This window comes from Oryza sativa, chromosome 11 (genome assembly GCF_034140825.1).
Source record: "Oryza sativa Japonica Group chromosome 11, ASM3414082v1".
Classification (NCBI taxonomy): domain Eukaryota; kingdom Viridiplantae; phylum Streptophyta; class Magnoliopsida; order Poales; family Poaceae; genus Oryza; species Oryza sativa.
The window spans coordinates 10,090,617-10,162,549 of NC_089045.1; the positions used below are offsets into that span (position 1 = coordinate 10,090,617).

Here is a 71,933-nt window from a genome sequence, read left to right on the forward strand (position 1 = left end):
TATCTCTCGAAGTGAACAGTATTGAACAGTAATTTGAACAGTAAACTGAATAGTAATCAGCCGAATAAACAGTAAACTGAATAGTAATCAGCTGAATAAACAGTAAACTGAATAGTAATCAGCCGAATAAATAGTGTTTTTGAATAGTGTATATTGCCTGAAGTATAAATAGTGTTTGTGAACAGTGTATACTATAAATGCTGCAGACATCCTATTTATACTTCAGGCAATATACACTATTTATACTTCAGGCAATATACACTATTCAAAAACACTATTTATTCGGCTGATTACTATTCAGTTTACTGTTTATTCAGCTGATTACTATTCAGTTTACTGTTTATTCGGCTGATTACTATTCAGTTTACTGTTCAAATTACTGTTCAATACTGTTCACTTCGAGAGATATTTTAACTTTAGGATCTTTGCAGGGTGGCGAATCCTACTTAGACAGCCTCAGAAGCTTGTTTCAGATGATGTAAAGTCCTACTCGGTACTCACCGTATGCCTCACCTATCTGTCTTTTTAGAAGCAACTTAAAAAGATATTCCAAGTCACACTTGAGTTTATTAAAATATCGCTCAACTATTCCCTTATTGTATCCTTGCTTAGCAGTTGTTGCATTATATAGATAATGTTGAGAAAATTCCTTTATACCTTTCCAGCTTGTTAAAGTTAATTTTTCTATTTCTTTTAATCTTTCATTTTGCAGGGTTGTATATCCTAATTCTGGGTCTTCAGCTATGATAATATTAGATACTATATTTGCAAAGTTGTGAGGATTACTTCCTGCTCTTTTTAGCTCTTCGTAGTTATTAGGATTCTTTTCAACCCATTGTTCCCATAGGACTTTAGCAGATTCACCCAAAAATGTTTCTAAATAAGTTATCATATCCTCCACCTTATTCCCTATATTATGCTGATTTTGTATGTATTTTTGAGGAATATAAAAAGGAAACTGAAGGAGCTGAAATTAATATTTCCCAAGCCATAACTTTCGTGTTCAAACAATTAAGAAAAATATGCACAGGAATACAAGCCCAAAGGTCAATGAAACATTCTGATTATAATTTTTGCAATAAAATAATACAAATACCTTTATCATATGGAGAAGATAGGCCTAGAAATAAAAGAAACCATAGATATCAAAGTAGAAATAGCAATAATATAAAGACAAAGAAAAGGTACTTCTTAAGAAGATCAGATAATAGAGCACCTTTCTTACATAAACGAAATGTAAGAAGATATAACCCAAAGAAAACTTATGATAAGACATGCAGATGTTTCATATGTAATTCACCAGATCATTTAAGTAGAACTTGCCCAAATAAAGATCAAAAAAGATATTCTAGTAAATATGAAGAACAAGAGAGAGTTTTAATTATAGATAGCGTAAATGAAAATATATTAGTATGTGATGATGAAATAAAAGATGACGAATCAATATATTCTATCATAGAAACAGATGAAATTGAAAACACCAATGAAGAGTATGAATCAACTGATGAAGAGTTAGATTTAATTGACGAACTAGCCGGTTTAAAAATAGAATTGATGGATCAGTTAAATTGTGAACATGATTGGATTAGAGGAAAAGGAGATTATAACATTAAATGTGCTTTTTGTATCTATTACCCAAGCCAAGATAATAGAGTAACCTGTAGTATATGCTTAAAACAAGCTTGTGCTGAATGTATAAAAGCAAATAAACAAAAATAGAGAAAAGAGATAGAATTAGAATCAGATGAAAGGATATTATCTAGTAGAGTACGAGTTTTAGAAAACAGAATAAATAAACTAGAAGTGGAACTAGAGAATCTAAAAATTAACTATGATATTAAGGCATTACCAGAAAATAAGGATATACAAAATACCGAATTTAAAGAGCAAGTGATAACATTAAAAGACAGTAATACTGCTAAAATAATTCAACTAAAAGATGCCATAACTAATTTCGGAAATAAATATATAGTAAAACTGCCTTTCAAAGAAATTTTGGGAATAAGAATACCGGTAAAAGTAAAACTATCACCCAAGGTATCATATAAAATTCTAGCACTAGTAGACACTGGGTGTACAAAAAATATTATTCATGATAAGTACTTCATAAAATGTCCAGAAATAGTTCATACAATTGATGATAATAAGGCAGAAGTCTCTACAGACATGTCCGGAATAAAGAAAATTCATAATCAGCTAGCTCATAATGTTGAAGTATACATTAATGGAACTAAATATATAATAGATGAGATTACAATAAGAAACTTATCCATGATAAGTGATGACATGATAATTGGCCTAAGGTTTTTACAACAATCGGTACAAACCACAGTAATACATGAGCAAGGAATTACTTTTATCCCATATCAAAACAATGTGCCATATATCTCAGAGGTACGAAAGCGTGGTGGAGCCAGAATCAAACCCGACAACCTTGAAGCACTCAACCTTGAGTCTGAAGAAAGAATTAATGAATATGAACTTAGTGAGAATATAGACATCTATTATATATCAAATTCCAATATAGAGTGCATAGGATTACAAGCATTTGCACCAAATTGGTATAGGGATATTAAGTCTAAAAAGGATATAGAAAAAATTGTTCAAAGATTAGAGGATATCCAAATTATAGGAGAAATTCCTATGAAATATTGGGAGAAAAATGCTATCGAGTGTAAAATTAATATAATAAACCCAGAATATATTATTAAGACCAGCCCAATAGAAGCAACTCCGAAAGATATAGAAGAATTTAAGATGCATATAGAAGAACTGCTGAAACTAGGAGCAATAAGAGAGAGTAGAAGTCCACATAGGTCTGCAGCATTTATAGTAAGAAATCATGCGGAAGAAGTTAGAGGTAAATCTAGGATGGTCATAAATTATAAAAGGCTAAATGATAATACTATAGAAGATGCCTATAATATCCCAAATAAGCAAGAATGGATTAATAGGATACAAGGTAGCAAATATTTCTCGAAATTTGACTTAAAAGCTGGGTTTTGGCAAGTAAAAATGGCAGAAGAGTCTATAGAATGGACTGCATTCACCTGTCCCCAGGGACACTAGGAATGGCTAGTAATGCCACTAGGATTAAAAAATGCACCTGCCCTATTTCAAAGAAAAATGCAAAACATTTTTAACGATAATCAAGAATTTGTGTTAGTATATATAGATGACTTGTTAATATTTTCAAAAACTTATAAGGATCATATTGCTCACCTAGAATTATTTTTTAGAAAGGTTGAGCAAAATGGTTTAATCCTATCAAAAAAGAAGATGGAGATATGCAAAGAAAAAGTTAACTTCCTTGGACATGAAATAGGAGAAGGCAAAATTCATTTGCAAGAACATATTGCTAAGAAAATTTTACAATTTCCTGATGCTATGAATGACAAAAAGAAATTACAGCAATTCCTAGGACTTGTAAATTATGCTAGAAATCACATCAACAATTTAGCAAAGCTAGCAGGACCTTTATACGCTAAATTAAGAAAAAATGGTCAGAAATATTTTAATTCTGAAGACATTAAATTAGTAAGATTAATAAAAGAAAAAGTGAAAGAACTAAAACCTCTAGAATTACCATTAGAAGAAAGTTACTTTATCATTGAAACCGATGCATCACAACAAGGTTGGGGTGCTATATTAAAGCAAAGACCTACTAAATTTTCCGCTAAATCAGAAGAAAAAATATGTAGGTATGCTTCTGGAAGTTATAAATTAAAAACTGTCAATAATACAGATAGAGAGATTATGGCAATTATCAATGCAATTAATGCCTTTAGGTTATACCTAGGGTTTAAAGAATTCACGGTTAGAACTGATTGTGAAGCCATCTGTAGATATTATAACCAGCTTAATAGCAAGAAAAGCTCAACTAGAAGATGGATTTTATTTGAAGATATTATTACAGGAAATGGTTATAGAGTTATATTTGAACATATTAAGGGGAAAGATAATAGTTTACCTGACATGCTTTCTCGTTTAACCATATTTCAGGTATGAAAAGATCAATGAATTACGCCGGAGTCGAGTGCTTCACATTTGGAGATGACAACAAACTCAGAATATTCCCACCAAATTCATATAAATTTAAGCCAAAGGACCATATAATCCTAGATGAAGTTCAAGAGTGCATCTTGGATAATTTCTGGTACCAATACAATAATAAAAGGGAAGAAAAAGGGTATTTGTTATCAATATTGAATAGCCTCTCTGAATATTTTCACCTAATAAATGGGTCATTAATGCCTGCCAATGAAGATCATGAAGTAATCCAACAAAAGCCTATATATGTAGTATTTGATGGAAAGCTCCCTGGGGTCTACATTTCTTTTGAAGAAATTGTGGCTCAAAAAATAGATACTAAATTAATGGGAGGAATATCTTGGAAGAAATATAAGGATATTGATGAAGCATTAAGCCAAGCTAGAAAAATATTAGGAATAAATTATTATCTAGAACCTGCTGCAAAAGAATATATTCAAAAATGCAAAAAAGCTAAAGGAAAGAAGACTTCAGAAATACCCATTAAGATGACTATAAAAGAAGAAGGGTTTTTTAAAAAACCCACATACAAGGAATGCTTAACAAAAGGAGTGGATCCATTAGATGAGGAATATATTGATTGGAAGATAATAGAAAAATTTGAAGAAGCCTCCCCACAGTTAAAGAAGGAATTGAAGGAAGAAATACTTAAAGAATTAAAACAAGAAATGGATCAGAAATTTGAGCAAATAAAAAAGGCAGTAGATGAGAAATTAGAAGTTTCTTTTTCTGATTTGGACACAATGGATCTTGGTGGCCATGGGCAACCAGATGAATAAATTAATATAAGCTAAATATGTTTTTCAATATATATTCATAATAGAATATCAATAATTTGGGCGTGGAAGAAGAATAAAAGAATGAAGAATAAAAGAATAAAAGAAATTCAGAAAAATTAACTTTAACAAGGAAGAATCCAGAAGGACACCCTATAAAGGATAAGGGGACAATATAGGGTGCGGTGAATGACATATCACTGTGAAGAGTAAAACTTTCGGTGGAAAGGCCTCGACTTTAGCCAGCTCCCGTGAAGATACAGTAGCGAAGAGATAAGCAGGAGGCACAGGCGACGCCATCCCTGGCGTCTATAAAAGGAGACGTTGGCCTTCACTCCGGAGACACACAACCACGAAGACACCATTCAGAGCAAAGCTTCCAAGCGCGCTCTCACCCTCCATTCCATCTTTCTTAGTAGTAGTTCCTCTAGCCTACCTTGCATAATATATATTGAAGCAAGGAGTTGTAATATAAAGGTTTGTAAGGTGAGAAAAACTTGTTTGTATCTACCTTCGGGGTTCCCGAAAGGGAAAACCGTATGTAAGCCTATTTGCTTAATATGAAGTAATTTTCTTTAAGTTTCCCTGTTTGTTTGCTCTAGATAAGCGTTTATGCTAGGGACCCTATAGGAGAAACCTCTCGGATGTTCTCGTTTTTAGCCTGCATCTTGCATAGGCGTCTGGAGAACCAGTATCCGTAGAGAAGTGTTCCCCTCGGGTGGAACTGCCTGGGGAGATGGTAAACGCTTAGCTAGTTCAAATATGACTAGGGATACCTGAAGTTGGTTGCTTAAATAGGCAGATAAGTGAGGCATACGGCTAGTACCGAGTAGGACTTTAAAATTTCTAAATCAAGCGCCGGCTGTTTTTGGATTCGCCACCCTGCAAAGATCCTAAAAATTTAAAGAAAGTTTTCGAGTGAACAGTAACCTGTGAACAGTAGTGAACAGTAATTCTGTACTCATAATAAGTGAATTCAGCACTAAGAATAGTAGTGAATAGTTGTGAATTAATTTGTGAATTAATTATAAAGTGGTACCACTTATACTTCAGATAATATACACTGTTCACAAACACTATTTATACTTCAGGCAATATACACTATTCAAAAACACTATTTATTCGGCTGATTACTATTCAGTTTACTGTTTATTCAGCTGATTACTATTCAGTTTACTGTTTATTCGGCTGATTACTATTCAGTTTACTGTTCAAATTACTGTTCAATACTGTTCACTTCGAGAGATATTTTAACTTTAGGATCTTTGCAGGGTGGCGAATCCTACTTAGACAGCCTCAGAAGCTTGTTTCAGATGATGTAAAGTCCTACTCGGTACTCACCGTATGCCTCACCTATCTGTCTTTTTAGAAGCAACTTAAAAAGATATTCCAAGTCACACTTGTTCTAGCTAAGAGTTTATCGTCTCCCCAGGCAGTTCCACCCGAAGGGAACACTTCTCTACGGATACCGATTCTCCAGACGCCTATGCAAGATGCAGGCTAAAAACGAGAACAAACCGAAGAGGTTTCTCCTATAGGGTCCTTAGCATAAACACTTGTCTAGAACAAACATGCAGGAATACTTAAGGAAAATTACTTCATATTAAACAGATAAGCTTACATACGGTTTTCCCTTTCGGGAAACCCGAAGGTAGGTACAAGCAAGCTGTTCTTACCTTACACAGCGTTATAACACAACTCCTTGCTTCAATATACTATGCAAGGTAGGCTAAAGTCACTACTACTAAGAACGGTGGAATGGAGGGTGAGAGCGCGCTTGGAAGCTTTGCTCTGAATGGTGTCTTCGTTGTTCTGTTGTTATTGTTGTTGTTATTCTTCACAGTGATATGTCATTCACCGCACCTTATATTGTTCCCTTATCCTTTATAGGGTGTCCTTTTGGATTCTTTCTTGAGTAATCTTCTGAATTTCTTCTATTTCTTTTATTCTTCTTCCACGCCCAAATTATTGATATTCTATTATCAATATATATTGAAAAACATATTTAGCTTAAAGAATTCTATTCATCTGGCTGCCCATGACCACCAAGATCCATACTTATCTGGAATAGTGTAGATTCCTTATCTTGAATAGTGATCTTTGTCGGGGATGACAAGATCTTTATTCATTATCTTCGTTGATTATCATTGGTGCTGATTGCACCGTGTCAATCTCTGATGGCTCTGTTTTCTGAAACCACTGAGCCAGGCTTCTGTAGTAACTTTTCTTGGAGCATTCATTTCCAAAATCCGGTTTAATTATGCGCCCTGCTCCCTTGAAGTATTCATAACTTTGGTTGTAGAATTTGCTGATAAAAATCCTTGTGATCTTGTTTTGGAAAACCAGCTGATATTCATAATCTGTGGTGATAGCTTCTTCAATTTCTGCAGCTTCAGAAAATAATCTCCAATTTTCATGATTAGCAACTGTTGTATATATTTCTTCCTCTTCATCCAATAGTTTGCTAGGACCGTCTTCTTGAAAATTAAATTGTCCCTTCATGATATATATATAATGAATTGCTGGACGAACAGGTGGTGTGAATTTTGGTGGTATTGAGGAGAAGATAATCCTGTATCTTCCATGTCCAAGTCTCCTGCATACATCTTTCACAGCGTTTCCTAAATCAGATTGAAGGATCTGATCGAGGGTTGCATATATGGAATTCACAAGACCATGATCTATAATGGTTTGGAGAGATATTTCTTCATGGTTGTATGTGGGTAGGTTCCGGAATCTTTGAAGATTTATCTCAGCTTTGAGAACCAGGAATCTATAGGATGGGTCAGAAATTGCCTGTTCATCTAGTCTTAAGAGAGGGAGCATATATATGATTACTCGTATGGCTGGGTTTCTTTCTCTCCCTTCTAAGAGATCAAAGAAATAATCTTGGAGTCCAAGGAATATTTTCATTTGTCTCTCCTTAAACTTTTGCCAAACAAGATCGAGGATGTCTTGCCCAAAGCAGGATAAAGTTTGTTCCGTTTTGAAGCTTAATCTGGGTTGGAGATTTTCGTATGTAGTACTCATGGGATTTTGGCTTTTAAGTTTCTTTTTGCAAGAATCTTTGTAGGCACAAGATCTACATGGTGCTTTTGGCTGGGTCCGGAGTATATATTGTGGAAGGAATAAATTAGGATGATTATGCAGTATGTATGGTGTTTGGGGAATGGTATCATGCCTTTTTGTGGATGATGATGGTTTATTATGTGGAAAAGATTGCAATAGGTTATTGATATTTATGTGGAAAGCAACCATGCTCGAAGCAGGATCTGCTGAGATCAAAATCTTATCTGAGAATACCTTGGTATTCTTATCTGTTGCCATAGATTGTTCAACTTCCATGGGAAGTATATCTTGGCCATCACGGGATTTCTCCTCGCGATAATCTAGTAACCTTTCCTCATGATGAGGGATATCTTGTATTTTAGCCCTTTTTTCTGTTATCTTTTGATCTGAGGGCACGAAATTTTTGAAATAATATGCCAGGCCATTTAAGGCATGAGCTTTTTCTTTTTTGTTTTTTGTTTGCCACAAGAGGTTTAATAACCCTTGTTGTAGCTCTGTTATTCTGAAATTGTGATTAAATCGTTCTCCATGGCCTCTGGGCAGTTGGGGCAGTCTCCATGAACTCATATTTGTGAGCCATTCAGACTTCTGTGAAGCCATTTCCCTGCATATATATTCAAAATCTTTAGTAGCTTTTAATAAATATCTATCTTCCCATGATGTCTTACCTGGCAATTCCATAGATTTTGGAAGATATGATGAGAAAGAATAGTTGTCTATATTCTCACTAAGCTCATATTCATTAATTCTTTCTTCAGACTCAAGATTAGGTACTTCTAAGTTGTCGAGTTTGGGGGAGACTCCACCACACTTTCGTACCTCTGAGATATATGGAACATTATTTTGATATGGGATAAAAGTAATTCCTTGCTCATGTATTACTGTGGTTTGTACTGATTGTTGAAGGAACCTTAGGCCAATTATCATGTCATCATTAATCATTGACAAATCTCTTATTGTAATCTCATCTATTATATATTTAGTTGCATTAATGTAAACCTCCATATTATAAGCTAACTGATTATGAATTTTCTTTATTCCGGACATGTCTGTGGAAACTTCTGCCTTATTGTCGTCAATTGTGTGAACTATTTCAGGACATCTTGTGAAATATTTGTCATGAATAATATTCTTTGTACACCCAGTGTCTACTAGTGCTAATATTTTATAAGATACTTTGGGTGTCAATTTTACTTTAACAGGGATTCTTATACCTAATATTTCTTTGAAAGGCAATCTTACTATATATTTATTTCCAAAATTAGTTATGGCATCTCTTAGTTGAATTATTTTAGCAGTATTACTGTCTTTTAGTGTTATCAATTGCTCTTTAAATTCGGTGTTTTGTATGTCCTTATTTTCTGGTAATGCTTTAATATCACAATTATTTTTTAGGTTCTCTAATTCTATTTCTAATTTATTTAGTCTATTTTCTAACACTCGTACTCTACTAGATAAAATCTTTTCATCTGATTCTAATTCTATTTCTTTTCTCCATTTTTGTTTATTTGCTTTTATACATTCAGCACAAGCTTGTTTTAGACATATACTACAAGTCACTCTATTTTCTTGACTAGGGTAATATATGCAAAAAGCACATTTGATATTATAGTCACCCTTTCCTCTAATCCAATCATGTTCACAATTTAATTGATCCATCATTTCAACCTTTAGACCTGCTAATTCGTCAATTAAATCTAACTCTTCATCGGATGATTCATATTCTTCGTTGATAGTTTCAACTTCGTCTGTTTCTATGATAGAATATATTGACTCGTCATCTTTTATTTCATCATCACATACTAATATGTTTTCATTTACGCTATCTATAATTAGAACCCTCTCTTGTTCTTCATATTTACTAGAATATCTCTTTTGATCTTTATTTGGGCATGTTCTACTTAAATGATCTGGCGAGTTGCATATAAAACATCTGCATGTTTTGTCATAGGTTTTCTTTGGATTATATCTTCTTACATTTCTTTTATGTAAGAATGGTGCTCTATTATCTGATCTTCTTAAGAAATACCTTTTCTTTGTTCTAATATTATTATGGTTTCTATTTTGATGTTTATAAATCCTTTTACTTCTAGGCTTGTCTTCTCCATATGACAAGGGTATTTGAACTATTTTATTGCAGAAATTGTAATCCGAGTGTTTCATAGATCTTTGGGCTTGGATACCCGTGCATATTTTTCTTAGTTGCTTAAACACAAAAGTTATGGCTTGAGAGATATTGATTTCAGCTCCTTCAGTTTCCTTTTTATATTCTTCAAATATCATACTTCCTAGTGGGTCAGGTAATTTATTGAAGTAACGTTCAACTATTCCCCTGTTATATCCTTGTTTAGCAGTTGTAGCATTATATAAATAATGTTGGGAGAATTCTTTTATGCCTTTCCAACTTGTTAACGTTAATTTTTCTATTTCTTTTAACCTTTCATTTTGCAAAGTTGTATAACCTAATTCCGGATCTTCAGCTATAATAATGTTAGATATAACATTTGCAAAATTATGCGGATTGCTACCAGCTCTTTTCAATTCTTCATAATTATTAGGATTCTTTTCAACCCATTGTTCCCATAGAACCTTAGCAGATTCACCTAAAAATGTTTCTAAGTAGGTTATCATATCTTCAACTTTACTTCCTATATTGTGCTGGTTTTGTATATATTTTTGAACTATTAAACCTTTCCAAATACTAATAATATATAGGCCAGTCTATGGGATCATGTGCTGCTAGATTTAGTATAGCCCCATCACTTTTTTGATTTTGAAATTTTATTGGTTTCTCAAAATCTCTTCTTTTAGTGCCCATGTGCCTATACTGTCCTGGGATATAATGATATGAATATTCTTCTTTTTCTGGAGGCCATCTTCCTGCTGCCCTGGCTGGTCTTTCTCTTTCTCCTTCATTTTTTACAGAACCCTCTCCGTATCTTTTCCTTTTTCCTGTTCCCAAATCTACTTCCATAGCTTCCATTGCATTATCTAGATTATGCAAACCTTCCTCATCCAATGAGTCTATAAAATCATTATATTGTTCTGCATTATCTTCTTCTTCTATATTCTCTATTTCCTCTATCAGGTTATTTTCTTCTTCATAACTCTCTAGTAATAATTTCTCATTTACTTCCCATTGCTCTTCCTCACTTAATACCTTATCTAACTTTTGGATTTCTTCTCTTGGTTCTTCTGACTTTATTTGTTCTATTTTAATTTCCTGGGTTCTGGGGGTTTCTATGGCCAAGCTTTTCTCTTTTTTTTGTTTCTTAATCCTGGATAGTTCTCTATAGAAATAAAGTTTCTTGTCTCTAATTTTAGGCCACTCACTTTTCATAGAGTTATTATATTCATCTGCTATATCTCTTAATTTATCTTCATAATATTTTATTTCACTTTCATGGTCTAATTTTTCCATCAATTCAGATATACTATGTCTTCTGTTATCTATAATATCTCTGTCAGATGATTCTGCATCCAAATCATCCGAAGCTCTGGTTTTATAATTTGTAAATCTAATACTAACATTCCCTTTGCTGTCTTGGTAACTTATGAAGTTTTCAGGCTGACTCAAGGTTTTATTTTTTATAAATTCACTAATTGGCCATTTTTCTCCTGCTCTTTCTTCAGAGTCTATTATTAAAGGGCTCATGAATTTTATTCCTTTAGAATGCATTTTTTCTATCACATCATTTACATTGATTTTGTATTTGGAGGCACTTCTATTAGTCAATCTTCCTATAAATTCTATACTTATTAATAAATTTGTTCCCTTAAACTCTTCGTATCCTTTTGTTTGGAAACCAAAACTCATTTTATCTATGAATTCATTTACAGGCATCATTAAATCAGGCGCTATATAGGTTATCAACATATTTCCATTCATATCTCCTTCTAGATAGCCTAAAGATGCTTTGTTTATTGTGTCCCATCTTTTATCTAATAAGGTTATTAGCACTTTAGCTCCTAATTTCTTTCTTGTCATTCCTTTGATTCCTATTATGTACATACCTTGGTGAATATACTTATATCCTGAATATTTTAAACTATTTTCAAATTCTTTAGCTACTATTTTTAATTCTACTGGCTTTGTTAGAACACTTAATTCTACTTCTCTAGATATTCTATAAAGCCCATTCTTATTCTCAAAAAATCCCATGCAGTATACTTGTTGAGGCCTTATTGCCCTTAAAGTATCTCGTTGATATCTTTCGAGCTGCTTATCTACTTGTGCAACATCTTTCAGCTCATCTATGTCATCATATTTGCCTTTTTGTTTATCAGAACAGTTATCATCTCTGCTTGCTATTCTTCTAAAGAGACTCCTAGATATGTCCATTTTTCAGAATTAATGGCTTGTGAAGATGAGACTATGCCAGATGAAGCCAAAACTATTTCCTTACCTTTACTAGAGTTGATTTTGTCTAGTAATTCTTTAATATAATCACTATTCTGTGAAATTTTATTTTGCCTTATCTTATAATCTTCTAATAATTCTAATGTAGTATTTAGCTTATTATTAAGAAAAGAATATTGTTCTACAAATTGCTTTTGTTCTTTATATATATCTTCTAACTTTTGCTCTAAATCTTCTTGTCTCTTACTCCAATTTATATAGAAATTATATATTAAATCTACAATTAAATTTAGTTGGCTATTATTAGAGTGCCAACTATGTTCTTCAGTATGGCTTAGTCTACACCTTATGTTGATATTATCTTTGGTATTTATTAACTTTCCAATATTAGCTTCTAAATTTAGCTTCTCTATGATTACCAGGCTCTGATACCACTTTATAATTAATTCACAAATTAATTCATAACTATTCACTACTATTTTTAGTGCTGAATTCACTTATTATGAGTACAGAATTACTTCAATAAACTTCAATAAATACTCGGAGATAATAAATACCTATTCTGTACCCCCTCCCGCGCCAAACCACCGCGCCACCCCACCATCCACCGAACCGGTGCCACCCCACCATCCACCGAACCGGCCCCACCACCCAGCGGTTTTTTCCCCACCACCCAAAAAATCAGGATTCCTCATCCTCCTCCGCCTCCTCCGTATCCACGCGCCGCCGCCTCCATCCTTTCCACGTGCCGCTGCCCTCGGCTCCGTCCTCAACCGACGGTGGCCGACGGCGGTCCGGTGCGCCTCCTCCCCCGCCTCTCCTGCCTCCTCCGCCCCTCTCAGTGCCTCCCCCGACCCCCTTCCCCCCGCGCCTCCTCTAGGGCTTGCGTCAACAGGGAGGGGCGTGAGAGGCCGGCAACAGGGATACTGGCGACGGCGGCCAACGGTGGATTGGCTGCGGCGCCTCCCGCCGGACCCCGTCCTCCCCTCTCAGCGCCTCCCGCCATCCCCCTTCCCCTCTTCTAGGGTTTTGGGGCAGCGGCAGGGGCAAGGGCAGCCGGCAGGGCTGCAGCTGAAGGCGCGGTAGCGGCTGGTGGTTCGGAGCACGGCGTGGGCGTCTTCCCTGCTAGCTGGACAGGTTTCTAACCCATCTTTTTTTTTCTGTTAACTGAAATGCTACTTGTGCTAAGTATAGTTCAGAAATCCTTCCTAGGAATGTATTTTGATAATGCTAAAGTGAAACATGAGACAGATTCTTGCTGCTATATTCTTAGTCAGACCAAACATGTCAATGTGTTATGCTTGATTGGTTATTGAATTAAAAAAAAGTTGAACGTTCATGTGTACAGATATATATGTGTTATAGTATTTAAGTTCTCTCAGAATTTTAATGTGTACAGCATCTAATTATGTTTGCTTCAAATTTTCAGTTATCAATTCTTGGAAAGTTGGATTGCCTTTTTGTCTGTTTAATAGTCCCAATGAGTGAACATAATATTGTCTCGAGGCATTCTTTGAAAAGTACAGCCGGGTTTTTTTTTATCTCCATCACAAATTCACAATGCTTCAAGCTTTGCAGGATAGATGCTCATTTTGCTTCTGTCATCCTCTAGCAGTGATAATTGATAATGCTAAAGTTAAAAACACAGATTGTATACTACAATTTTTTTCTTATACCTTTTGATTTGTGTCACAGTGGCGTTTATTAGGAGGAACCTGTGAGCAACTTTTGTATCAAGTCTACTTCTCGTGAGAAGAGGGTCGACAATGAAATGTCAGTCTTTTATGCAGTAATCGTGCTTTATATGACAGTAATATATTTTTATAGACATGCATGGTTTCCGATACACATTAAATGTTTTTTCTGTTAGTGCACGGTGCCTGATTTTATGTTTTCTTAGTAAGATGGTTACTCAGTTTACAGTTACATGTCTTTGTCCCTGCAGTAACACAAACCTTACTTTGCAGTAACATATTTTATTTTTTGCAGTAACTCATCTATGTGCTTTATCCTTTTTTCATGCAGTGGGTTCAGTTGTTAAAGACGGCAAGGCCTAGAAAGTTGCAAAGGTTGTATACAGAGATGGTGATCATAACTTGGAGGTATCTTTTGACCCAACTCAAACCCAACCTAGTGTACCGGCAACGGGAGGGGTAGAAGAGGGTGAGCCAGTAGCAGCAGCGATGGGAGGGGGAGGGGGAGGGGAGAGTGAGGTAGCGACAGTGGCGACTGGAGGGCAAGAGGAGAGGCAACCACCGCCAGTAGTGAAGGCTCAAAACAAATCACAGCTTCCTATGCGTCAGAAGAGGAAGAAAGTTTTTACAAGAGTAAGAGTCCAAGATCAAGAAGAAGACAATGACTTTATGGAACCAGCTTGTCAGGTGCCTATAAGTTTTCTTTTTTTTCAGCCTATGATTTGTTTTTCCCCAACAACTATGACATATTTTTGCTAAATGTTTGTTTTACTTACTTTTTCCTGTTACAGGTTAAGAGTAAGGTAGCTGAGAAAGCAACACAAGATCATACAAAGCATAAGCTTAGTGAGCAGGAACCAGAGGATGAAGTGGAAGAGGAAGATGAGGATGAATATGAAGATGATGTTGAGGATGAAGATGAAGAAGTAGAAGAGGATGACGACAATGATTTCATGGAACCAGCCCTCAAGGTACATGCAAGTTTCTTTTTCCTTTTTAGTAGCACATCATGTTTTTTCTTTCTTTGCATGACATGCACATCATGTTAACTTTGTTTTTCTCTTATCCTTTTGCCATAGGTCAAGCGGAAGGTTCCTCAGAATAGGAAGACAGAAGCAATGCAAGGTTCTAAAAAGAAGGTTGCTTCAAAGCAAAAGTTGACTAAGGATGTGCCGGTCAGGAAGCGTGATCATTTCTCTGTGAACACCAGATGCCAGCCTAATGCCATCCTTGAAATGGTTGGTTCGTTGAACAAACCTCAGAGGGATAGATTGCATGCTTTGGGATTTGATTGGGTTTTCAAGTTTCGGATGAATGGCCTTCGATCTAGGGAACTCATTGAATATCTAATAGATTGTCTTGACCCTGATTCTATGTGCCTTGATCTTGGTGGTCGTGGGAAGTTACCAGTGACACCTGATGTTGTGCACTGTGTGTTGGGGCTGCAGAATGGCCACTTGGATCCACCAGTAGTGTCTGACACTACTCCATTGGATCCTATCAGGGAAGAATTAGGTCTTGGAAAAAAGGAGAAAATATCTAGTTCATCCATTCTGGATAGGATTAAGATGGGGGGCACTGACGATTTCACAATGCAGTGCATTCTGATGATCTTGTTTAGCAAGTTGCTGGCCCCAGACTCTAGCACCGACATCACAGGGAATATAGTCAACATGGTGAGCAAAAACTTGGAGCAGTACAAAGACATGGCCCTCTACAAGTTTGTTGTTGATCATTTGAGATGGTCAGCTGAGAAGTGGAAAAGTGGCAAGAGGAGTACAGTCTACGGCTGCACAGCTTTACTTGTGGTAATTCTCATCATCTTTTGTTTGCATCTTCAATGTTTATTTATTTGCAGTATCACATCTGTTAGTTTGCAGTAACATCCACCTTTATTTGCAGTAACACATCTATTCAGCTTGCAGTAACAGTGTAGTAATGCTTTTAGATATGTTCTGCAGTAACAGTTAGTTTACTTTGTAGTAACATCCACCTTTATTTGCAGTATCACATCTATTAGCCAACAGTAACAGTGTAGTAATACTTTAGATATGCTTTTTTTTTCATTTTGTAGGTGTATTACCTTGACAACCTTCTTTGCAAGGCCATGATCTCAAACACCAATACACCACGCTCACAATTTTTCAACTCCAGTCTTATTGACAAAATTGAGAATCTCACAAAATCAACAAAGAAGGATGGCTCTACCTCTTTTGGGAAATTAAATGTAAGTTTGTTTTTTCCCCACTCTCTCTTTCTTTTTTTGGTTGGATAGTGGTTGGTTGTGGCACTAACCCTTTTTTTATCTATACTTCTCATGCAGCTGAGGTGTAGGGAAAGCACTTGCTACTTTGTTTCAAAGGAGAAGGTGAAGAGAAAGGTTGGAGCTGCTAGTGGGAGTACTAGAAAGAGGAAACACATTGATGAATTAGCAGCTCAAGAAGCAACTGTAGCAAGATCCAAAGAAGCGCCTCGTTTTGGTGGTGACTTCCCAAGTCTTCGTAGTAAGCTAGGACCACTTATTGAGTCACTTGGGAGTACCCGCAAGCAAATTGGGTTGGATGCTCTTGAGCAATATGACAAGGAGGTCGAGCAGATTATGGGTAACCTACACAAGGCTCAAGACCGCCTAGTGGATGTTCTAACTTCGCTTTGCTCGACAAGTGATCCTAAGATAGCTTACACACGGAAAAGCAAAAAGAGAAGAGATGGCCTCCCCCCTCTAGATTCTAATGCAGTAACCGACAAAACATCTGGCAGTAAGTTCTCATCCTAGTGCAGTAACATGTCTTTTTTTTTGTAATCAAATCTTTTTTTCATTCATGTGGTTTTACTTTTTCAGGTGGCAATGAGAACACAACCCAAGCTTCTATCGGCACACCTCCCACTCAGGCCAATGATGTTTTAGGAGATGAGCAAAGTAGAGGCAATGTGGAGAGCTCTCCCCCAATGCATGTCGAGGACCCAAAAGATGCAGAAGCTGGACAACCTTGCGAGCCAGCAAAAGATGCACATAATGACAGTAAGATTCTTCTTTCTTTGTATTAACTTTCTTTCTTTGTTGATATCTTTTGCCATTGCCCCTCTGTGAACAAGTAGCCTTTTTTTATAGATGATGCTGAGTTGTCTAACTTGGTGGACAAAATCTGTACAAATGTTGAAGGCTTAGTGGACAAAATATGTACACATGTTGAAAGTACTCCTATGCTGGCCATTGCCCCATCTCTTGCTGCGAACCTGTCGCCTGCGATCATGCCTATTGAGATGGAAAAGAGGAGGCCGTTGGCAAACCCCAAGTACATATCCCCTTTCAAGTGTGTTTCCATTGAACCACTATGGGATGACACTGGAGACATTGCCATGGAAGTGTACAAAATTGTATGGAACGGTCAACTCCCTGATGTTGAAAGGTGAACATCTTTGCCCTTCACTCCTCTTTTTTTTTTTTAATTTTCCTAAGTGAAATGCGCATGTGCATTGAATTTTTTTGTCAACACTACAGTAATAACGTACATACAGTAAAATATATCTAATTGTGCAGTAACATATAATGTATCATGCAGTAATATTACTTCTCTTTTGTCTTTGTTTTTGGTTGTACAATTTTTAGTGCGTATCTCATCGACCAAATGGAAGGCGCCATTGTATGGAAGGGCGATGAATTGAGGAATTGTTTTTCAGAGGGTGGAAAGTTGACAAATGATATAATGCTCTTCTGGTCAACATGTTTGATTTTTGATGATGCCAACTATCGGAAAGACAGCATTGGCTACAGAGTTATCATTCCCACCAGCGCCATTATATGCTAAAGATTATTTTCATGCATTTCTTTTTTTATCTGCATGGTCCTTTTGAAAATAGTTCTCTAGCTCAACCTTTTTTTTCTTCTTTTTTGTTAATGACAGGAAGTGCTGAATTCTGAAAACCACAATCTTACATTCTCATTTGATGCTGCCGTCAACATAATCTCTCGTGAATGCAAGAGTTTTAACCTACCTAATGCAAAACTGGTTAGTAAGATTGTCATGATGTGTGTTTAGTAAGATTGTCATGATGTGTGTTACTATATGTGTTGACATGCAGTACCAAATCATTTTTTTACTATGGGGTAGATATGTATTTGTGTTGCAGATTAATGTTTAATACTACCATTGAAGATGCATATCAACTCTGTAGTAACGTCATCATAGTTTTTGTAGACATAGTTAGTCTGTTACTGTACTTTTGCACTAGTGTTACTGCAATATAGTTACTCTGTTACTGTACTTTTGCACTAGTGTTACTGCATATGCTTCATATTTCTAATTTTTTTACTGCTTGACGATTGAAATGCTTCTTTTGCCAATTGGTCAGAGTTTTCTTCCAACGATTAACAATGACCATTGGACTATTTTCTGCTTCAACTTCAACCACAAACGAATCGATATACTTGATTCATTAGGACATGACAGAGACGAGAAAGCTCTAAAGGCTATGAAAGACAGAGTGGTACGCCCCATTTTTTTCCTTTTTGTTTTTTTTTGTCCTTTTTCTGGTTTTGTGTTCTCATCATTAGTTAGCATGGTATTTCCCTTGTTTTCAGTTGGGAGTAATATTCTGTAGTAACCATTCTCTTATTTTGTAGTAACATGCCTATTAGTTTGCAGTAATTGTTCTTAGCATGGGATTTTTCAGACTGTGTTTCTAAACTATAATCTTATTATCTTGTCTCTATTTCTACCCTGCTTTTTTCTGCTACAGGTTGGTAGGTTCCTTGATGTTCTTGATGTGATGTTCCCAAAGAAGTTCACAGATGTTAGGAAGTGGAAATGCTATCATGCTTGTAACCAAAAGCAAGTCTTGACAAATGATTGTGGCTTTTTAGCGATGAAATACATTCAGTTCTGGGATGGCAAAGTTTTTGTGAAGAAAGTTTGCCCTGTAAGTGCATGCACATTTGCATTTTTTTTATAACATTGCCTACTTGTGATTCATTCCATCATATTGTTTCTAATACAACAATTGCATGCCCCCCTCTATTGCAGAAGGATGGAACAAAATATCGTGCGGAGGTCCTCTATTACATACTCTTCCACCCACTGAACGAGGCGAAGCTCCCTGCGGCTATTGAGCGATATAGGCCTAAGATTAGGAAGATCTCCAAGTAGTTCAGCTCTGTTCTTTTTTCCAAGTTGTCTTTTGGAACTTTGTACCTAAATGATTGCAGTAACATACTTAGATGCTGGTAGTAACATAATTAGTTGGTGGCAGTAACAGGAGACTGTTAGGAACATTGCCACGTTTTTTAAGTAATGAAGGTGTACAGTGGCAGTAACGTACTTGGATGCTGGTAGTAAAAATACTTAGTTGGTGGCAGTAACAGGAGACTGTTAGGAACATTGCCACATTTTTGCAGTAACGAATTATATAGTGGCAGGAACATACCATATATTATAAGTCTTTTGTGTAATTCCCTGTTAACTCTGGGTTGTTTCACATGTCACAACATTTACATCATCTCTTGAATGTTTTGAACCATGTTTTCTATTCGGTTTGATAGCAGTAACGGTGCTAATTATTTGTAGTAACTCATATGTACAGTGACAGTAACACACCTGATTTTGTATTTATTGTTGGTACCACAAATGCAACAGTACGCCCGTGTTTATAATTACCAAAGTTGACAGGAAGACATAATGACATTGCAGCAATCTGCATTACGTCGTGTATCTATAGTTCACGACAGCAAAACAAGTTTATATTGTTCTTACTTTCCTGCTGTAACAGATTACTAAATTTACAGTAACATACATGTATCATGGTAGTAAACAAATAGGTAACATGTAATTTCAACTGGCATCATGACAAACCATTTAAAATATAGCAGTTCTAGAATCATGTCATATAGCAGTGATGCTCTGCCCTAACTGATGGGAGGATAACATTTTTTAGTAACCAATATGCTAAATGACAGTAACAGTTGGGCACTATGGCAGTAACATATTACAAATGTCCAAGTCAGCAGCCATGTACTATGACAGCCAAGTCAGTAGCCTCACTTACTCTTCTTCCTCTTCTTCCTCTTCTTCCTCACTTACTCTTCTACCTATTCTTCCTCGTCTTCCTCGTCTTCCTCGTCATAATCATCTCTTGCTTGGCGGGTGGTTGTTTTTTGTCTTTTGCTTCTACTAGGGCATGTCCTAGCATTGTGCCCTTCAATCTTGTGACATACACTACACCTCCTGCTGTGGTCTTTCCTCTGCTTGCTCTCTGTTTGTTTCGATACTAGTTTTTCTTTGTCTTTCTTCCTTCCTTTTGTTGTTGAAATTGGTGGCGCCGTCAAAGGTGCTTGCACTGGATCTGTTTCCATCTCTCCAATATTATTTTCTTCATTATTCAATAATTGTTCACATGGAATTCCATCAATCTCAATATCCAACTCCTTAAATACCTCCATGGCTCTGTCGTAGCATTGCGTTGATTTTGATGCCTTTTTGGCAACTTTCGTAGCCTCATTTATCAACACTGTGTGGCGGTAAATCTCACTTGTGCTGTCAAGGCCAAATCTCCGATAGTCATGGTCATCAAAGACACCCCCTTCCTTGGCACTTCTTGTGTACCTCTTCAATATATATCTGGGCAGTATTTTTTCTACCTGGAGATGGCTGAGCACCCTCACAATATGTGGGCAGAAAAGACCTGCAGCAATATGGTACATAGAAGTTGCAGTAACAGAGAGTGGAAGTTGCAGTAACAGAGAGTGGAAGTTGCAGTAACAGGGAATATAATAGAAGTAACAGAGTATAACAGCAGTAACAGAGAGTGCAATTTGCAGTAACTGAGAGTGGAAGTTGCAGTAACAGAGTATAATAGCAGTAACAGTGAGTATAACAATAGTAACAGAGAGTATAGCAGCAGTAACAGAGAGTATAGCAACAGTAACAGGACTAAACATTTGAAGTAACAAATCGAGACCTAGCAACACACCTGTGTGTATCCACGTTTTGCACTCGCATTCATACAGCCCAGACTCCACATCAGCAGTAACTTGGAAAGCGTGTTGCGACCACGGGTTCTTTCGAATTGTCTTACCATGGGTCACCACGTAGGCTCCCATGGCGTTGGAAACCTCATTCACAAGAAACGCCGTGCTATCGAACAGTGTTTCCTTGAATAAGGTGAAGACCGCCCTTGTGTACAATTTGCTCAGTTGTTCCTCGAACGCATATCTTGTGCTCAACACGGGCTCACACTGCAGTTGCAGTAACAAGCATTGTTTATTGCAGTGAAGAGACAATTCTGGCAGTAACAGTAACAAATAGACCACACAACAGTAACATGCAGTACAACAGGCGGTAAAATATTGATGGAAATGCAGTAACAGTGAGTATAACAATAGTAACAGAGAGTATAGCAGCAGTAACAGAGAGTATAGCAACAGTAACAGGACTAAACATTTGAAGTAACAAATCTAGACCTAGCAACACACCTGTGTGTATCCACGTTTTGCACTCGCATTCATACAGCCCAGACTCCACATCAGCAGTAACTTGGAAAGCGTGTTGCGACCACGGGTTCTTTCGAATTGTCTTACCATGGGTCACCACGTAGGCTCCCATGGCGTTGGAAACCTCATTGACAAGAAACGCCGTGCTATCGAACAGTGTTTCCTTGAATAAGGTGAAGACCGCCCTTGTGTACAATTTGCTCAGTTGTTCCTCGAACGCATATCTTGTGCTCAACACGGGCTCACACTGCAGTTGCAGTAACAAGCATAGTTTATTGCAGTGAAGAGACAATTCTGGCAGTAACAGTAACAGATAGACCACACAACAGTAACATGCAGTATAACAGGCGGTAAAATAATGATGGAAATGCAGTAACAGAATAGTTGAAATGCTAGTTTATTGCAGTGGAGACAATTCTGGTAATAACAGTAACAGTAACAGATAGACCAGATAGCAGTAACATGCAGTATACCAGGCAGTAAAATAATGAAGGTAATGCAGTAACAGAATAGTTGAAATGCAATAACAAAATGGTGATTCCTACGGCAAATGCACTCTCAAACAAGCTCACATGCAGTCAATCAGATAGTAAAATAATAAAGGAAATACAGTGAGTACCTCTTGAGCATTAGTTTCTCAGTCCTCCTTTTGTTTCCTCATCTGGATGCATCTATTCATCTCAGCTGCAACTCTGTGGAGTGCAGTGAGCTCTTTGAGATAGCCTGTTTTAACCATATGGTTCACACTCTCGCTCCGTTGAGTGGATGTCATTCTTGCGTAGTAGATCTGTTTGAAGTAAGCAGGAATCCATTCGGCACGCAAGTTATAAAGGTTTTCCATCACCTCACAACCTTGAAGTTCAAACTCTTCAACAAGATCTTTCCATGCAGCCACAAATTCACTTGGTGTCAGCGGATGGTTGATCACAAAGTGCAGCTTCTCTTTGAAATTTCTATGCTTGAACATTTCATAGAGCACACCTAACTGTTTTTTGTACTTCTTTAGTACATGCCATCGGCAGAGCCTATGAATGGTGTTCTTTAGCACCTCCCTTATAGCTGATGCCATAGCTGGGTCCTCGTCTGCATTTATATTGGTAGAACAGTAGCCAAGTGTTAATTAGGCAGTAACATATAAACAAAAAAGAGGTAACAAAATGTAAGCAAGGTAGGCATCTGAGATATTTTTATAGTTCAACGCACCTGTGAGAATACACATGGGAGCTTTGCCCCCCATGCACTTCAGAAAAGTTTTAAACAACCACTCAAATGATTCAGCTCTTTCATCCCTAAGGAGAGCAACACTCAGAATCACACTTTGCATGTGGTGATTGCATCCAACGAACACCGCCAATGGCATGTTAAACATGTTCGTTCGGTATGTTGTGTCAAATGTGATGCAATCACCAAAATGGTGGTAGGCTGCCCTACTACTTGCATTGCACCAAAATATGTTCTGGATAGCATCTTTCTCATCAGCTTGGATATCAAAATAGAAGTTGTTGTTCTTGACTTTCATTTCTTTGAAAAACATTAGCAGCTTGTTTACATCATCTGAGTTCTCCTCCACCTTGTTCTCAGCCTTCTTGCAGTAACACGCTAACTAAAATTCAGTAACATGATGTATACTAACCAGTAACTCACAACACGGCAGTAAAAGGAAGCAACCATGTTTTAGCAGTTACATGTAAACTAAAATCCAGTAACAAGATGTATACTAACCAGTAACTCACAACACAGCAGTAAAAGGAAGCAACTATGTATTAGCAGTAACATGTTAACTAAAATCCAGTAACAACATTGCTACCCCGTGGAAGTAATGCACATCAACAATGCTAAAAACAAACAAGTATAGCAGCAGTAACATGCATTTGGGTAGTAAAATACAGCAGCAATGAAAATAGTCGAATAGTGCAGATTTATCAAATAAGACAGAAGGCCCAAATACCTATTCGCAAGGTCCTTGTTAGTGAAAGGAATGTTCTGGGGGCCACCATGCATTTTTGATAGTAAGGACATTATTGCACCGTGAGATACGTGGCATTCCTGAAGTTGTCTAACAAATTGCATGATTGATGGATCATAATTTTTGTGGGACTGTTGGAAAACCGCCATTGATGGGGAGACATACAGATGATGGGTGTGATCCAGTTGTGCTCTTGTGATTTCCCAAATGTCACCATCTTGCTTCACCCTTATCAATGCTTTGCACCCAACTCGTTTTGTTGTCTAGTTTCTTACCCTATTTACCTCCTCGCCTTTGTAAGTGTGATTGCCTTGGCGCGTGCAATGCAGAAAGCGTGCACGACGGGCATTGTCAAACTTGCCTTTCTTAATCCCAAAACCTGCATACCGTGCATATCTATTGTAAAAGCTGTAAGCAGCATCTTCTGATTCAAACATCGTGCCAATCAAAGGGACAACATCTTCAGGAATATCTTGGCCCTATAATTGAAGGAAAAAAGTACATAAAATTCATTATTTGTTATGCGTAGGACAATACTCATGGCAGAGTAGTAACACAACACAAAATATGCAGTAACATACTCACATGTGTGAATGTAAGGTTACTGTCAGGGGTGATGCATGCCTCTGGATTGATAGGGGGAGGTGGGGTGATAACTGTTCTGTGCAGTAAGGGATCTATGAAAGTTTGATGCAGTGATGGTGGTGGGGGGCTCACTGCTATTGGTAAGACATCAAGCACATCATCAATTGCTGGCGGCGAAGGGGGCGGTATGTCACCTCTGAGGTGCACACCCGAATAAGTAGATGTTGATGCCATCTTCTTTTGCACCCGCCTATCATATCGACATGCAATATCTTAGATAGCGGCAGTAATTTTCATACGCAATACGTACAGCAATGAGCAGTAAAAAAATACTTGCCATAACAGTAACAGATAGACCAGTCAGCAGTAACATGCAGGAAAACAGACAGTAAAATAATTAAAGAAATGCAGTAACAGAACAGTTGAAATACAGTAACAAAATGGTGATTCCGACGGCTTCAAGCTCTTTCGAACAAGCTCACATGTAGTAAATCAGACAGTAAAATAATACAGGAAATACAGTAACAAAACAGTAGAAAAGCAGTAACAAAAGCTTTCTTTTAAGACAAAACTCACATGCAGTAAACCGGACAGTAACAGGGAGGTCTATAGACAGTAACAACACAGTAACCACAGATTTTTCTGCATAAAGCTCGCATGCAGTAAACCAAACAGTAACATCGCGATCTATAAATAGTAAAAACGCTGTAACCAAATAATTCTATATGACAAAACTTGCATGCAGTAAACCAGACAGTAACATAGTGATCTATAGACAGTAACAACAAGATTTTTTTAGGGCAAAGCTCACCTCAAGGAAAAGGAAGGGATTCGTGGGCGGCGCCGAAAGGACGAGCTGAGAGGGATGCTTCGCCGGGGTTCCCCACGACGGCCCGGCGCACTGGAAGGTATGAGAGTTATTGGGAGAGATGGAGGAAAGGAGGGAGGCTGGTAGGGAAGGAGAGGGAGGGAGGGAAGCTGGGAGAGAGGAGAGGGAGGGGGACGGAGGGAGGAGAGGGATGGGGAACGAGGCCGGAGGGAGCCTCCGCGCGGCGGCGCCCGAGGTTGGCGCGTGACTCCCTCCTCTCGGCGGCAGATGCAGGAGTTTTTTCTCTCTTTTTTTTTTCTTTTTTCGTATTTCTTTTTGTTTCTCTCTATCTTTTCGCTATTTTTTTTGGTGGGCCGGTGGGGCGGCTGCGCGAGGGCGGATCGCTGGATGTTTAGGCGGGATGGCGGGATGGCGCCTGGGAGTGGGAGAGGGGGGGAGGGGGCGTATAGAATAGTTATTCTATACCCCAGGTGTAGAGTAGTCTCACCCTATACATATATATATATATACACACACACACACATATATATATATATACATACATATATATATATATACATACATATATATATACATATACATACATATATATATACATATACATATATATATATATATACATATACATCTATATACATACATATACATATATATACATACATATACATATATATACATATATACACATACGGTAGCGCTAGACAGCGCTAGACACAGGCGCTCCGCGCCAGGAAAGTACGTGGCGTGAGACACAGGGATAATCCCCCCCTCCCAGGGCAAGCAACCAACTGCGGAGTTAAAACTTAACTCGCGACAAACAGGGAGTGTTCCGCAGTCCCGGTGCTAGAACCGACTGCGGAGTTAAAACTTAAGTCGCGAGTCGCGACACACAAGGATTGTTCCCTACTCCCGGTGCCAACTTTCCATTGCGGAGTTAAAATTTAACTCGCGACACACAGGTAGAGTTCCCCACTCCTGGTGCGCACATACCGATTTAGGAGTTAAAACTTAACTTGCATGCAGTTGGTGCCTAGGTTACGATGCCTTACAGATTCAGTTAACATTGGTGATATGTTGATGCTGGTTCCTATGTTTGATCTGTTTACTCGTACACATTTTTGGCGTGGGATTCGATTGAAGATGTACTTCAGTTAAAATTTAACGCATAGGTCTTGTAGCATGCAAAGATTCGATAGATGTGTTTGTTTTTTTACCGCAATATAAAAACGGTGGCTCTATTTTATTTCATTATATCCAACCACAAATCTCGGGTATGTATTCATTAGAAACCCTTTTTCATATACATCATATGCTTGGTATCCTTATTGAGTAAAAAATTAACTTGGTATGACAACAAAATTTTGACTCAACATATACATCCTCATAATATATAGCATAAGTTAAATTTTTGTTGGTTCTTGCTCCAGACATCGACGGCGGCGTGTCATTAACGTGGCCGCCGCTGCTCCTCCATATCCATCAAAGTCCGAGTTCGCCGCCGCAGAGGTCACGCCGTGGGCGTGGGGGCGGAGCGGTGGCCTGATCCGCCGCCGCCTTGCCTCCTGCCCATAGTGACCTGTCACAGCCGCGCCCGCCGTCACCTGTGCAAGATCCACGCAGGATCTGCGCGCTTGGGGCGCGGAGTGGCGACCGGATGCGCCGCCTCCTCACCTCCCACCCGTAGTCGACCATCACCGCCGCGCCCGCAGCCGTGCTGTGCTGGAACCGCCGACGTCGCGCCCGCCCCCGATCAGCGATGGAGGTGGATCCGTCGCGCCTCCAGCCCGCTGTCACCCGTCGTCGCCGGGCCCACAACCGTGCTGTGCCGGATCCGCCGACGTCGCGCCCGCCACCGCTCGGCAGTAAAGGTGGAGACGTCGCGCCTCCTGCCCGCCAACGCTGCGCCCGCAGTTGCCCGTCGCCACCACGCTCATAGCCATGCCATGCCGGATCCACCTCCCGCCCGCCATGGATGCGACGCCATCATGCCTAGCCTGCCACTGCTATGGAAGACGATGGGAGAAGGGATGATGTTGCGGTTGCTTCTGGTCGTGGCGGCCGCCGGTGGTGATAGATCCGACGGCGTCCCTATCGACGACAACCATGCCGCCGTTGCTCCTCCCCACCAGGTCGCCCTGTCACCGGCCACCACTCGGGATGGCCTCTCTGCGCGGTAGCCACCGCCGTACCGTCGCCAGATCCATGTAAATCGGGATAAAAAAATGAAAGTGAGAAAAAGTAGGATCGGGATATGTGGTTGGTTACAAGATGGGGGAACAACACATGTATATATATGCTAAAAGTTGGGTAACATCAAGTTAAAAATTTACTAGAACTATGAGCATGGGGGAGGGGGCGCAGGGGTGGGGTACTATGAGTTAAATTTTAACTGCGTTATGTGGACGGGGGGGGGGGGGGAGGCAGGTTGCACGAGGGTGGTGGCACTGTGTGTCGCTCCACCTAGTTAGGTAGCGCCTATAGCGCTGTATAGTAGTTCTCTATACACATATATATACATATACATATATATATATATATATAGATGTATATATATATATATGTATATGTATATATATGTGTATGTATATGTATATATATGTGTGTATATATATATATATATATATATATATATGTATATATATGTGTATATATATATATATGTATATATATGTGTATATATATATATATGTATATATATGTATATACATATATATACACACACACATATATATACATATACATATATATATATATACACATATACACATATACATATATACCTAAATCTCCCCTCCCACCTCAGTCAAAGGCTGGTCAAACCTCCCTCCCGCCGGTCAAACCCAAGTCAAACCTACCCATTTACTCCCTCCCCCGGCCACCATTTTGCTGTCCTCATCTCACAGGAATTCTGTAGTAACAGAACGGTCATCGTGCAGTAACGACATCAAAAAATAGTCATGATGGATCTAGTTTTGTTAAGCACTTTTTTACGAACATTATGGTGCAGACGGATTAGAAAAATAATATATAACATGAGAGATATTTCTCTCTAAAGGTTAAGATTTACTTTTTCTTTTTTAGTTCTCGTCTCGCTGGAAATGCATAGTAACGCGACAGTCAATATGTAGTAACACGACTACTTTCCACAATAACAATGTTATAAAATAGTCATGATGGATCTAGTTTCGTTAAACATCTTGTCTCGATTATCGTATAGTAACAGGGCAATTGTATTATTGTTTAAAGATTAGAATTCTAAAAGTTTACTTGTACTAAGATTGTTACTATGTATCTTTGTATATAGAAAGAGAAGTACTTTTAGCACTTGTGTTCACTTGTGACCATGCACATGCTCCTTTTTAGCACTTGTAATTTGCACAATATTGAGATTTAAAAATTTAGCTATGCACAAGCAGTGGTACTGTAATAGTACAGTTACTAAGTATGTTCTCATTTACTGCAATTTCGTCATGATGTTACTGCAAAAGTGCACTAACGACCGATAAATTTTACAGTAACGACCTATAAATTTCGCAGTAACGTATCATGTTACTGCACTCCTACGATAATGTTACTACCGAATCGTAATAACAAGGTATGATTTATAACAAGGTATGATTTATACAGTAACATAATGGATTTGTGTTCACAAAATTTGAATAGATGTACATAGAAAACAAACAATGATCTCAAATCACAAAGTGTCATAGGGTAAATTGGTTAAGAGAGTTTGTTATGAACCATGAGATCATGGGTTCTAATCTTGAATTTATCAATTTATTTTTATTTTTTTCTAGAAAAGAGAAGAAGAATAAAAAATGGAGAGAGAGATCGGGATGGGGAGGAGGAGGAGCGATCGGGAGGGGAGGCGGGGCCGGGCGCCGGTGCTGCACGTGACCTCGAGGAGGCGGGGCCGGGCGTGATCCAGAGGGATAGGCTTTGGTAGTTGGGCTGAGAAGGAGGCGGGTGTAGAATAGAGCTGTCATATGTATATATATATATATATAGAGAGAGAGAGTATATACCCAATTCAAATGAGTATGAAATTGTTTTTTAAATAGTTAGGTATGAACATTAACTTCTTTACAAACTAGTTCAAACAAGTTTGAGCTAAATTTAAACATGTTTAGGTATATACCATCCAAACATATAATTAGTTAGGTATGTAATACTCCTATATGGATTGTGAAATAAAGTTGAATTTGAGTTGTTTTTGTTGTTAGGTATAGGTATGAATCAAATTCTTATACCTAGGTATATACTCACAATTTGAACATTTTGAAAAATTCGAGTTAAACTGTGTATTTCATATTATATGTATGTATGTATGTATGTATGAATGTATGTATTTGAATTTATATATACATGTATTTATACATATATATGCATAAATATAAAAAAGCAGCAAGCAATAAAAATCATTAAAAAACATTTTTAGTACCGATTAGTAACGCCAATCAGTAGGTCACGTGGTCCTACGGTACTAAAGATGTTTTTTTAAGTCCCGCTTTGTATAATCAAGACTATAAATATTCATATTTATTCATGCATTTTGCGTCCCCATTGCACAAACGGGACTAAAATGGGCTGTCAACCGGGACTAAAGTGTATTTCCCCAGCAAAATACTCTTCTAGTAAACAATAAATGCATATTTTTTGGTTATCTAAGCCATGAACTTTTTTGTGATTTGTGAATAATACCACACACAATAAACCCATATGAATATAATAGTCTCCTACATCAAATTCTACGCTTCTAACAGTATACTCGAGAAATTTATATGTTCCTTCAATGACTAAGTATGTGTTCTTCTCATCCATTGGAGGGAGCTGGTTCCTCACTTGTTATGAGCTTCTAAACTGCTAAACGGTGCGTCTCGTGAAAAAGTTGTTTATATAGAAGTTTCTTAAAATTTTCAAATAATTTATTTTCAAATTAGTAATAGTTAATTTTTGATTAATCATGAGTTAATCATCACTCTCGTTTCATGTTTCTTGTGCACCCGTTCAGCTCCGCTGAACAGTTCGAACCACATCCTAATAAGGGCAAAATGCACCTATCTTGCAGCTATTTAACGCTCAACCAACGATCAATTGACATAATAATAAGTATAAAAGGGATAAAAATCAAAATTCAGTGCTATACCATGGAATAAGTAAAACTCGAGGATATACAAGGATTGGCTAAATTTGAAAGGGGCAGATAAAAAATTTTCTCAAGAAAACACGCTTCCCTGTGCCCAACTGCCGAGCTCTATTTAGGCAGCATTGTCTCGGCTATGTGCAAATTATTCCATAATCGTGAGCCAAGTTTGACAGAGATATGTAGTACAATTCAAAGCAAGCTTGTGCTCAGTACACTAGGTTGAGTGGTTGACCAAGAAATTACATGCTAAATATTTCCCCCGTATCCATTGATATAGGCATGTATGATATGACGTTTAAAGTTTGTACATATATATAAATATTTCTACAGTACTACTTACACAAAACCCAACCACTATTATTTAGTGTTGATAACAATTTTATAAATAAGTATTTCTGTCAATTCAGCCCGATTAGAAGTTGGTCCATGCTCTTTAATGTGGGACACATCAAAGTCTTTCCCTTTCATTCTAAATCTCTAAGAAAAAATATTTATTTATCTGAACGGAGTATGTATATACCATATATTTGCTTTTGGTCAGATGATTGCGCATCTCTCTGTAAAATCAAAGGTGTTTTTGATTATTATTCTGTGATGAACAATTGGGCATTGGAGATTTCATAGGTGAATCGCAGGTTTATCATTTTATGTGGACCGGTCAGACCGGGCCGGTGCGGCCGGTCAGACCGGCGTGTATTGCGCGGTCAGACCGGCGCAGCCTGCGGTCTGACCGGCCGACACTGTGTCGGTTTCGGTTTCGGGTTGTTTATTTGGATATCCGAGTTTATTTCATGATTATGACTTCTAGATGGATACTATACGTATGTAATACTATTGTTTGCTGCTAATGAGTCAAGTTGGAGATAGCTTGGTCTCGTGTCGCGTCCCAAAACAACCCTAAAATATATCATTTAAATTATGACTAGAATAATTAAAATCCTTGTGAAAGCCTTCAAAAATTAAAATGTGCAAAGTTAAAAGTCAATTAAGGCTTGGAGGATTTTTTATATTTCCTAAAAGCCTAAAATGTGTAAATAAATTTTAGTGGAATTTCCAGAGCACAAATAATAATTATTAAGAAATAAACAAAGTTAAAATGATTTTGTAAAAAGAAAAACCCTAAAACAATCCCTCCCTCCCTCTCTTGGGCCGGCTCGGCCCATTTCCCTCCCCCTCTCTCCTCTTCCCCGCGGCCCACTCGGCCCCTCCCCGCGCGCGCGCCGCTGACGGGCGGGCCCGCCCGCCACCCTCGCTGACGGGTGGGGCCCATCCGTCATCCCCTTCCTCCCGCCGCTCCCGCCGCCCCGCCCGCGCCTAGCGCCGCCGCCGCCGCCGAATCTGCCGCATCCCGTCGCCCCCGCGTGAAATCAATAGGGGGGAATTACTCCCCGTGAGCCCCTCTCCATTTTCCCCCATTTTCCCCTCTCTCTCTCTCATTCAAACGAGCGGATTTGCTCCCGCAAATCTCGCCGGCGCCATTAATAGCGGCCGGACCTCCCACGCCGGTTTCCTTCCTCCCCGGCCGCCCTCTCCCCCTTCCAACCCTATTTAAACCCTCCCCGCGCTTCTCCCGTCCGTTTCCGCCTCTCGCCGCCCTTCCTCCTCGCCGGATTCGAGCTCGCGCCGTCGCCCTCTCTCTCCTCCGTCGCCGACGACCTCCGGCCGGCCCTCCTCGCTCGCCGGGACTGTCTCCCGCCCCGGCGTCGCCTCCTCCGGCTTCGCCGCACCGCCGCCGACCCCGTCCACCACCTCGCCGAGCTCGCCGACCGCCGGAACGCCGTCGTCCCCGTCCACCCGAGCCGCGCCGCCGCCTTCCTCCACTCCAGCCGCCTCTTTCGTCGTCGCCGTCGACCCGGGGTGAGCCGTGGACCGCCGCCTCTTTTCCCCCTTCCCTTCCCCTCTCTCGGCCGCCGCTCCGCCGTGCCTATGGCCGCCGCCGGCGACCATAGGGGCGTGGGCGCCGCCTCCCGCCGGCCGCGCCGGGCGGCTGCCGCGTGGGGCCCGGCAGTCAGCCGCCCACGTCCTCGGGTGCGGCTGATGCGTGGGGCCCACGGCGCCGGCCGGTGTGAGCCCGGGTGCACCCGGTCCACCGTGGACCGTGAGGCTGCCGCGGGGGCCCACTCCCGTGGACCCGGTCCGCGCGCCCTTCCCCCTCGGCTGACGCAATAAACCATTTTTAAATTAAAATTTAAATGAAGAAATTCGTAAATATTCATTTAAAGAGCATATAAACTTCAAATGGGCATAACTTGGCCATTTGAACTCGGAATTGGACCGTTCAAGTCTCTAATTTTTCCTTAAGAAGTCAAGTACCCATTTTTGTGCTTTGTTCTTGCTTGTTATATGGGGTTTATTAGAGTAAAAGCCCTTTTCTTTTCCGTTGGTCGTGTAGACGCTGCAGCTTCGGGAGATCCGCTCTTCGTGGAGGTTGAAGCCGACGTTTGGGAAAGCGAGCAAGGCAAGTCACATCATCTTTGAACATATTGGATCCCACTTTGTGAAATTATTTTGATTTAAATTAATGCATTACCGCTTTATTTAAATTCCCGCGTTATCACTGTTTTATTTAGCCATGCCTATTTACCTTTGTTATGACCTTATTATTATTGCTATTGTTATTATTACCTTGTTCACCCTAGAATAAACAAAACCCCAACTAGTGGGCACTCTATTCATGGTTCCACTAGTATAAATTTAGGTAGATGCTTCGCTGGTTAATTAGGCAAACTTTAGGTGGTTTTATTAATTCTAGACTTTGGGAATATTCATATTACTTGGACATTATGGAATGGTTGGACTATTGTGGAATTGGACACACACCTCCCCCTCTATTCAAAACCCTCAAAATGGTTTTAGGCTGGGCTAGGGGTGCATTTGATAGTAGCACCTCGGCCACATAAGGACCGGTCTTCGGGCCTATGTTGCAAAGCACTACCGTACTTCCACATGTCTAGTGGGTAAGGCTTAGTTTGTGGCTCAGTCTGGTTATAAACAAAAGTACACGGATGGAGATGGACGAAGTCGGGGGTCGATGGACATCTCTAGGACAAATGAAGGCTACACGAGCTGCGGCCCGGTAGTCGAGATGTCATGGCACAGGGCTGGTGTCCTGCTGCTAGGGGCTCAGTCCTGCCTACCTGTCCCGGAGGTTCCGGCCGTAGGTAGGGTTGGGTCGGTACTCTTGTCTATGGCTAGGATGGGTTGGAAACTATGTCATGTCTTCCGTCCATATGCCGTGGTGGTATGTGGCACGTGGCTGCACGTGAGGAAGACGTGTCAAAAGGGGGAGAAGTAATGTGAAAATTTTTGGATGCTAAGCTCTTTCACATTAATGAACATAATTCCTATGCTTGATGAAATCATTGTCAAAAGGGGGAGAAGTAATGTGAAAGTTTTTGGATTTTTGGGAGAAGCGAGGTGAATTTTTGGAGAGTTGTTGAGAAGAGCATGTTTTTGGTTCAATTGGGAATTTCTTTCTTTTAAAAAGGGGGAGAAGTTTTCTTTTGAATTTTTGAGCACGATGTGTACATTTGTACGAAGTGTGCTTTTTACCACTTTTGTTTTTTATTTTTCCAAACACCAAAACTTTTTATGAATTTGCCAATGTGTTCATCAAGGGGGAGATTGTAAAATCAAAGGTGTTTTTGATTATTATTCTGTGATGAACAATTGGGCATTGGAGATTTCACAGGTGAATCGCAGGTTTATCAATTTATGTGGACCGGTTAGACCGGGCCGGTGCGGCCGGTCAGACCGGCGTGTATTGCGCGGTCAGACCGGCGCGGCCCGCGGTCTGACCGGCCGACACTGTGTCAGTTTCGGTTTCGGGTTGTTTATTTGGATATCCGAGTTTATTTCATGATTATGACTTCTAGATGGATACTATACGTATGTAATACTGTTGTTTGCTGCTAATGAGTCAAGTTGGAGATAGCTTGGTCTCGGAATATGGTTTCTTTGTTTGTTCCATGTGTAGGTGACTCGATGTCTCGGGAGAGTATTTGCCGTGATGGATCGGGAGTCGGCTTGGGGATAAGACGATGTCCGTGGTGGTCAGAGATCATGCGGGATACTTAGGCTAGAGTTGATGCACGTGGTTGATGGAGATTCCATATGGCATACGATGGAGTTATTGTGTGCGTATGGGATGCGGGGTCGAATTTGGAAGGAGTCCAAATTTGGTACGTTTGGTTATGTAAAGTTTCTTTCTTGTACTAGAGGGTTTCCTAAGGTGTTTAGGACTCCTAGTATGAGTTTGGTTCGTGGCTTTAGGCTGCCTACCTCATGTATAAATAGAGGGGGAGCGTGAGGCTTCCCGGTATCGCTTTAGAGAGCAATAGAGTTGAGTTTTGAGCTAGGGTTTCGAGTTTAGTCGAAATTTTTGTAAGGAGTGCTGTTGGTGCACTTTGTAAACACAGAGAGAAGTAATAAAGTCGTCATCCACTTTAAGAGTTCTTCGATTTGTGTTTCACCGAGTTTCGGCGGTCCAACCGGCGACATACTGGCTGTCAGACCGGCGGCATACGGGCGGTCAGACTGGCGGCATCTACTCGGTCAGACCGGCAGATCAATCTCGGTCAGACCGATCTCCATCGATTTCAAGGGTAACTTTTATTTCCGCTAAAAGTTTTTTGTTTTTGGGTATACCAACCTTTCACCCCCCCTCTGGTTGGCTTAATTCTTGTGATTCGATCCTACAAGTGGTATCAGAGCTTCGTTTTCTTCTTTGGATTTTTATTGATCTAAAGTTTTTGCCATGGCTACTCCCGCTAGGTTTTCAACTAAGCCTCATATTTTCGATGGAACTGATTTTCCTGATTGGTGTAGTATGATGCAATCTTACATTATGGCTGAAAATTATGATATTTGGAGGAAAGTTTCTCATCCTTATGTGATTCCTGAAGCAATTAATATTGATGCTTTAAAAACTGAATTTGAAAATAATTGCAAAGCTCGTAATATTCTTTTGAGTGGGATTTCTCGTGCTGATTATGATCGTGTTGTACATCTTGAAACTGCTCATGAGATTTGGAATTCTTTGAAGAATTTTCATCAAGGAACAAATAACATAAAAGAGCATCGTCGAGATCTTTTTAAAAATGAATACATTAAATTTGAGATGAAACCTGGAAAAGCTTTGGATGACTATCTTTCTAGGTTTAATAAAATTTTGAGTGATCTTAGATCTGCTGATTCTTCTTATGATGCTAATTATCCACAATCTGAGATTTCTCGTCACTTTTTGAATGGTCTCGACATGTCTATTTGGGAGATGAAAGTTACATCTATTCAGGAGTTTGTTAACATGTCTACGTTGACTTTGGATTCACTTTATACTAAATTGAAAACACATGAGATGAATATTCTTTCTCGCAAAGTTGATTCTAAATCGAGTGCCTTGGTTTCTTCTTCTTCTTCTTTGGATGTTGATGCTTCTTCATCTAAGTCGTTTTTTCTTGCTGTTTTTAATGCCACATCCGATGATCAACTCGAACAAATCGAGGAGGACGATTTAGCTTTGGTTGCTAACAGAATTGCTCGAGCTATGAATAATGCCAGGAACAGGAAAAGAGGTGGTCCAAATCGTTGCTTTGAATGTGGTTCAATTGATCATCTTCGTTCGCATTGTCCTAAGCTTGGGAGAGGCAAAAGAGAAGATAAAGATGGTGAGAAGACCAACAACAACAAGCCCAACAACAACAAGTCGAAGGGTTCTAACCCAGGGGGGAAGATGGAGAATCTTAGGAAGGCTTTTCAACAAGTTTGCGCCGCTTTCGAGCCACTAAGTAATGTAGATGGTGAAAGTGGAGATGATGATAAGGGAAAGAACGTCTCCGATGTTTGCTTCATGGCGCGTGGTGAATCTGACACAGAGTATGAAGATAATGAGGAGAGTGCTTTTGAGGAAGCTATTAATATTTTGAGTGCTAAAAATAAAAAGTGTGGGAAGATGTATAAAAAACAGGAATTTATCATTGAATCTCTTAAATCTGAAATTTGTAGGTTAAAATCTCTTATTCCTAATGATGATGATTGTGAAAATTGTGAGGTTTTAATGAATGAGATTTCAAAAATTAGAGATGTTAATGCTGCACATGATTTGAAAAATAGATCTTCTCTTGCTTGCAGTTTTGCTTTGCACACACGCACTTTGGATGAGTTGTTTTTAACTAAAAAGTTGTTGCAAAAATATCAAATAGCTTTTCATGCTAGTTTGATGTTTAACATGATTTCTGCTAAAAAATTAAAACAACCTCATGATATTTTGGATTGCTCAACATGTAATTTGAATAAGATGAAACTAAAAGATGCTTTAGGTCGTGTTGAGTACATGGAAGATGTTGTGAAAAACAATGAAGTGCTTTCTTGCCCCAAATGTCGTAAAGGCAAAGGTGTCATGGTAGATTGTGAAAATTGTGCTAATTTGGAAAAAGAGATTTCTTATTTGAAAAATTCTTTGCTAAGATTTTCTGATGGTAAAAAGAACCTCAACATGATTTTGGATCAATCAAAGGTTAGCACACATAACCGTGGTTTTGGTTTTATCCTTATGCTCATAATTCTAGACATCCTCCTGTTGTGTTAGGTGTTGGTGCTAGAAGTGGTGAGATTTTGATTAAACATGATACTAATAAAACTGTGTTTAAATATGCTGGTATCATGTCTACCATGAATGCATCTTCTTCAAAATCCAATGTTGTGCATGCAAAACCTCCTATTTCTGCTTGTGTTGCTAAATCTTTTTGCTCTAACAATATGTCTAAACAACGTGAAAAATATACTTGTTCTTTTTGTGGCAAAGATGGACATATTGTTAATTTTTGTTTCAGATTAGCTCATAAACAGAAAAAGGAGAGAGAAATTGATTTTGCAAAATCAAAGTGGCAAAAATCTAGTTTTCCCTCGAGGAAACCGGTCAGACCGCAGTGGGTCCTGCGGTCAGACCGGGCACCGGTCAGACCGGCGGTACAGAGGCGGTCAGACCGGCCCCCGGTCAGACCGGCCACTGTACTTCGATCAGACCGGCCTCGGAGGAATTTTTCTGAAAATTCTAAAATTGATTTTGCACGTGGATATATGCCTATTGGATCTTCTGGTCGTGTGTCTTAGTACTGGATTCCTAAATTTTTATTATCATCTAACCCTAGTACTGAGGCTTTGACTTCTGCTTGTGTGTAGGCTTTGGTGGCAAGGAAGGAGAACGTGTGGATTGTGGATTCCGGTTGTTCGCGGCACATGACCGGTGATAAAAATTGGTTCTCCTCCCTAAAGAAAGCATCTAAGACTGAATCGATTATCTTTGGTGATGCTACTACAAGTGCCGTTCTCGCTACAGGTATGGTTAAGATAAATGATAAATTTGAATTGAAAAATGTAGCTTTGGTTGAGGATTTAAAGTACAATTTACTTTCGGTTTCACAAATTGTTGATGAAGAGTTTGAAGTTCACTTTAAGAAAACTGGAAGTAAAGTTTTTGATTCTCGTGGTGATTCTGTGTTGAATATTTCTCGCTATGGAAGAGTGTTTAAAGCTGATTTTGAAAATTCTGTTTCACCTGTGATAACATGTTTGGTTGCTAAGTTTGATAAAGATGTGATGTTTTGGCATCGTAGACTTGGACATGTTGGTTTTGATCATCTCACTAGATTAAGTGGTTTGGATCTTGTTCGTGGTTTGTCTAAACTTAAGAAAGATCATGATTTGGTTTGTACACCGTGTCGTCATGCTAAGATGGTTTCTACTTCACATGCTCCTATTGTTTCTGTGATGACAGATGCACCGGGACAGCTATTACATATGGACACTGTTGGTCCAGCTAGAGTGCAATCTGTTGGAGGAAAGTGGTATGTGTTGGTTATTGTTGACGATTTTTCTCGATATTCTTGGGTTTTCTTTATGGCAACTAAGGATGAAGCTTTTCAACACTTTCGTGGTTTGTTTCTTCGATTGGAGCTTGAATTTCCTGGTTCTTTGAAAAGAATTCAAAGTGATAATGGTGGAGAGTTTAAAAATGCTTCATTTGAACAATTTTGCAACGAAAGAGGTCTTGAACATGAATTTTCTTCTCCTCGTGTTCCTCAACAAAACGGTGTTGTTGAAAGGAAAAATCGTGTTTTGTTGAGATGGCTAGAACAATGTTAGATGAATATAAAACTCCTAGAAAATTTTGGGCTGAGGCAATTAACACTGCTTGTTATATTTCAAATCGAGTTTTCTTGCGTTCTAAACTTGGAAAAACTTCTTATGAACTTCGATTTGGTCATCAACCCAATGTTTCACATTTGCGTGTTTTTGGTTGCAAGTGCTTTGTCTTGAAATCTGGAAATTTAGATAAGTTTGAGGCACGTTCTACCGATGGATTATTTCTTGGTTACCTTGCTCATACTCATGGCTATCGTGTACTTATTTTAGGGACTAACAAAATTGTTGAGACTTGCGAAGTTTCTTTTGATGAGGCTAGTCCAGGTACTAGACCCGATATTGCAGGTACACTGTCACAGGTTCAGGGGAGGATGGTCGTATTATTGAAGATGAGAGCGACTACGACGACGACGATGAGGTCGGCTCGGCCGGTAAGACCGGGCGCCAGGCCGGTCAGACCGCCGGCACACCTCCGGTCAGACCGGCTCCTGAGGAGCGGTCAGACCGGCTAGGGTCATCGGGTTTGGGTACTGTTGATGCTGATCGAGATGGTCCTCCGGAAATTACTACTTCGACCAGTAATGATACAGAACGTGAATCAACTTCAGAAGTCGCTGCTCCTTTGCACATTCAACGACGACATCCGCCGGAACAAATTATTGGTAATATAGGTGAGCGGACTACAAGGTCTAAGGTAACGACTCATGATGTTTGTGCAAATTCTGTATTTGTTGCTTATTTTGAACCCAAAGATGTGTCACATGCATTAACTGATGAATCGTGGATTAACGCCATGCATGAAGAACTTGAAAATTTTGAGAGAAACAAAGTTTGGACTTTAGTTGAACCACCTTCTAGACGTAATATTATTGGAACCAAGTGGGGTTTCAAAAATAAACAAAATGAGGATGGTTTGATTGTGAGAAATAAAGCTAGACTTGTTGCTCAAGGTTTTACTCAAGTTGAGGGTTTAGATTTTGATGAAACTTTTGCTCCTGTTGCTAGAATTGAGGCAATTAGACTTTTGTTCGCTTTTGCTGCTTCAAAAGGTTTTAAATTGTATCAAATGGGTGTGAAAAGTGCTTTTCTAAATGGTTTTATACAGGAGGAAGTTTATGTCAAACAACCACCAGGTTTTGAAAATCCTGATTTTCCCAACCATGTTTTTAAATTGTCTAAAGCTTTGTATGGTTTGAAACAAGCTCCTAGGGCATGGTATGATAGGCTTAAGAACTTTTTGCTTGCGAAAGGTTTTACAATGGGAAAGGTTGACAGAACGCTTTTTGTTCTTAAGCATGGTGATAATCAACTTTTCGTTCAGATTTATGTGGATGATATCATCTTTGGTTGTTCGACTCTCGCTTTGGTTGTAGATTTTGCTGAGACTATGCGCAGGGAATTTGACATGAGCATGATGGGTGAGTTATCGTACTTTTTGGGATTGCAAATTAAGCAAACACCTCAAGGTACTTTTGAGCATCAAACGAATTATACGAAGGATCTTTTGAGACGGTTCAAGATGGAGAATTGCAAGCCAATTTCAACACCAATTAGTTCTACAGCTGTGTTGGATCCTGATGAAGATGGTGAAGCTATTGATCAAAAGGAGTATAGAACTATGATTGGATCTTTGTTGTATCTAACTGCTTCTAGGCCAGACATACAATTTGCTGTGTGTTTGTGTGCACGCTTTCAAGCTTCTCCTCGTGCTTCACATCGTCAAGCGATCAAGCGAATAATGAGTTATTTGAATCATACACTTGAGTTTGGAATTTGGTATTCTACTTCATCTTCTATATGCTTAAGTGGATATTCCGATGCTGATTTTGGAGGTTGTAGAATTGGTAGGAAAAGTACTAGTGGAACATGTCATTTTCTTGGTACATCATTGATTGCATCGTCTTCTAGGAAACAATCTAGTGTTGCTCAATCAACTGCTGAATCTGAATCTGTTGCTGCTGCTAGTTGTTGTTCACAGATTCTTTGGCTTTTATCTACTTTGAAAGATTATGGTCTTACTTTTGAGAAAGTAACTCTCTTTTGTGACAATACTAGTGCTATCAATATTGCTAAGAATCCTATTCAACATTCACGCACAAAACACATTGATATTCGTTTTCACTTTTTGAGGGATCATGTTGAGAAAGGAGATGTTGAGTTGCTGTTTTTGGACACCAAGTTGCAAATTGCTGATATTTTCACTAAACCTTTGGATTCTAATCGCTTTGCTTTTCTTCGTGGTGAATTGGGCGTAATTCATCCTTTTGGCATGGTTTGAGGGGGAGTTTGTACCTCATGGTTTTATCAAGCAATAATATGATAATGAAAAAATTGATAAAAGAGAGCTTTGTTTATGCATATGGTATTTTCTTGTGCATGCTAGCAATACTTTGAAGGTTTATTTGTCTCTAGCATAGCTTGTATGTGTTCTAGTCTTTTCATGAGATTTAATTTTTGCTTTTAAGGGAGATGATGCATGACACTTAAATTTTATACTTGAATTAAGAAAATGTGCAATGTTGATGCTAGCATATGGTTTGATCTATAAATGCTCTATATATATGCTTTATTGACTTGTTATTCCTCAAATAGATTTAATTGCTCATTGTGAAAAAGAAAATAAAAAATATAAAAAAAATGAATACCGAATCCTTGGAAACAGTCTTGACGACAAGGACGTATTCAATGTGAGCAAAATAATAGGTGCCGAATCCCTGGAAACAGTCTTGACGACAGGGACGTACCCGGAATAAAAGAGAAAAATATGAGCAAAAAGGCTCAAGAAAAGAAAAGGTTAAAAAATTCTCTTGGTTATTTTGTGCTAAAGGTTATTTGAGAAAGAGTGATAAATGCAATAGGTATATATGTTTAGTGTTTATTCTTCAACCTATGTGCTTGTTAAGATGTTGCATTATAAATCACATGAAATCATGAATTTTGATTGTTGATTTAAGCTTAATTGTAAAATCTTTGGTTCATGGTTATACTTGAATGCATGGTTGTTCTGTTATAGATGGGTTCATCTTCTTTTTATTGCAACACGTGACTTGAGATGCTATATGTATGCTATGCTCTTTCACATTAATGAACATAATTCCTATGCTTGATGAAATCATTGTCAAAAGGGGGAGAAGTAATGTGAAATTTTTTGGATTTTTGGGAGAAGCGAGATGAATTTTTGGAGAGTTGTTGAGAAGAGCATGTTTTTGGTTCAATTGGGAATTTCTTTCTTTTAAAAAGGGGGAGAAGTTTTCTTTTGAATTTTTGAGCACGATGTGTACATTTGTACGAAGTGTGCTTTTTACCACTTTTGTTTTTTATTTTTCCAAACACCAAAACTTTTTATGAATTTGCCAATGTGTTCATCAAGGGGGAGATTGTAAAATCAAAGGTGTTTTTGATTATTATTCTGTGATGAACAATTGGGCATTGGAGATTTCACAGGTGAATCGCAGGTTTATCAATTTATGTGGACCGGTTAGACCGGGCCGGTGCGGCCGGTCAGACCGGCGTGTATTGCGCGGTCAGACCGACGCAGCCCGCGGTCTGACCGGCCGACACTGTGTCGGTTTCGGTTTCGGGTTGTTTATTTGGATATCCGAGTTTATTTCATGATTATGACTTCTAGATGGATACTATACGTATGTAATACTGTTGTTTGCTGCTAATGAGTCAAGTTGGAGATAGCTTGGTCTCGGAATATGGTTTCTTTGTTTGTTCCATGTGTAGGTGACTCGATGTCTCGGGAGAGTATTTGCGGTGATGGACCGGGAATCGGCTTGGGGATAAGACGACGTCCGTGGTGATCAGAGATCATGCGGGATACTTAGGCTAGAGTTGATGCACGTGGTTGATGGAGATTCCATATGGCATACGATGGAGTTATTGTGTGCGTATGGGATGCGGGGTCGAATTTGGAAGGAGTCCAAATTTGGTACGTTTGGTTATGTAAAGTTTCTTTCTTGTACTAGAGGGTTTCCTAAGGTGTTTAGGACTCCTAGTATGAGTTTGGTTCGTGGCTTTAGGCTGCCTACCTCATGTATAAATAGAGGGGGGAGCGTGAGGCTTCCCGGTATCGCTTTAGAGAGCAATAGAGTTGAGTTTTGAGCTAGGGTTTCGAGTTTAGTCAAAATTTTTGTAAGGAGTGCTGTTGGTGCACTTTGTAAACACAGAGAGAAGTAATAAAGTCGTCATCCACTTTAAGAGTTATTCGATTTGTGTTTCACCGAGTTTCGGCGGTCCAACCGGCAGCGTACGGGCGGTCAGACCGGCGGCATCTACTCGGTCAGACCGGCAGATCAATCTCGGTCAGACCGATCTCCATCGATTTCGAGGGTAACTTTTATTTCCGCTAAAATTTTTTGGTTTTTGGGTATGCCAACCATTCACCCCCCCTCTGGTTAGCTTAGTTCTTATGATTCGATCCTACACTCTCTTGACTTTACAAACCTATATCTGCAAATCTGCAATGGCGCCCTTGCCACGCTTCCTTTTCCCCAACCCGATTATCGCCCGGCGCCCCCAACGTCGACATCTGGTCAAGTACCACCACAACAGCTCTCATCAGTGTCAGCCTCCTCCACTTGGCGGCGACCTTGCTTGCCCAACTGCCGAGCTCCATCAGGCAGAATCCTCTCGGCTATGTGCAAATTATTCCATAACCGTGATGCAAGTTTGACAGAGAACTATAGTACAATACAGGTGCTGCCTCTGATCAAAGCCAGCTTGTGCTCAGTACACTAGGTCGTGGGGTTCACCAAGAAATTACATGTTAAATATTTTCTGCGTGCCCTCAGATATAAGCATGTATGACGTTTAAAGTTTGTACATAAATATTAATATTTCTGCAGTACTACTTCCACAAACCCAACCACTATTATTTAATTTTGATAATATTTGTGTAAATAAGTATTTCTGTCAATTCAGCCAATTAGAAGTTAGTTCATTCTCTTTAATGGGGGACACATTGAAGTCTTTCCCTTTCAATCTAAATCTGTAAGAAAAAAGGTTTATATTTATGAACGGAGAAAGTATATATATAACCATGTAGTATTTGCTTTTGGTCAGATGATTACGCATCTCTCTTGACTTTACATACATATGTCACATCGATATTTAAATGGACAAGTCCATTCAATTATTGCTTGCATATAAAACACCCCCTACTATACGTACTCTCTCCGTAAAAAAAACTCAAGATGTGATCCTCTCCGACAACGAATCTAGACAAATCTCGACAAAGGGTAGTTCAGATTTGTTATCCTAAGTTGAGTATTTTTGAGATGGAGGGAGCACTACTATACATAGGGGGACAATTAGCCATGAACCTCAACAAAGTTAAACACCGTGTGATTTTACGGATACTTGTCAATTTTCTAGATCGGAAATAGGAAAAACGGTAGTACACGACATCTAAAGTGGATCAGTAAAGGAGACAAAGATTTAGATAAGTTCAGCCCTCTCGACGAGGGGTAATACCCTACTCTTGTTTTAAGGATTAAATCCGTCGGCTATTGTATTGATCTGATGATCAAGTTGTGTTATATCGTTGGAGGGGCTCTCTGCCACCTTATATAGGTTAGGAGGCAAAGTTACAAAGAGGAAAAACCTAGCCGAATACGACATCAATTTCCTTAACTATTACTTAATTGTATCTAACTAGGACTACAGGCCATGCCGTAGCAAACAAGGCAACACTACACCCAAGTCCTAATCTATTGGATAAGCAGGCCGAGTGTGTATGGGGTATCCATAATCTCCATAGCAGCCCCCGAGACCTTCACATGTGGGAAAGAATTTTCTCCCAAGCTTGTTCAACCAAAAGTCAATTGCTCCCATATTCTAATTGTCACCGGAGTGCTTTTCACCAATCTGACGCTCATAAGAGGCTGTGGAGCGCTGATGTGAAAATTTCCAAAGAAAATAAATAATAGGTGCTTCGACTAGAAAATAAATAAAGGAACACAGCCCCTGTTGTTAAAAGGATTTTATTAGAAAAGAAAAAGTATATAAAAAAGGGAAATTACAACAAAGAGATCCATTTAAGAACTACATCTTTGTCTTTCTCATTCACCCGAAGCAACAACACAAGGAAATCACCCTTAAATAGCTGTCTCCATGAAGCCAAGGAAGGGGGTTTATGATCATAAGATGAAACCATTCCTTTGCCTCCAAATATTCCAATCCCCATAAAGAAATTTTTACATGAAACAGTGGCCTTGGTAACAGTTTCTTCAGTGCACCAACATGTTGTCCAAGCTCAAAGATGTGTCCCAAGAGATACCTAGAACAGCTCAGCATGACTTTGCAAAGGGACATTAAAAAAAGAGATGCAGTAGATTCTAAAGGGGGTGAGCTGGGCAAAGAACACAACTGATATCACAATCATGGGGGCCGCAATGTTTATGGTTCAACATATATTTTGTGTTCAACCTGTCCATCAAACTTTAACCTTCGAGGTGGCCTTTCTCTTCCATAACCAATGGAAATGAATAGGTGGTTGCATGGCCTGAAAGTTTGGGGCATAAAACTTTTGAGAAGAGTACTTAAGATTTCCCCAAATGTAAGCGCAAATATCATTCTCCTGAGAAAAGTTAACCTCCTCCGACATTACTGATAAAGTAAACCAAAGAGTAAGTGATCTATACTCTACGATCCGTTCTATCTCTTAACTACCTAAGACGAGGATAAGCTAAAAGCCCCATGGGGAGTAAGGTAAGAGAGGTAAAATTACTATTGTCAACTTATTCAAATTCTAGGTAAAACGATATGTTGTAGGCATAGTGCTATTGTGGAATAAAACATAGTAGCAACTCCTAATGAACAACCTAAGTTTTACCTTTACTCGAGGATGAGCAAAGGTTTAGCTTGGTGGTGTTGGTGATGGTCGTTAAGTACCAATTTCGATCGTGAACTGCCATAATAAACAAACGGAGAACTAACATTTCTTGCACATATATTAGAATTAAATAATATAGTTCAACTTGTATTGGATAAATACTATGTATGCAGAGATTATAAACTAAAGTGAAGGAGAAATGAGCCGACACCCAAAGAAACACACCTCAAGCGATTCACGTGTGAGCAGACGGATTGATGGGCCCAAAAGTTAGCTTGAACCGACCTAAAGTGGGACTAAATCACCGGGCACCGCCTTAGGGGCCCACATATCAGTCCTCAGTGAAATGTGGTTGAGAGAGGTGGTACTGATGATTCGGCGAAACAGTTGGGAGTCTCCTGGGAATTAGTAACATTAGTTATTAACATAAGCATGGTTCTTAGGTTAGTTAAATGTTGTTAGATGTGAGTATGACCCACGGAAAGTGAGGGGGGTGGCAGGTGGTGACAGCCATGTCCATCCTTTATATTTCTTCACATCCGGCTATGACGGAAAATTAAATCCTAGCCTTGTGAACACGTATGTACCTGGGTACCTAGGAACAAAATCCTAGCCTTGTAAACACATATGTACCTAGGTACCTGGGAACAAAATCCTAGCCTTGTAAACACGTATGTGTTAAGTGTATACTAGACATTACTAGTATGGAAGTACATATGAACCTTAGCTCTCTTTAGTCCTTCTCCCCTGCTTAGTGTATCTTTATTAGAGATGAATCTCTTGTGCGTCACACTACTCATATAGCTTGATTAAGGATATATGAACTCTACCTTTACACCACCGCTTCCCTACGGAAATATAAATACGATACCCTTTGAATTCTCTTGGGTGAAATGCTACTGCGGTATCCGTGCGCTTGCGGATTTTCCGGCGACCACAAGAAATACCAACAGCTTGCAACTCTTTGAGATCTACTTTCAGCCTTGCTTCTTCCTCTCCACCGATCTTCATGTTTAGATTTCATTTGTGTGAGAGAGTGTTGGATTTGAGTTTGCGTGCGTGCTTGGTGTTGACTTCATGAAGATTTGTTGAGGACTTGATTCGTCCCCAAGAGAATCTTGCTTCTACTTTTACTCTTAGGGGTTGAGGCCTCCTAGAGGGCTAGGCATCGGTCTTAAGCCACTGATCTACTTGTGGTTGGCGGGGAGAAGTTTGTGAAAGTTGAATCTCACCTCCGAAAGGGAAGAGATACCACTAGTGAAAAAATGAGTGCTTTGTGCAACCTCTTGAGGAAAGGGTTGGCGAAGATCCGACTCTTTGTGAGCTCCTCAACATAGACTAGAATACCCTTCAGGATTCGAACTTCAGGAACACCTCATATTGCAAGAACATCGGTGATATCCCTCTGACTCCTTTCTCTAGATTTGCTTGCTTGTGCCGCTTCTAGTCTAGTTGTTGTTTGTGCTTGCTCATCTTTCTTGTGACTAGCTAGATCCAGTTCTCTTTGACTTTCATTTGCTCTGTGATTATTGGGAATATCCGAAAATACTTTCGGATATATTCAAAAAGTATTGCTTCCACATTTACCTATGTTTTTAAACTAGCCTATTCACCCTCCCTCTAGGCCTAAGTGACCTTTTTAGTATCATTATTTGTTTTTCCGTAGGGAAGACAACAATATGAAGAATAGGCCGATATATTCAAAATCATGCTATAGTTAATATACTATGGTCTAATATGGGTAAATGATAATCATGACAATAGTTAGGTAGCGTGACACACAGAAGAACCACCTCAATAAGTAAACTAGCGATTGGAGAAAGACAAAATGAATAGCTATGGTTTCATATGTACTTCTATATTTATCATGTTTAGTCAATACAACAATCATATACATATATATAGCTAGGACATAGTTCTATGCACCCAGACACTACCGAGAGACCATCCCCTGTTGGTCTGCTAGTATGGTTATGGCATTTACCAAATCTTACATCATACCTAAATGTGGAGGAATACAAAGGACGGACAAGGCTGTCACCACCTGCCGCCTATCTCACTTTTTGTGGGGCACACCCACATCGAACGATATTTAATCAATCTATGCACTATGCTTACATTGCTAAATAATATCACTAATTTCCTCAGGACTCGCACTCTACATATGGACAAGTAAGAACTAGTATGACCCGTTAACATCATCGGACCAATGTTGCAGCATAGATCGACAACCGAGCATAAAATCCCTGAGCACAATTAAATAAAGAAGATAATTCTATTATTGAGCTCGTAGTCTTACAAATACATACCTGAATATTTAAGAAGACTAGTAAACATAAGAACTATTCTAAGCCTAAACTCCACTAATCTATTCTATTATTGCTTCTTGAGTGTTGTGAAGTGAGAGTTTCCCTCCTTTATCTGTACTATATGTATAGATGATGTCCACTAACTCCTAAAGCTCATCATGTAAGTGTGCCACGTCATCACCCACTAACAATTATTAATTAGAATATTTTAAATCACATACAAGTGTACCACATCATTATCCACCAGCAATAATTATCTATAGTATTTTGAATATCATGCAAACATAACATATCATTTAGAATTTTGTTATATTTTTACAGGTCATACAAGCAATGTTAAATCATTATCTCCATATCTTTTTCACATTATTTAAATATATATATCTATCATTTCTACAATGTATAATATGCATTCATCCACACATCCCGCCGCAAAGCGTGAGGTATAAACTAGTAGCTGCTTATGACGGTTGCCAATGTCGGTTAACGCTCACAACCGTCATTAGGAGGCAATCAATGACATCCACGTAGAAGGTGGATATGAGGGGGGAAGATAACGGTTCAGCCAACCTCTATGCCACCCCTCTCTCCACCGACTTTGTCCCAAAGGCTGCTATGTGGACCCCTATGGCGGTGCACGGTGGATTGAGCAAAATTAAGTTGGTTTGGTCTGACTTGTGAGCCCTTCAATCCATACATGCTTTCACGTGATTCCTCGGAGTTGTGATTTTTTGCATGCCATCATATTTTCTACTTCACTTTATTGTATAATCCATGCATTCAATGTATTATCGAAGAATAAGTGGAACTACATTATTTGTAAGTAATATGTGTGTAAGAAATGCTAGCCTCTTTTATTTGTTGAGCTAATTGACAGTTGAAATTGCTACATAACGACCATCAACAATATACAATAGGTATCGGCTTGTATCGAGGGGTCTCACGTGGTACCGATGGATAGTAGATCCAGTATCGATGGGTATCAACTAGTACCAATAGGGTACCAGATCTGGTACTTGTCTGCTATTATTTGGTTTGAATTAATGGGATACCGTACAATAATTACCTTGAAATCTCTTATTGTGTAAACTTGAAGCTAATTATATCCAACTTGCAACCCAATAACAGTACTAGTACTAAATGTGTATCGCCTTCCTACTCCCTCCGTCCATTAATATAAGGGATTTTGACATTTTACTTATACTGTTTGACCATTCGTCTTATGCAAAAAAAAAATTGTGTAAATATAAAAAACAAAAAGTTATGCTTAAACTATTTTGGATAATAAAGTAAGTCACAAATAAAATAAATAATAATTCTAATTTTTTTTAATAAGACGAATGGTCAAACAGTGCAAGCAAAATGTCAAAATCCTAAGGACGGAGGGAGTACATTGTAACTATCGGACAGTCATCAGGCTTAATTAATATAGAGCCCACCACTCAGCTTACCCTCGGCCAGATTGCATATATAGTCATCTCTGTGTACACAATACTTCTGCTCTAGCTTATATTTAGTTCCTAATCCTTTGTAGCATCTGCAAGAAGTTGTAGCGGTTAATTTTTCAGCACGCTTCAGCCATGGCACACACCATGGTGAGCGTTGCCACAGGGGTCCTGTGCCCTGTGATTGGGAAACTCTCTACTCTATTGCAGATGAAGTACAACAGGCTGAAGGGAGTAGATAGTGAGATCCTCTCCCTGAAGGATGAGCTAAGTAGTATGAACGCTCTACTCCTGAAGCTAGAGGACATCGATGACCTCGATATCCAAGTGAAGGAGTGGAGGGACCAGATCCGGGAGTTGTCGTATGATATTGAGGATAGAATTGATTATTTCATGTTCCAGGTAGATGGTGATGCCCACAGGCGTGAAAGCATGAAAGGTTTCTTGCAGAAGAGCATTCGACAACTGCGGATGCTTCGAGCACGCGACAAGATGGCTGATCAAATAATAAAGTTAAAGGCTCGTGTTGACATGGCGAGTGAACGTCGCAAGAGGTACAACTTTGATGAGACCTTGTCAAGTTCAATTGGTGTGGTGCCGATCGATCCTCGATTACCAGCACTCTATGTAGAAGAAGAAAACCTAGTGGGCATTGATACACCAAGAGTAGAGCTCATCAGGTTTTTGACCGAAGGGGATGATAAATTGCTGCAAAAACTGCAGGTGGTGTCTATTGTTGGAATTGGTGGACTAGGAAAGACAACTCTTGCCCGTCAAGTTTATGGAAAAATTAGTGGGCAGTTTGATTGCCAAGCATTTGTATCAGTTTCTCAAAAACCCGACATAAGGAAAATATTCAAAAATATACTGATCAATATAACAGAGCTCGATTACGGAGCTATAGATGCATGGGATGAGGAGCGGCTCATCAATAAACTCAGAGAATTTCTCAACGATAAAAGGTACGCACTTCTATTTTTAACTTCGTACTATTACCCTAATCGATAATTATTTATTTCATTACCCCTACTCTTATCAATGTACATGTACAACCGCCTCCTCAAAATATTAGGTGGTCATTGCAAATTATTTTCAAAGAGAAAATAGCCTAAAACGCTTAGATGAATGAGTTTCTTCACCCATGAGCATTTTGTTACTGCAAGAACCAGTAGCACATCTAGAAATATTTTGGAGCTCGGGCAAACTTCACTATAGCTAATATTTACTACATAAATTCTATTTCTAATTTTCTAATTACATGAAATTTTAATGGATTAACCACCGACCAGCCCGAGTGGCTGCCTGGGTTTGCCGGCCCGTAGATCCGCCCCTGACAAGAACATATATTTCTAATAGTAGAACATAGGAAAAAAAGAACAAAACCATGCCATCCCTCTCATACCTCTCATACCAAACAGGCAGCCAGGACCCTATCCCTAAACACCGGGATAGACCTTGGCCGCAAAAACTATCAAGGGGTGACTCGTTTATAAAAATATCTTGATCTGTTTCTCCTACCAGTGCGGTCGTATGCGAAAATTGTTCTTACATAAGACCATCCTAATACGCCTACTTGTGAAAATGGATTTTCACATGTGGGATCGCCAGCTAGCGAGTGAAAATTTCCTTTTTCATATCCCCTAATCATAAGCTGGCTAGCCAGCTAGCCGCATATAATTATATGAAAACCTGTTTTGCCCACGTGTAAAAATCTATTCTAGTGGTGCCATTCACTATGGATGATTTATCCAATTAACTAATTTCATTTTACTCGACTATATAGCTCATATACAACTAACTCAACTTGTGACACAACGAGGCAAAAAAGTTACGTCGACCATGAGCTACTACCCTGAATCACTAGTATTCTAAAGGCTTGTATAAAGGGTAAATAACCTTTTTTTCTCATTTCTCTACATGTAACTATCTAGCTCTCTTTTCAACATTTGCATGTTAATGCACCGACTAACTACTCCCTGTACTTTTTCGAAGATATTAATTAATGGATAACGAACCATGACATTTCACTCAAAATTACTTCTCTCTTGTTTCTCCAATTCCTCTTCGTGCCTAAATAAAATAATAAGGTTTATAGGTGCATTTTTTTGGTGGTTTACTAGTAATTAATCCTCCAGACAAAAAAGAATACTATTATTTAAGCATTTCAAAGTTAATAACACATAATTATGACCGCTTAATTATTTTTCGTAAAATATCCAAACAATAGTTACGCAGGTACACAATTACGAAAGTTTTAGTTAATAATAACAAATTAAATTTGGCTATGCTTTCATACATCGAAATAAAAGTTAGCCTAGTTTTACTACGCCAACTCTAAAAAGGCATATTTTAATTATGACCGGATGAATTACTAATTTTCGCATGTCTCACGCATGTATATGTGCCTATGTGTGGGATTATCATTTGTTAATTATATAGGTACTTTGTCGTAATTGATGATATCTGGAGCACAACAGTTTGGACAACAATCAGATGCGCTTTCTGTGAAAATTACCGTGGCAGTAAAATATTGTGTACAACACGTATCATTTCTGTAGCTGAAACATGTTGCTCGGCTGACTGCAAAAATATTTATGAAATGAAACCCCTGAGTGATGTTTATGCTGAAAAATTGTTCATCAAAAGGATTTTTGGCTCTGAAGATCAATGTCCTGCTTATTTGAAAGACATATATATTGACATCTTGAGAAGATGTGGTGGTTTACCATTGGCAATTATTTCTCTAGCTAGCTTATTGGCTACCAAACCACGCACAAAAGAACAATGGGGGAGGTACAGAAATTCTGTTTGCTCAGCAACTGAGAACGTTCCCAGTGTAAGCAACATGCAGAGGATTCTATCTCTTAGTTATAATGACCTGCCCCACTATTTGAAGACATGCTTGCTATATCTAAGTACATTTCCAGAGGATGTGCTGATATTATGGGATCCATTGGTAAGAAGATGGATAGCCGAAGGGTTCGTCACTGCACAAGGTGAAGGTGGACGAACTTTAGAGGAAGTCGGAGAGTGCTATTTTAATGAACTAATCAATAGGAGCATGATACAACCGGACGAAATCCAATACGACGGGCAAGCTCATGCTTGCCGAATGCATGATATGATTCTAGATCTTATTATATCTAAATCAGTTGTTGAAAATTTCATCACTTCATTTTCTCATAATTATTTATTGGGATGTCAAGACAAGGTAATTCGTCGACTTTCCCTCGACTGCCGAGAGCGAGATGCTATACTTCCAGCAACCATGGTTCTTTCGAGTGCTCGATCACTTGTTGTGTATGGGTCCACCGAACACATTCCACTTATTTCAGCCTTCCATGTTCTGCGCACAATTGCCATAGAAAGCAATGATAAACTGAAAAATTGTTATCTCAGGGATATAGGGAGATTATTTCAGTTAAAATGCTTGAGGCTGAGAGAAGTAGGCATAAGTGAGCTTCCTGAAGAAATAGGCGAGCTACAAGAACTTCAGACACTAGAGCTCCAACGTACCCGCATAAAAGAATTACCCAAGAGCATAGTTCGGCTGAAAAATTTAGTGTTTTTGGTTGCTGATGGCATAACTCTACCAGAAGGAATTGGAAATATGAGAGCTTTGCAGAAACTTATAGGGGTGAAAGTTGATATCAGCATCCCAGTGGATTGTTTGCGTGAACTGGGTGGTCTGAATGACCTGAGATGTCTGTATATAATATGGTGTGTTAGTGATGCATACCCTGACAAGAAAACATACACAGATAGCTTTGTTTCTTGCATCGACGAGCTGTGTACATTCAAGCTTCGGTACCTACAACTTGGATGTGATGATTCATCTCTGGATTTCATGCTGGATTCTTGGTCTCACCCTCCTTACCCGCTTTACAATTTTCAGATGATCACTTACTACTGTTTCCCCATAATTCCAGAGTGGATGGCCACGCTTTTTAACGTCGCATTCCTGGACATCAATGTTACTTCTGTGGGGAAGGATGTTCTTCGGATCCTTGGGGACTTGCCTTCTCTCTTATCTCTTTCAATTACGACAAAAACAATTGTATCTGAAAGGCTAGTCTTCGGCAGCAATGGGTTCCAATGTCTGAAAGAATTTGACTTCCATTCATGGCAAGATGTCTTAGGTCCTTTATTGTTTGAGGTTGGGGCTATGCCAAAGCTCGAAAAGTTTCGGTTCAACGTGTGGGCACGAACACTAGGATCTCTAGACAGCAACTTCTATGAAGGCCTCCAGAACATGGCTTGCCTCAAGAATCTTGTCATTGAGGTAGACTGTAGGGAGGCGAGGGCAGAACAAGTGGAGGCTACAGAGGTTGCTGCGAAGAATGCCATTGCAAACAATCATCTCCCCGATCATCTCAATGTTCAAATGAGACGAACCAACGTAGACAGGATGATAAAGGACACGGTCATGGGCAACAGTGTTGTGGAACAGCAAGAGGAGACAGCAGTAAAGATTCACTATAACTGAAAACGTGTACTGTGGTGCAAGTAAGTAAACATGACTACACCAGTACTCAAATTACTCCAACCCTTGCACATACCTACAATTTGTGCTACTACTACAACTAAAACTACTTAGTACTTTGTTCAGGAATTGAATGGGATCACTACTGTTGGAGGTATGTCACGAGGACCTTCGACCGAGCTTGCCGAAACTAGTTCACAACCGCCAGGGCAAAGCATGGTGGCAAAGTGCCGATTGTCACAAAGACGAACGCTCAGCACGAATGGCTAGGGGAAGCCAAGGATGTTTGCCCCCTAGCCGAGGACCTTTGCCCCAGACCAAAAAGGGCTGAGGGACCGAAGTGACCAACCGACCAATGGAGGCCCACCTGGTGGCCCAAGATGAAGCGTTGGGTGAATTGTTACAATTACCCTCATAAATGTCTTTATCATAAGAGTAGTCATATAAATTCCTTTGTATTTAGTAACCCTAGGGTACATGAGCTAAGTACTAAGCCTATAAATAGAACCCAAGGGGCATGTATTGGGGGATCCTAAGAAATTTTGAATATTGCACTACAACGGGCACCCACATCTCAATTGGGCGGCAACCCCATCTGTGTCGGGCATGGAGAGTAATTACATTTGATGAGCTTTGTTGATGACATCATCGATTTATGATGTTTCTTTTACTAGAAAACGACATAAAGTTTAGCCACACTTGACTATAGTTCTATTGACTGGTCTGTTTTGTTTTTTGCAATTGTGTTGTACTGATGTGCCGCACTACTTGGGTGGACCACTGGTGTACTATGAATTAGATCCCACATGCAACTCTCTTTGATAAAAACACATGGGCTAGTCTATTGCACTGCACTCTTTGATAAAAACTTTGAAGGGATCGATCCACTCACCATGTTCTTTGACCCATAGCGCAATACTCTATAAAAACCAGGAGGAATTGGAAACCAGAAATTAATTAATGAGCTTATACCGGCAGGTTATTTACAAAAATGTGATGTTAGTTAAGGGGAGAAGAACCGTTTCACAATCATATCCGATGCTTCAAAATATTTGGGTAACAACTAAGCAAGCTGTACACCTGTAACTATCTTTGTTCCTTAGACTTCTCATGTACACCTGTAACTATCTTTGTCACAATCATATATACTCATGTACCGTTGCAAATTTGTATGTTCCTTAGACTCCCTACTGTCTATGGACTTCTCATTTGAATGCGCTGAACCATCAACTATCATCTGACCATAAAATGTCACTAAAGATGGATCACTACAAATGGTAGCGATTTAAATATTACAAAAGAATGATCGATATAGGATGAAAGGATCTGACGGATTGATTTTGCAAAACGAAAAAAAAAAAGACTATCAACCACCATACATATTCTCCTTTTAACTCAGGCAAGATAAGTAGTAACTTCCGAGACTACAACCATGCACTGAACTGAATCAGCATACCAGGACAGCCGCTCACTCGCAGATTCTCAAAATGTAACGCGCGCGGCATATCCTGCAAGCACACTCCACACTCTGATTGTGTTTTGTTTCCGCTGTACATGATCAGGAGGCAACATCTAAAACCATCTTGGGCAGTACCAGACCTTGGTAAAGATACTGCAAACTGATATCAACTCTCCCTGTACATCAACCTAAGACTTCCACTCCTGATGTCGCTCATTTCCAGTTCTAATTTGTGATTGTGTACTTGTTTTGTTTTCCTAAAGAAGAGAAATAGTTTGGGGGGTTAGAAGGGGAGAAGTGTTTCAAAGGAATCTTGTAGATGAATGGATATACACATGAGAGTAGAAGGTGTCTAAATAGAGACATGTACTGCTGTACAGTAGGTAGTGGGTGGGTAGTGGGTCGATCGTCGGCACTAGATGAAAAGGACATGTTTCTTGAGTTCGGGCACCTCTAGTGTCGATTCAGTCAGAGCAGTCCATCAAAGCTGAATGAAATTTTGATTCAGTCATATTTTTTGAGTTAATCGCAGCACTTCACTGACTAATTAATTAACATCAATGCATAGAGTATCCTAGATGCACTCCAGGGTTACACTGCGATTAGAAGAACATGGACTTAGCACAGACTGACGGGCTAAAATATGTTCTGCAACATTAGCAAACCGATTCACATGAATGAAAGAGAGCAGGAATTCGGCCTGGATCTTTCTTGATATCATCGATTATACAGCCTACCCTCGAGCAGTTGCACACAACCAACGTGATTCGTTGGATGACAGAAAGGCGATCTGAATCTAGGATGATCCTGTGGAATCCTTCTTCCTTTGCTAAGAACAGGGTTTGGCGCACTGCCACTGCCTCAGCAACTTCTGGCACTGATCCCTGAGACAAGCTCATTGCATGCAAATAAACAGATGAAGTTCTGGTCTCTGACCGGAATATTGCAGCATCTGTATTGATCGATACGGTACCTATCGGTTGTGGAACCCATCTACAAACTGACAGAGGGGGGGAGTCACACCTAGAAACAGGCACAAGATTACAGATATGCTGCACGATCATATCCACATACCCCCATAATATTTTGTGCAGAGAAACATTCGCTACACCAGATCAGGTCACCTCTGACGACAGTAAACCCTCACCTTTGACTGGTTTGGGCCTGGTCGGAGAACAGTGGTCACTGATCTCTACAGTAGGGTACCCCTCTGCTCTTAGTAGGGTATCTTCTGCGTCGAAATCGTTTTATCTTAATAGAGTACCTACCAAAGGGTTGGAGCAGCATTTATTTCAGCTTTCACATGTTCATCATCATCATAATTGTAATCACGTTTATTCAGTGAAAGAGATCCAATATAGGAACTATTCAGATTGATGCCATTTTTAGCGATACCAATTTTATCATAGTTATAAAAAAAGTGTCTACGTTTAGTTTGTTGCCAAACTTTGGTAAATACAAAAGAAATCATGCTAAAATTTTAACAATATTGCCAACTTGCCAAAATTTTGGCTACAATCTGAACAGGCCTATATATCTAGGAGATTTCCTGGTGCGAAAACAACAAAAGCTCTGACATGGTAGGACCAAATATTTACGAATGCTTACGTTGTGAAGAAAGTACTACCTATGTCCCAAAATATAGCAACTCGTAACTATGTTTCTAGGCACATACTCCAATAGTATTAATATAGTAACTTGTAACTATTTGTCTGGATATTGCTATATTTTAGAATGGATGGAGTATATAATATATGAAGAATCAGCACAACATGATAGCAGCCACACTCCAGGTTTAGGATCTGACAATAAACACAACAATTTCTGGTGCAATTGTCTCATTGTCTGTTTGGAGAGTAACAGAGCCTCGTAGATATCTTCCAAAAGTTTGGGAAGGCAGAAATCCATTGCAAAACAAGGCTGCACCGGGTATGCTGCTCCGGGTAAGTATCCAAACTGTCAAGAAAATGTCCTGCCTGGAGAACAACAAGTACTTCAGGGGGGTTTCTTACCTTCAGAGACATGATCAAGACACACTTCAAACCCTGTCAATTTTTCAGTGAAAAATGGAACCGGCTGGTCAAGAAGGATTCAAATAATTAAAGTGATGGTACAGACGTGACAATTTCAAGAGGAACAACAATGCCAACAGATTGTTTTTTTTTTTTTGTTCTGAAGTTCTAAATCATATAAAGACAAACAGACAGCAACCTGAACATGAAACTCTGCATCAGGATGAGCAATCAAAACAGCTTAGAAAGGCACATACATCTCTGAAGCCATGTCAATGCATTATTCAAATTTAGGAAATTAAAGAAGCAGAAAGGTAGCTGAAGAAAGTAGAGGAGAAAGCAAACCTTGTAAAATAGTGCAATAGTATATCTTGCTCACAACTGCATACAAGGTCAATACAGCATGTGTTACTCTGCTTTGCAGAACCCTTGCATCAGGTTACCAAAAAAAAGCCAATTACAAGCTCTGAAACAGCATCGGAAAGGACAAAGCAACTGTAAGCTCTCAACACACAAAAACTTATGTTTACAGCATTATATACAGGAAAAATGATGCATACATCAGATTGTAAAGGGTAATAAGGGATACAAAGACAGATCCGTACAATTATCACACTATAGAAACTAAGAAAAATAAAACCCTATAAACTTAGTATTTCAAGATGAAAAGCATTCTGCTGCCTGGTATCATGTACTGCCCATTTCAATGAGCCTGTTTGACAGAACCCATATGATCTGGTACTCACAAATAAAAAACAATGATCTCAAACGAATCATGGACAAAATTTTTCAAAAAAATCATCAATAAACAGCAAGAGACAGGAACAACGAAAAACACATTGTTTAAGTGAATAGAGCTTCACAGATGCCAAGTGGATATTTTGGATTGGCAGTAGTCAAGAACCATCCAATCTAATCAGGCAACCAGGAATTGCCATGACAAATATAAAACCTTATGAAAACAAATAAAAGCTAAACATACACATGAAATTTTCAATGAAAGAAGAGTGCAATGATTTATGATGTCAAATTACTGCACACTTACTAGTTCGTCAGTACCAATCATGCTCTTCATCGCTTCCAAACTTAATTCGTAGCAATTAGCAACACAGATCATGGCGCCATATAGATATGGATGGATGAAAACAAAGATCATATCATTGACCAACCAACACCAAGCCATAACTGCTTACAAAGATAGATAAATGCGGGGAAACTATTCTAATCCCTCGAGGGGATGTTCCCTCGTTTGCTTAAAGAACATCTAAACAGTTATGAAAAATTCTGGAGAAATTTGACAACATCCATACAACACATATATGCAACTCCACAAAATCTTAAGTCCAAACTCAACTCACACGTCGAGATATAAAAAAGACAAATTCAGCGTATGAATAGTAGCGTACTGTTTATATCTAAATTTGTCTTTTTTGTTTCTCGATGTGTAGATCGAATTTAAACATGAATTTTGGTGGACTTGTAGGTATCATTATACTCTATATTGTATATTTTTTTCAGAATTTTTCACAACTATTTGCATCGAATTTGAAAGAAAAAGGTATACGAGGGGATATCCCCTCGAGGGATTAGGATCCACTCCCATAAATGCGTACAGAGATGTATAGACAGATCGACAAAGTGAATCCTAAACTGAGAGTCTCAAGGATAACTTGGCATTCTGCATGTCGGTTAGAACTCAGAGCAGCTACCTCCTCTTTGATGGGCGAGACAGGAGATTCCATATGCTCCCAAAATCAAAATTGCAGAAAACATGGATAAACAAGGACATATACAAATAGCTCGGATAGTTAAGGAGTACAGTGCTAGAGTAATCTTTGATGGAGTACAGTACTAATAGTATATACACATAAAAGATAGAACTTTTTTATATTGGAATGCAATCAAAAGGATAAGTGCAGTGCTTAGAGCCTCAGATATGGTTAGACCAGATAACATAGAAGAGCTAATTAAATTAACTAGTTCTCCACTATAGCTAGGCCAAGATAAATGTGGACATAAACCGAGTTAGATAGATACATTAGTCCATCTCAATGTCAGTTTCAGAATCATAATCTAGGAGGAGACCATCGGGATCATCGGAGTAGTCGTAGTAGAGATTGGGATCATCTGGAAGCTTGACCTTAGACATGGTCTCCTCCCACAGCCGATCCAGAAGCGCTCTGCGCTGTATTTTCCACTCGTCGTACGGCAGCTCATCTTCAGCAACCGCCGCTTCAGAAGCTGGCTTGCCCCCATCGTCAGCAATGGTCGCCGCCGCCGCCGCTGATTCAGAAGCATCGGATAATAAGTCGCTCTCCGCCGGAGCCGGCTCTTCCGTGGCCTTCCTCTTCTCACCAACGGCGGCTTCCCTCGGCTTCCCCTCGACCGGCGCCGGAGACAGGGAAGGTGCCGCCGCCTCCGTTGGCATCTGGACCTTCTCGCCGGCCATCTCGGCGCTCGACGGGAGGATTTCTTCTTCTTCTTCTTCTTGTCGCTGGTTTTCTCGATGCCTTCCTCACACAGACGGTTCGTTCGTTGTGATTTCTGATTTCTGTTCTTTATTTATTACTAGGGGCTCAGCGAACCCTAGCATTCATCTAGTCGGACTCGGACTCGTTTCTGGTACCGGTAGGCCCAAGATAAAGTCCTTCCGGTTTTGGGATCCAACCTTGGGGGCCAGGCCCAACTTGGGACAAAACAGAAAAGGAAAAACGTCCACTTTGAGTTCCTCTCGTAGTTGTTGGGATCCTATTCGTTTCTTACGTTACGTGACAGCATAACATAAATAGCTACGGGAAAATGGGGTGCCCTTCACCCTGCGGCACATGCTTCTGTTACTATGCATGCTGTGCCGAAGATGGATTCTAATCTCTCAGGGTGTACGTCCAACCCATTTTTTATATGTCACTTAAATGATTATGAAAAAATTCCAAACAAATTTGCAAGATAGATTAGTATGTAATATATCACTTCATAAACATGCAAGTTCAAATTCGACTTCTACAAATTGTAACAAAAAAAAACTCTAACTGGTATATGTATATTCACAGTCAAATTTGTAATTTTTGTTACAACATATAGAAGTCGAATTTGATCTTGCATGTTTATGAAGTGATATATTACATATTAACCTGTCATCTCAATTTTTTTTGAAAATTTTTCATAACCATTTATATGGCATGCAAAAAAGGGTGAACGTCCACCTGAGTGTTTAAAACAGTTTCCATGCTTTGCCCTGTATGTGACGAATCCATTATGTACTACCACCTTCTAATAACTTTTCAGATACAACAACTTAAAATTATTTTTCATTAAAAGTTACCTATCGGATTTATAATCTAATTACATTATTGTACTTGTTAGAATTATGTCTTCACAACAAGACCATACACTACTACGAAAACCATTTTTCGTGGCGGCTATTTTAGGTTTTCGCTGGCGGTTTTTGCAACCGCCACAAAGTAAAGGCCAGTGAAGATCAAAATCTTCGCTAGCGGTTATCAGCTGCCAGTGAAAATTGATTTTCGCTGGCGGTTGTGTTATACCAGCCGCCTGTGAAAATAGTAGCACAAGATAAAAAAAAATAACGGAGCAACACCGCTCCATTCACCTCTGTCAACACCAATTCAAATTATTCCTAAATCCACTCCTTGATTCACAAATTCACATAAATTTACACCAACAATTTACAATAAAAACAGTCAAAATTTTCCATTCACAATCAAAACAAATCCACACAAATCAACACATATTTTCCATTCACAAGCCACATAAATCTACACAAATGCACACAAATCCACAGAAATCCATTGAAATCTGAGCACCACCGCCCACGGCCCGGCGGCGTCGGTCGTGACGAGGTCAAGGCCGACGGTCGCGCTCCACCTCCCGAGGCCCCGCGGCCGTGCTACCCGCGCCACCGCCGGGGCGGATCCGTCCTCCCATTGCCCATCCTCCTCCCCACAGACAAATCTGGGAGAGGGGAGAGGATGGGATGGGAGGGCGCGGCGCCCCAGTAGAGGTAGTTACGGCTGATCTGCCTCTTGTCGACGCTCCTGACATGGAACCCGAGGTACGATAGCGAGTCAGTGAAGGACAGCACGCACAGGATGGTCGTGGTCGCCGTCGTCACCGCTTCCTTCGTGGTTGCCGTCGTCGCAGCTTCCTTCATGGTCGCCGTCGTCGCCGCTTCCGTCGTGCTCACCGTCGTCACCGTCGCCAGTTGCCGTCGTCGCCGTGCACATCCGCGCCGCGCCCCTCCCGCCGTCGTGGTCGCCGTCGTCAGCGCCGCGCCCGTCCTAGGAGTAGGAGGCTGGGGGCGCAGCCGCACAGGGAAGAGGAGGGGTCTCAGTGGGGGAGGAGGAGGAGAGGGAGGTGGGTGGGTGGAGAGGAGATAGAGGAGAGAGAGAGGCAGTGGGTGGGTGGAGAGGGAGGTGGGTGGGTGGAGAGGAGATAGAGGAGACAGAGGCAGTGGGTGGTTGAAGGGAATATCTCAGCGCGCGTGATTTTAAATGACGTCGATTTTTTTTAGCGGGCTCTGTTTTTTCGCAGGTGGAACTGTTTTTTTCGCTGGCGGAACTGTTTAGTAACCGCCAATAAAAAATATTGGTTTTCGCTGGCGGACATTTAAGAGGTCCGCCTCGAAAAATAGAGTATTTTTTATGGTGGACGTCTTAACATGGCCGCCAGGAAAAATAGGTTTTCGCTGGCGGTCCTATAACCCCCACCCCTCTTGATGTTTTTACTGGCGGTTTTAGCATATAACCACCAGTGAAAATTATAGTGCGACACCATGAAAAAATATTTTTCTACTATTGATATTTGGTTATATTTTGATAAAAAGAAAAACATATACTCGGATAATTAAAATTATGTGTTCCATAGATAAGAGCAAAATGTTTCCGCAGGTATTTTACTTTTGTTGCACCAATGAGTCGAAACTGTATAACTTAAAATATAAGTTCATGAATGTTTGGAGAGAAAAATTAAATTTTCCGTCCCTCTGCCTAGGGAAATAAAATAAAATAAGATGCGCGGGCGTGCCAGTGTACTAAGTACACAAATAAAATAGATGAAGGAAAATGCATTTATTATAATTCTCAAAGAATTACAAAAATACAAAATCCTTGATCAAATGCGCTCCATGGCCTGTAGGCAAGGTGGATCTGAATTGGCGATTGTGTTCTCCTGGTTCCTGGGGTCTCGGAAAACACCCGATTAATTACTCTCATGAGTTAAACTCCTGAGAAACCTCTCATTAAGCTACGCTGGTCGTTGTCATCGGTCTTCGCTTCACGTTCTCCCATGCATGACGGTGATGGTGGTGTAGATGTGTGTGGGCGCCGACAACGGTCCACAGCCTCGTCGGTAGAGATGCCAAGCTTGTGGTCACTGGTGATGGGGTAGAATCGCCCTTCTAGTCTGCACGGCATTGGCCGACCATCGTCATGGTACAGGAGTCACTTCTGATCGCTACAGCACATATTTAGTATTGAGTGGTTTTAGGGGATGTTAGGGGCGTAGCCTAGCCTGGGAACGATGATACGCGTTCCAGGAACTGGGTGGTCCTCTTGTATATGCGCCGACAATCGGGGCCGAACTCAAATGATGTTGAGCCACCTCCGATCGTAGTGGCTTGACTCGGGAGTGCGCCGATGGCGGGCACGAAGAAGCCGTCATGTGTATGGGCGCTGCGGAGTGACAGGCACCGGTGGGGATGCCGAGCTCGTGATCACTAGACGGTGAGGTGAGGATTCATGTGAGGATGACGCCGGCGGCAGCAACGAATCGGAGGACTTCGCCGGCAGTAGACGAACGGTGGCAGGGCATACATATATAACGGTTTCGTCATCGAACAGATGAGGTTGGCGAGCGTGACGCCATCGTCGTTGACGTGAGGATGACTCCGGTAGTGACGACGGACGCGAGGTCGTCATTAGCCAGCGAAGACGCCAAGCACGTTGGTGACAACAGTCGGCGGATCCAAACTTGCACGTTGACGACGAATGCGCGATTGGCACTGGCAACGATGACAAGGCCGAGCTTGTCATCGGCAGAGAAACGACTGGCGCCAGGACGATGACCAGGGACAGGTTCGCCATTGGTGGCAGCCGGGAGGATAGACGCCGATGGTTGATGACAACACCGATGACAGCTCCAAGCTTGAGCGTGTCGGCAGTGGAGAGACGGTCGGCGCCGACAACGATGACCAGGATCAGATTCGCCATCGGTGGCAGCCGTGAGGATAAACGATGATGATTGATGATGACACCAGCGCCGACTGCAAGCTTGCGACCGTTGTCGGTGAACGCACGGTTGGCGCCGGCGACGATGACGGGGTCAAGCTCATCATCAGTGTCAGCCATGAAGTGAACACAGGAGGTCGACGATGCGCGAGCACATCACCGGTGGTGACGGCAGGAGTGAAGACGCCTTGACCGTGCGGGTGTGATGACCGGCGACAGTGATGCCATGGATGTCTCCCAACGGACCACCGATCCTCATCATCACCGATGAATCCATCGCCCTTGCTTGCCTGCTAACTGAAACAGAGAAAACAAGAGACAAAGAAACATATAGCATTACCCATGGCAAGTAATAGCACCACTGCCATGTGCTGCCGATGACGATGTTCACCTTCTTCTCTGTATATGGATTTGCTCTCAGCAATATGGCTGCAGAGCATGTGCTGCGTGCATTGTGTGTGTTGCTGTGGGTGTCCTCCTCTCTTCCTCTTTCTCTCGTGAGTCTCCCCCGTCCCCCTTGCTCTGTGAAATGGCTGGTTCTGTTATAGCGTGAAGGGAATGCAGTTCACTGCCCAGTGCATGCATGGCTCACATATGGATGGCAAGCCAATCAGTTGATTCTACGATTTGCAATTCCTTCCATATGTTATGATTTCTTCCAATTAGCGAGGATCATACTCAATATGATTCCATCCAAATTATACCGGGACGATCCACTTTCCGAACCGGCGTGATGCAGAGCGATTAATTCCTTGTATTCGTATACGCGTACACACTGCATATGGCAAGGGATTCTCTAGACAGAGCTACATTGCCTTTATATTTCTTGAGTTTCTATGCAAGCACGCACATGGTTTTCCATGCAAGCAATCCAAGCGATCCACTGCCGGCAAATCACGTGATTAGCATCCTCTCTAATGACGATGCTCGGTGGCATGCTTCCATTTAGATTAATAAAAAGAAAAATTCAAGCAATACCATGAGCATATACACGTCTGTATTCTAGGCACTGGAGCAGATATTGGCACGTGTCACATAACATTCATACATATACGCTCGTGTATGCTAGATTGTACCATTAGTGATAATTAATCACTAATTTATTATTATACTGTTGTTCCCGAGATTAATATTTTGATGCACCCTATTTCTAACAAAATTAAAATTAGAGAAAAGGTGTACAAAATATCATCGAACAAAATGTCCCCTCACCAAGTTAAATTCGAGCGTGGAGCGGCTCGGAATTAACTTGGTGAAAATTTTCCATTTCCTGAGGAACAATAAATTAAGTACCACAGCATTTTTTTTAATCTCATAAGTGCAAGCAGAGTTCAAGCACTGAATGAACAACCAAGACGAACTTGGTGGTTTTTCTATGTTGAAGAAGCGCATGTTGCTGCCGCCATACTGCTTAAAAGACATTTAATCCCTTCTAGCATATCTCACGGTAGCTGTAGATTATGCCACCAAAATTTTGCAATAAAGGGCTATATGATTTTTCACTATGGTATCACTACAAGAGATCTTATGATAGATGATGCTTCATTTACGTCGTAAACATTAAATTTTTCGTCACGTTTCGTAATCTGTGACGCTCGCGTGACGAAAATTCATTCGTCACTTATTATGCGTCTCTAATGGCGTTCAACGATGAAACCTTATTTTTCCTCATTAATCTAGTGACGATCATTCTGTCGTCATAACTTTGTGACTCTCATATTCGTCATTATCTAGCTAAAAAACGTCATAAAATATCTGATGGCCCATTAAAATCCATGTATTGAGCACCCTATTTATAGGCTTAGCCCAATGGCAAGCCCGACTAAAGTTTAGCCTGGCCCATCTATGTTGTAGCATATTTTCAGCCCAATTCTATTGTATCAATTTGCTTTAATATCAAATAATAAATGGGTCAAGTCCATTGTAAAAGCCCATATAGGCCCAAACATGTACCACACCATTTTCAGCCCGTCATATTATATTCATTTATATTAATATCAAATAACAAGTGGGCTAAGCCCATATAAGCCCAACAATCAAACACAATAACAACCCATATAGCACAACCCGACAAACATCCAATATAACACAAATCTTACAACCAGGTAACAGCCAAATCTAGACACATTCCAAATACAATCCCAGGTTCATATGTAATATTAATCATGGTAGCAAAGCTGTAGAAAATGTAATTAAGAAGGCCACATTTATGGCAAGGAAAATTCAGTCACATCTTCCATCGCTAGGAGATACAACCTTGAAGCATGCATCAGGCCTCGGTGATAGCACATAACCTGAGCATATAAAAGCAGTTTTGTAAGACATCGTGCTCAGGAAATCAATCACGATGCAATCTGTTTTTGTTAAATCTCTTCCAGATTATGAATGGTGTTTGATTGATCATAAATAAGCCATATTGGAAGCAAGTATGGGAGTTGCGGCTAGAAGATATCAACTTTTTGGCAGAGAAATTTAGGGTTTACTTCGAGGCTTTTTGTTGTTTGGTGTTTCTCTAGATCCCAACAGTCAGACCGGCATTACGCGAGCGGTATAACCAGCCAGTGGTCTAACCGGCGTTAGGCAAGTGGTCAGATCAGCGGCGGCAGTGCGCAACAGGCATGTAGGAGCAAGGCGTTGTATCCGTCGACAACACTCTGGTTTGACCATAGGCTTCTATATGGTCTTACTGACATTGATCTTGCAACCAGCACAACTTCATCAGGTTTGAGAGTAACTTTCAATTTCCTTAAACATTTTCGGTTTTTGATGATATCCTACCATTCACCTCCTCTAGTAGCTTAATTCTTGTAATTCGATCCTACACATTATGTTATAATTTATTAAGGACACGACGTATCTTCACATCAATTGAGTACGAAAAGATCAATAAACTTTTTTGTTTGGTTGATGTTCTCTAGAGTTACTGATTACCTGTAGCGCCCGTTCCGTCGTGGCACCTAGCGGGAAAACTGGAGAAGTTAAGGCTGACCGTGGTATAGTCAGGCGTCCCTGCCAGCTTGACAGTACAGCCTACCCTAGAGTCGCAAATCCGGGAGGCTCAGAAGGACGACGAAGGGATAAAAGAGTTAATAAAAAGAATACAGGAGAAGAAAGACACCAATTTCTCCATAGACGATCAAGGCACAGTTTGGTGCGGTCCACGCATCTGTGTACCGGCCAAGAAGGAGTTAAGAGATCTCATCCTAAAGGAAGCTCATGAGTCCGCCTACTCCATTCATCCAGGAAGTACGAAGATGTACCAAGATATCAAGGCATACTTCTGGTGGGCTGGAATGAAGCGAGATGTCGCAGAATACGTAGCCTTGTGTGACATTTGCCAAAGAGTCAAGACAGAGCACCAGAGGCCAGCTGGTCTGCTACAGCCCCTACCAATTCCCGAGTGGAAATGGGAAGAAATCGGAATGGATTTCATCACCGGTTTGCCAAGAACCCCTAGCGGGTACGACTCCATCTGGGTAATCGTGGACCGACTCACGAAATCAGCTCATTTCATGCCAGTGAAAACCACCTTTGATGGGAAGAAACTAGCAGAACTCTACATGACCCATGTCGTATGTAGATTTGGCTGTCCCAAGAAGATTGTGTTAGACCGAGGCACTCAGTTCACCTCAAGGTTCTGGAAACAGTTGCATGAAGCCTTCGGAACCGATCTAAATTTTAGTACGGCCTACCATCCGCAGACCGATGGTCAGACAGAAAGGGTAAACCAAATCCTAGAAGACATGCTACGTGCATGTGCCCTGGATTTCGAAGGCACTTGGGATCGTTGTTTGCCGTATGCTGAGTTCTCATACAACAACAGTTATCAGGCCAGCATTCAGATGTCGCCGAATGAGGCAATGTTCGAAAGAAAGTGCCGCACTCCCTTGTGCTGGAATGAGGTGGGCGAAGCGCTGATATTCGGTCCTGACATACTCAAGTCAGCAGAAGAACAAGTTAAGCTGATCCGAGAACGATTAAAGACAGCGCAGAACCGTCAGAAAAATTACGCTGACAATCGGAGGCGTGACCTTGAGTTCGAAAAAGGAGATCATGTATACCTGCGGGTATTACCCCTCCGTGGTATGAGGAGGTTTGGGATGTCCGGCAAGTTAGCACCCCGCTACATCGGCCCCTACCTCATAACCGCCAGACGTGGCGAAGTGGCTTATCAGCTTGAGTTACCGGAAAGTCTCGCAGATGTGCACAACGTGTTCCACGTATCCCAGTTAAAGAAATGTCTTCGAGTTCCAGAACAGCAAGTTCCCCTGGGTAATATCGAGCTGGAAAAGAATTTGACCTACAAGGAAAGACCGATCAAGGTTCTTGAAGAGGCAGAACGTCAGACTCGAAGGAAGACCATCAAGTTCTACAAAGTCCAATGGAGCAACCATTCTGAAGATGAGGCAACCTGGGAGCGAGAAGATCTTCTCCGCGCAGAGTTCCCGGAGCTGCTCCCTTAGGTGCTGAATCTCGGGGTCGAGATTCTTGTTAGGGGGTTGGTCTGTAGCGCCCGTTCCGTCGTGGCGCCTAGCGGGAAAACTATCTCTTAAAAACCCTAATTGCGAAATTTGTTTCTTCGCTTCTTGTCTAGTGTCCGTGCCATCTCAAGATCTCAAATCCCCGATCTATCATCGAGTTCAATTCCGAATCCAAATCCCTCCAAATCAAATTCCTCTGTAAAAGTTTATTTTGCCTCCCCCGGGGTCGATGGGCCGAATTTCTCTCGGCCCATCTTCTCCTCTCTCCCGGCCCTCTCCCCTCCCCGACGCGCTCCCCCTCCGCTCCCCTCCGCTCCGCTCTGCCCCGCCCGCGCGCCGCGCGCGCGTGCGCGTGAGCCGCCGCGCCGAGCGCCCCCCCTCCCCTCGCTCTCCTTCTCCCCATCCCTGGCGAGCTCCCCGCTCGCGAAGACGGCTCCCGCGCGCCGTGTTCGCGTGCGCGCGCCCTCGTGGTTCCCCGCCCGAGCCGCGTCGTCTGCGCCGTCCGCGTCGCCCGGTCCCGCTGCCCTGCCGCGCCTGCAGCCGCGCAGCCGCTCGGCCCCCGCGAGCCAGCGCGCGTGCCCAGCCGCGCTGCCCGTTGTTTCCCGCGCGCGCGTGCCGAGTGGCCGACCGCCTGGTCGCCGCCGCCGTCACCCTCTGCCGCGCCAGCCCACGCCTGTCGCCCATGTCGTCGCGCCGCTCCAAACCGCCCGCCGTCATCGCCGTCGTCATCGCCTCGGCCCCGCCACTCCCGCGCTAGCCTCCAAGGGACGGAGGCAGAGAACCCCTCCTCCCTCTGCCGCAACGCCCCCGCTCCCTCCTTCTTTTCCCGAAGAGGCAAGGGGACAAGCCCCCTTTTCTCTCCCTCTTTTCCCCTTTTTCCCTCCCGCCAGCGTCATCCTCCTCCCTCCTCCCTGTCACCGCTTTGGCCGCGACCGCCGAGCGCTACCCTCTCCTTTGACCGCCAAAGTCGGTTTCCAAACCGACATTGCCGCCCCTATAAACCCAGGCGCCCGCCCTTCCCTTTTTCCCCTCCCAATCTTCTCTGTTTCTCGCCCGCGCCATTGCCGTCCCTCTCGCCGATCGCAGCCGTCGCGTGTGTGCCGGAGGAGCCGGTGCGCACTAGGACGCGGAAGGGGACTTCGGCCGCGCCCTCTCCTTCCTCTTCCTCGGCCCGAGGCTGGAGAGATTACTCCCGCGCCGTCGGCCTCTCGTCACAGCGCCCCTCCTCTTCGCGGTAGTGCTCCCTCCGTTCTTCCTCCTCGCTCCATCTCTCCCCCTTAGTTTTCGGTAGTAGCACGAGTAGCCTCCCCATAGCTAGCTGGCGCCGCCCCGGCCGTTGCCGTCGCTCGCCGTGTGCTCGCCGCCGTCGCCGCTCGAGCTCCGTAGCACCCGCTCGTCGCCAGCCTCACTCGGCGTAGCTCCGCCCAATCCGACGCTAGCATCGAGTTCCCGAAACCGCGTAGATGCTCTCACCGCCGGGAATCGGCCCCTCGTGACCTCATCGCCGTTTCCCTCTTCCCTCCCCGCCGGTTGCCGCCGCCGCGATTCGCCGACGTCAAGCTTCCTCCGGCGAATCCGAGCCATTGGCTCGTCTCCCCTCGTCTCGTGCAACCACCCGGTGTGCTCGCTTTCGCCGGTATCGCCGTGGTTCGCTCCGCCGCTCGCCGCTGTTGTCCGCCGTCCGTTCCGGCCGGCGTCGTCATCTACCTCCCGCCGGCCCGCGTGGCAGCCACGTAGGCGCCACGTCGGCGCCAGCTCAGCCGAGGTCGGGACGGGCCGACCCCGGTCAGCCCCTCCCGTGCGCGCGTTCCACCTCGAGCCGTGAGGCTGCGTATGGGCCCGCCGCCCGCGCGCGCCCGCCCGCGCGCGTGCGCCACGTGCTCCCTCCGCACGGTGAGCCGAGCCGTTGACAAGCGGGTCCCACCCGGGACCGCGCACAGTGAGCCCGGTCCACCGGCCCTCTCTCTCCTCCCCTCCCGCGCGCGCGCACTTGGGCCGCCTTGGGCCGGCCGGCCCATTTAGCTCGGCCGGTCCGCTCCTTTTCCCTTGGGCCGCGCCCTAGTCGCCCGAGGAAAAGTCTATAATCCCTCCCTCTTTCATTTTCTTTTCTTTTTCTTTTCCAAAAAGGATTTAGTTAAATCATTTTTCCTTTAGACCAAAAATCCAATAATCTTAGAAATTCAATATCTTCCCAACCGTAAGTCCGTTTGACTCCGTTCAACTTCCAAAATTCCTCAAATCTCAAGATCTATCTAATGGCACGCTTAGAGGTCATTAATAGGGCTTTATTTTCGCCGTTTGTTGAGTTGTCCCGTTTCGCGTGTAGTTTCGGAGCCCGAAGACCCGCAGTGCGAGGATTTCGAGGATCAAGCTCCAGATCTCGAGCAAGGCAAGCCACCTTTGAACATCTTGAGCCTATATTTGAAATTTAATTATGTTGCTTGAAAAATATTATGCATTGATAGGATCGCACTAAACCTGTTGTCCCGTCTGCAAGGCAGACTGGCAGACCTACCTAATTTGTTGCATTTGATCCTTCCTTTGTTAATTACTACACCATGTCCCCTTGTAACCATCCAGTTGCGCCTCGATATTCGTGCACTCTGTGCGAGTATCGACGGTCGCCTTCAAACTTAAAATCTGAGTAACAACTTGGGTAAAACTGGAGTTTTACAAAAGACTTGGAAAACCCGACACCTGGGTCGGTGCTTGCGAACTAAATGAATTTCCAAAACCGCGGACCGGGGAACGTACTGGGTGTACGGTTTCCTGCTCTTGCACTTAAGGACCGTTTCCTTGGAATTTCATCCAAACATAAGACAAGTACGACCACATGGGTGGAATGGGACACCCCTGGCTGAGTAACTAGCTTATCAGGGGAGCCTTGATGCCGAGAGACATGTGGATTCGCCGGGGTGGTGTCGGGGAGGACCCCTGGGCTTCCTGGCACAGTATGGTCTGGGACCTAACCTGTTGTTGGTCTGGGACCCCTCTCGTCGGCATATGGTAAACCTGTGTCGGCTTTGAAAATGCCTTGTCATGAAAGCCTGGAGGTCTCCCGACGTGGCTGATCCCCTCGGGCTGGGTGATCCGGGTTAGTAATGTCGTGTGGGTAAAGTGTACCCCCTCTGCAGAGGTTAACAAACTGTTCGAACAGCCGTGCCCACGGTCATGGGCGGATGTGAGGTGATTCCTAGCGTAGTTTTGTTTGTCTACTGCTTGTGATATGGCTGTTGTGAAAAGGGGTTCGATGTTTGAAAGTTGTTGGCCCGGGTGGCCGTTTGAAAGTTGCTGGCCCGGGTGGCCGTTTGAAAAGTTGTTGGCCCGGGTGGCCGTTTGAAAAGCTGTTGGCCGGGTGCCAACCTTGTTTCAAAATCTAAAGACTGATACATTGCACATACTCCGACCGGACGAGACGCACTGTCTCATCCGTGTCGTTTGAGAAGCACTCACTTAGTTGTTTCAGAAAAGGTTTCAAATAAAATCAATTGCAAAAACACCAGCCTCTCCTTAAAGCCTGCATTAAACACTTATTTTCCCTGGCTTGCTGAGTACCCCCGTACTCACCCTTGCTCTATATAAATAATCTCCCCCCAGTTGCTGAAGAAGATGAAGCGGATCCAGCTCATGAGGAGTTCTTCCAGGAGCAAGCCGGCTACGATGAGTTTTAGGGTTTCGGCCTAGTTCCCAAGTCGCGCCTGTGATGTTTGGTCCCAGTCTTGGCTTCCGCTTCCCCTTTTGTAATGCAGTTGTGAGCTCGGGATCTGTCCGCAGCCCAACATGACTGTACCTCTACTCTATAATAAAGAGACCTCTGTTGCTGTGATATTCTGTCTCCCTGTGATACCAGCACTGTTTCCTGGGACTGGTATCGATTAACAGGTTAATTTGGAACGTCACGGGCTAGTTCCGGTCGGGACTGGTTCGGGGCGTGACATTACCCTTGAGCTAGTAAACCAGTAATTGTTTGGGCATATTATGGATAATTGTTTATAGGATGAATTATATGTTATGTATTCAAAGATAGCTTAGAACAAATTATCAAGTAATACTGAAGTATATCAACTCAAAAATCTTCATAAATCTTGATAAATTATCAACTCATAAATCTTGATATACGCGTAATCCATTAACTCAAAACAACATATCGTACTCCATGTACTAGGACAACTTAAGTGTCTCACTACTTAAAACAAGCATTTTTCTGTACTATCAAAACCTATTTTGCGTGGGGTTGAGCTGCACGTCTGCCCAGAAGTGTTTACGAAAATTGCTACTTTTCCATGCAGTTGGTGCACCCGTGTGTGAAAATCATGTGTGGGTGCTTATATCATCCGCACGCAATAATAAAAATCCAAAAAAAAAATCAAGACTTGAAACCCTAGCTAGGACCCATCTGCTGGCAATGTCATCGCTGCAGACCGCAGTCCGCCACCACTCGTCATCGTCGCCATCGCCATTGTCCGCCCTCGTTGTTGTCGCCAAGGCCGCCCTCCACACACCTCCATTTCCCCTTCGCAGCCCGATGGTGGTGCGGATTTGGCACCCGTCACACGGC

At 41.2% G+C, this 71,933-nt stretch overlaps 4 protein-coding genes across 5 annotated transcripts; 2 read left to right on the plus strand and 2 right to left on the minus strand.

The window, feature by feature from the left end:
• Positions 1–12,948: 12,948 nt before the first annotated feature.
• LOC9271452 (uncharacterized) lies at positions 12,949–19,409 on the plus strand. 2 transcript variants are annotated; one of them, XM_015761703.2, is made up of 14 exons: positions 12,949–13,392; positions 13,951–14,028; positions 14,281–14,636; positions 14,741–14,920; positions 15,029–15,757; positions 16,024–16,176; positions 16,273–16,708; positions 16,792–16,971; positions 17,062–17,359; positions 17,560–17,725; positions 17,855–17,959; positions 18,303–18,437; positions 18,690–18,869; positions 18,974–19,409. In XM_015761703.2, the coding sequence occupies exons 3-14, from the start codon at positions 14,439–14,441 to the stop codon at positions 19,094–19,096; spliced, it is 2,883 nt and encodes a 960-aa protein (XP_015617189.1). In that variant the 5' UTR covers positions 12,949–13,392; positions 13,951–14,028; positions 14,281–14,438; the 3' UTR covers positions 19,097–19,409. The 2 variants fall into 2 exon arrangements, with proteins under 2 accessions (XP_015617189.1, XP_015617190.1); XM_015761704.2 differs by lacking the exon at positions 13,951–14,028.
• A 478-nt stretch (positions 19,410–19,887) lies between these two features.
• LOC9266270 (protein FAR1-RELATED SEQUENCE 5) lies at positions 19,888–21,683 on the minus strand. Its single transcript, XM_026021181.2, has 3 exons — positions 21,418–21,683; positions 20,916–21,180; positions 19,888–20,627 (listed from the first exon to the last, which is right to left on the minus strand). The coding sequence occupies exons 1-3, from the start codon at positions 21,523–21,525 to the stop codon at positions 20,035–20,037; spliced, it is 966 nt and encodes a 321-aa protein (XP_025876966.1). The 5' UTR covers positions 21,526–21,683; the 3' UTR covers positions 19,888–20,034.
• Positions 21,684–22,072: 389 nt separating this feature from the next.
• On the minus strand, positions 22,073–23,454 carry LOC112936979 (protein FAR1-RELATED SEQUENCE 5). Its single transcript, XM_066305831.1, has 3 exons — positions 23,384–23,454; positions 22,639–22,724; positions 22,073–22,518 (listed from the first exon to the last, which is right to left on the minus strand). Exons 1-3 carry the CDS (start codon positions 23,452–23,454, stop codon positions 22,073–22,075), a joined length of 603 nt encoding a protein of 200 aa, XP_066161928.1.
• A 25,299-nt stretch (positions 23,455–48,753) lies between these two features.
• On the plus strand, positions 48,754–53,892 carry LOC107279290 (disease resistance protein RGA5-like). The gene is made up of 3 exons (XM_015760420.3): positions 48,754–49,657; positions 51,135–53,201; positions 53,305–53,892. Exons 1-2 carry the CDS (start codon positions 48,831–48,833, stop codon positions 53,179–53,181), a joined length of 2,874 nt encoding a protein of 957 aa, XP_015615906.1. The 5' UTR covers positions 48,754–48,830; the 3' UTR covers positions 53,182–53,201; positions 53,305–53,892.
• Positions 53,893–71,933: the final 18,041 nt, after the last annotated feature.

Bases quoted from the DNA above. Each gene is read 5' to 3' on its own strand.
- LOC9271452 (XM_015761703.2), top strand. From the start codon at position 14,439: ATGGGAGGGGGAGGGGGAGGGGAGAGTGAGGTAGCGACAGTGGCGACT. The intron at 16,709-16,791 runs GTAAGTTCTCAT...TTACTTTTTCAG, and splicing joins AACCGACAAAACATCTGGCA to GTGGCAATGAGAACACAACC. The intron at 16,972-17,061 runs GTAAGATTCTTC...CTTTTTTTATAG, and splicing joins AAAAGATGCACATAATGACA to ATGATGCTGAGTTGTCTAAC.
- LOC9266270 (XM_026021181.2), bottom strand. From the start codon at position 21,525: ATGGTAAGACAATTCGAAAGAACCCGTGGTCGCAACACGCTTTCCAAG. The intron at 21,181-21,417 runs GTGTGTTGCTAG...CTGCAACTGCAG, and splicing joins CAAAACGTGGATACACACAG to TGTGAGCCCGTGTTGAGCAC. The intron at 20,628-20,915 runs GTGTGTTGCTAG...ATATTGCTGCAG, and splicing joins CAAAACGTGGATACACACAG to GTCTTTTCTGCCCACATATT.
- LOC112936979 (XM_066305831.1), bottom strand. From the start codon at position 23,454: ATGTCCTTACTATCAAAAATGCATGGTGGCCCCCAGAACATTCCTTTC. The intron at 22,725-23,383 runs GTATTTGGGCCT...TGCTCTCCTTAG, and splicing joins AACAAGGACCTTGCGAATAG to GGATGAAAGAGCTGAATCAT. The intron at 22,519-22,638 runs GTGCGTTGAACT...ATATAAATGCAG, and splicing joins TCCCATGTGTATTCTCACAG to ACGAGGACCCAGCTATGGCA.
- LOC107279290 (XM_015760420.3), top strand. From the start codon at position 48,831: ATGGCACACACCATGGTGAGCGTTGCCACAGGGGTCCTGTGCCCTGTG. The intron at 49,658-51,134 runs GTACGCACTTCT...TTAATTATATAG, and splicing joins GAATTTCTCAACGATAAAAG to GTACTTTGTCGTAATTGATG.